The sequence below is a fragment of the Moschus berezovskii genome, chromosome 1 (assembly GCF_049115385.1).
Source record: "Moschus berezovskii isolate FMDL1 chromosome 1, NW_MosBer_1.0, whole genome shotgun sequence".
NCBI classification, from domain to species: domain Eukaryota; kingdom Metazoa; phylum Chordata; class Mammalia; order Artiodactyla; family Moschidae; genus Moschus; species Moschus berezovskii.
The window spans coordinates 78,660,927-78,733,015 of record NC_142460.1 but is presented as its reverse complement, the minus strand read 5'-3'; the positions used below and the strand labels follow the sequence as shown (position 1 = coordinate 78,733,015).

General features: G+C 38.7%; 1 protein-coding gene and 1 pseudogene across 1 annotated transcript; both read left to right on the top strand.

Moving 5' to 3' along the window:
- Nucleotides 1–4,204: 4,204 nt before the first annotated feature.
- Nucleotides 4,205–4,649, top strand: LOC148778753 (histone H3-like centromeric protein A pseudogene; annotated as a pseudogene).
- Nucleotides 4,650–13,919: 9,270 nt separating this feature from the next.
- On the top strand, nucleotides 13,920–52,352 carry LOC129551482 (cell surface glycoprotein CD200 receptor 1-like). The gene is made up of 7 exons (XM_055419466.2): nucleotides 13,920–14,165; nucleotides 26,628–26,945; nucleotides 34,251–34,310; nucleotides 37,196–37,513; nucleotides 37,629–37,880; nucleotides 50,351–50,474; nucleotides 50,863–52,352. The coding sequence occupies exons 1-7, from the start codon at nucleotides 14,069–14,071 to the stop codon at nucleotides 50,873–50,875; spliced, it is 1,182 nt and encodes a 393-aa protein (XP_055275441.2). The 5' UTR covers nucleotides 13,920–14,068; the 3' UTR covers nucleotides 50,876–52,352.
- The last annotated feature ends 19,737 nt before the right edge of the window (nucleotides 52,353–72,089 follow it).

Genomic DNA, 72,089 nt, shown 5'->3' with positions numbered 1-72,089 from the left:
AATTAAGAGCAGATTAGATGATAGAGAAGAATGCATAAGCAATTTGGAAGACAGAAAAATGAAAATCACCCAATCAGAGCACCAAATAGAAAAACAAATTAAAAAATAAATTTTAAGAGAGCTCTGAGACAAAATCAATCATACTAACATTTGAATTATAGGGTTCCCAGAAGGATAAGAGAGAGGAAAGTGTTGCAAATATATTTGGTGAAATTATGGCTGAAAGCTTCCTGAAATTGAAGAAATTCCCAAACAAAATGAACCCAAAGGGATCCACATCAATTATGCCCACTTTGACCAGTGTGAACTGGTAACTCACTGTAGTTTTGATTTACATTTCTCAAATAATTAGCTATGTTGAGCATCTTTTCATGTGCTTTTTGACTGTGTGTCTCTGGAGAAAAGTCTATTTAGGCCTTTTACCCATTTTTTAAAATTGGGTTATTTGGTTTTTTTTATTGAGTTGTATGAGCTGTTTGCATATTTTGGAAATTAAGTCCTTATGCGTTGCATCATTTGCAAATTTTTCTCTCCCATTCTGCAGGTTGTCTTTTCACTTAGTTTATTGTTTCCTTTGCTGTGCAAAAGGTTATAAGTTTGAGTAGATCCCATTTGTTTATTTTTGTTTTTATTTCTATTGTATTGAAAACTGACCTAAGAAAACATTGGTATGATTTAAAACATATCATATTAAAATGGCAAAGTTAAAGATAAAGACAGAATTTTCAAGGTAGCAAGGGACATACAAAGAGTAACAAATTAAGGACCCCCTATAAGGCTATCAGCTGATTTTTCTGTAGAAACTTTGCAAGCCAAAGGGAGGGACATGATATATTTATAGTGCTGAAAGGGGAAAATCTACAACCTTGGACACTCTATCCAGCAGAGTTATCATTCAGAATTAAAGGGGAAATAAAGAGCTTCTCAGAAGCAAAACCTAAAAGAGTTCATTTAAATGGACCTTACAAGAAATGTTAAAGAATCTTCTTCAAGCAGAAAAGAAAAGGCTACAACAAGAACTAAGAATTTATAAAAAAGGAAAATTCTCACTAGTAAAGGCAAATATATAATGAAGGTTAAGTGTCAACTATTTAAATAAGCAAATATGAAGGTTAACAGACAAAAACTGGAAAATTAAATATAATTATAATAAATAGGTGATAGACAAAAAGATGTAAAATATGATATCAAAAACACAAAACAATGAAATTTTGTCATTTGAAGCAATGAAGCAACAGGGATGGACTTGGAGTGTATTATGCTAAGTGAAATAAGTCAGACAGAGAAAGAAAAACACTGTATGATGTCACTTACATGTGGAATCTAAAAAAATATAAGAAACTAGTGAATATAACACTAGAAAATATGGCTAAGGGTGAAGATACTTTACATGGAGAGGATGGAGCCGACACAGGCAAAACACTAGCTGAAATTAGTGATCAGTATGGGGCACCAAACTTGAGCAGAGTGAAAGAACTCAACTAACCAATGCTCTCTGATGTGGATTCTTTACCACTGAACCACCTGGGAAACACTCTCGGTGAAACCATGAGAAATTTCAACATCTAAGGGATGGGTACAGGAACCTGCAAGAAGGATACAGACAACAATAAGAGAATATCAAGAGAAACAGAAGAAAGGATGGGTTAATAAATACATTGAAAATACAATTAAAACAAAAGAAACTGGTGAATATAACAAAAAAGAAACCGACTCACAGATTTATAGAGCAAACTACTGGTTACCAGTGCAGTGAGCAAAAGAGGAGGGAAAAATAGGGGTAGGGAATTTACAGATACAACTATCCTGCAAAATAAGCCATGAGAATATATTGTACAACACAGGGAATATAGCCAGTGTTTTGTGATAACTATCAATGGACTATAGCCTTTGGAAGTTGTACACTTGTTATTTATATAATATTGTACATCAACTGTATTTCAATGAAAAAAACACAGACTAAAAGTTAGGGAGTGAAAAAAGCTGTTTCATGCATTGGAAATGACTAGAAAACAAAGGTAGTAACACTCATCTCAACAAAGTAAACTTTAAAACAAATTCTATAACTTTTTGTCAATGGCATTATATAATGATAAAAGGTTCAATACAAGAAGAAGATATAACATTTGTTAATATACATGCACCTAATATAAAAACATCTGAATATTTAAAGCAAATATTAACAGATGTAAAGGGAGAAATGGACAATAATACAATAACAGTAGGGGACTTTAAACCACAATTATATCAATAGGTGTCTTCTACTCAGAAAATCAATAAGGAAACAATGATCTTTAATGACACATTAGATTAGTTGGACTTAACAGATATCTATAGGACATTTCATCCAAACCAACAGAATACACTTTCTTTTCATGTGCACTTGGAACTTTCTCCAAGACAGATCATAAACTAGGCCACAAAACAAGTCTCAATACATTTAAGAGGAGAGAAATTATATTAAGCATTTTTTCCAACCATAGCAGTATGAAAGTAGAAATCAATTACAGCAAGATTATGGGGGAAAAAGCACAAACATATGGAAGCTAAAACACATGCTACTAAAAAACCAATAAAGAAATCAAAGAGAAATTCAGAAAAAAACCTTGAGACAAATGAAAATAAAAACACAATTTTCCACAATCTATGGGATACAGCAAAAGCATTTCTAAGAGGGATGTTCATGGTGATATAGGCTTATCTCAAGAAACAAAAAAATCTCATGTAGATAACCTAACGTACCTAATTCCTTTAAAGGAATTAGAACAAGATGAATAAACAAAGACCAAAGTTAGCAGAAGGAAGGAATAATAATAAAGATCAGAGAGGAAATAAACAAAACAGAGAACTTAAGAAAAGAAAAAGGAAAAGAAGAAAACAATAGAAATGGTCAGTGAAACCAATTTTAAAAAAATAAACAAAATTGATAAACCTTTGACCAAGCTCATTAAGAAAAAAAAGAGAGGATTAAAATAAACAAAATAAGAAATAAAAGAGGAGGAGAAATTACAACTGATATCACAGAGAAATGCAAAAAATAATGAGAGAATACTACAAACATTTATATGCTAAAAAACTGGACAAACTAGAAGAAACAAATAAATTCCTAGAAACAGACAATATTCCAACACTGAATCAGGAAAAAAAAGATAATCTTAACAGACAGATCACTAGTAATGAAATTGAATCAGTAATCAAAAAGCTCCCAGGAAACAAAAGTGTAGAACCAAATAGTTTCACAGGGAAATTCTACCAAACATAAAAAGAAGAGTTAATACCTATCCTTCTCAAATTATTCCAAAAAACAGAAGAGGAGGGAACATACCCAAATTCATTCTAAGAGGCCACAATTACCTTGAGACCAAAACTAGACAAAGACATTACAAAAAAGGAAAATTACAGGCCATTGTCTCTAATGAATATAGATACCAAAATCTTCAACAAAATATTAGCAAACTGAATTCAACAGTATATAAAAAAATCATGCATCATGAACATGTGGGTTTTGTTCAAGGAATGTACAGATGATTCATTATCTGCAAATCAATGTGATAACCATATTAACGAAATGAGTGACAAAAAGCACACGAGCATCTCAATAGATGCAGAAAAAACATGTAACAGAATTCAAAGTTTATTCGTGATATAAATTATCATTAAAGTCAGTTCAGAGGGATCATAGCTCAATATAATAAAGGTCATTTATGACAAATCCTTAGCTAGCATCATGCTCAATGTTGAAAATCTAAAAGCTTTTTCTCTAAAATCAGGAACAAGACAAGGATGTCAACTCTAACTTTTTCTATTTAACGCAGTACTGTAAGTCATAACCACAGTAATCACCCAAGAAAAAGATATAAAACATCCAAACTGAAGGGAAAAAGCAAAACTGTTACTATATGCAGATAACATGAATATATCAACCCTAAAGTCTCTACCCCAAAACTATTAGAATCAATAATTGAATTCAGTAAAGTTGCAGGATACAAGATTAGTATATAGAAATTGGTTGATTGCCAACACTAATAATGAGCTATAAGAAAGAGAAAGTTTAAAAGAAATTATGTTTAAAATCACAACAGGTGGATAATTTGAACACCACCCAGCCAGGACATGTGGCCAGAGCACTTCTGGCTCTCCCAGCCTCTGCCCACAGAGTGGAAAGCTGAGAAGGAGCCATGGGCCTCAACCCTGTGTGCGTGCCATGGGCCAGGGCTGCCGAAGCCACAAGCCCGAAACACCAAGGAGGCACACCTTGAGTCTGGCTCCTGCTGCTCACTGGCTGGCCCAGTCCTTAGGTACTTTCTCCCCTCATCTTGCTCGCAGGAGACATGGGGTCCTGAAGGAGAACTGAACTCTTCAGAAGAGCACATACCTGCTGTTAAGAAAGAAACTCTTCTGCCTCCTGGCAAGAGAAATGTGTTAAATTCACTCATGGTATGGACTTCAATTGGCAAGCCCAAGCCCTGTTGACCCTACCAGAGATGGCAGAAGCATTTCTAGTTCACCTCTTCGAGGATATTTATTTCTTCTCCTGACATGCCGGCCACCTCATGCTTTTCCCAGAGGATGTGCAACTGGCCAGGGGATCCAAAGCATTTAGGAAATGCTCTGCTGAGTTCCTGACACTGGCCCATGTCTCCAGTTGATACAGAGACTCTGCCCACAGCCAGGACCAGAACCACAGAGTACAAGGTGCTGCCTGCCTGGACTTGTCTCTGAGCAGACTGTGTGTATCGCTTTCTAGTTAGATTTTTTTTTTTTTTAAAGAAGACGACTTCGTGGCTTTCCTCTGTAATAGAGGTAATATATGGGAGAATCAACAATTTCTAAAAGTCCTGAGAATAATTTTCAGATGAAGAGACTCCAAGGTTGACTTCACTTTGAAGATTATTCATGTGACTGATGATTTGGAAGACATCAGATTTTCTAGGTTATGAAAGAAAAGGGTATTTATTGAATATTTTAAATCTTTCTGTACCATTTAATTTTTTTTATCGTATGTATATTTACCTTTATTTAAAATATAAGGGAAAAAGAAAGAGAAGACCACTTCAATCAGTTGAATGGAAGAGTCTGGTGTGTCCAGGATACAAATCTCTGTCCTTCAGACTGACCTCATCACTAGTGGTAGAAGCAAGTTCCTATGTGAACTATGCCTATCAACAGTTTTTTATAGCTTTTCAAAAACTCAATTGGGATGAAAATAGAAAATTGCTAAGGTTTGATGTTCTGGCTCCTTCTGGAAAATTCCTGTCAAAATAATTCAGAAATTCTAGCTTGAAGAATGTATTTTATTCTTATTTGCAAATCATAGAAGATGTACTATAATTTATACTTCAAAATTTTTCATTCCAGGATTTTTAAAGAACCTTTTCAATGTTTTTACAGGTATTTTTATAACTTTCTTGTAGACAGATAATAAAAATAATTCTTTAATGAGAAAAATTTAAAGCAAAGTTACAGTTATACAGATATTATACTGTGTTCTTTGTGTGTTAGTGTTAAGTTCTTCATTTGGACACTGCCAACATCCATAGATTTTTTAAAAATTTAATTTATTTATTTTAATTGGAGGCTAATTACAATATTGTAGTGGTTTTTGCCAAACATCGATGTGAATCAGCCACAGGCACACATGTGTTCCCCACCCAGAACCCCCCTCCCACCTCCCTCCCCATCCCATCCCCCAGGGTCATCCCAGCCCTAGGTGCACCAGGTCTCACGCATCGAACCTGGACCGGTGATCTGCTCCACATATGATAATAACATGTTTCAACGCTACCCTCTCAAATCATCCCACCCTTGCCTTCTCCCAGAGTCCAAAAGACTGTTCTTTACATCTGTATCTCTTTTGCTGTCTCACATATAGGGTCATCATTAACATCTTTCTAAATTTCATATATATGCATTCAGTTCAGTTCAGTCACTCAGTCGTGACCGACTCTTTGTGACCCCATGAATCACAGCACGCCAGGCCTCCTTGTCCATCACCAACTCCCGGAGTTCACTCAAACTCATGTCCATCGAGTCGGTAATACCATCCAGCCATCTCATTCTCTGTCATCCCCTTCTCCTCCTGCCCCCAAACCTTCCCAGCATCAGAGTCTTTTCCAGTGAGTCAACTCTTGACATGAGGTAGCCAAAGTATTGGAGTTTCAGCTTTAGCATCAGTCCTTCCAATGAACACCCAGAATTGATATCCCCTAGAATGGACTGGTTGGATCTCCCTGCAGTCCAAGGGACTCTCAAGAGTCTTCGCCAGCACCACAGTTCAAAAGCATCAATTCTTCGGCGATCAGCTTTCTTCACAGTCCAACTCTCATATCCATACATGACCACGGGAAAAACCATAGCCTTGACTAGACGGACCTTTGTTGGCAAAGTAATGTCTCTGCTTTTTAATATGCTATCTAGGTTGGTCATAACTTTCCTTCCAAGGAGTAAGCATCTTTTAATTTCATGGCTGCAATCAGCATCCGCAGTGATTTTGGAGCCCCAAAAAACAAAGTCTGACACTGTTTCCACTGTTTTCCCATCTATTTCCCATGAAGTGATGGGACCAGATGCCATGATCTTTGTTTTCTGAATGTTGAGCTTCAAGCCAACCTTTTCACTCTCCTCTTTCACTTTCCTCAAGAGGCTTTTGAGTTCCTCTTCACTTTCTGCCATAAGGGTGGTGTCATCTGCATATCTGAGGTTATTGATATTTCTCCAGGCAATCTTGATTCCAGCTTGTGCTTCTTCCAGCCCAGTGTTCCTCATGATGTGTTTTTGTTTCTGACTTACTTCACTCTGTATAATAGGCTCCAGTTTCATCCACCTCATTGGAACTGATTCAGATGCATTCTTTTTAATGGCTGAGTAATACTCCATTGCGCGTATGTACCACAGCTTTCTTATCCATTTGTTTGCTGATGGACATCTAGGTTGCTTCCATGTCCTGGCTATTGTAAACAGTGCTGCAATGGACATTGGGGTACATGTATCTCTTTCAATTCTGGTTTCCTCAGTGTGTATGCCCAGCAGTGGGACTGCTGGGTCATATGGCAGTTCTATTTCCAGTTTTTTAAGGAGTCTCCATACTGTTCTCCATAGTGGAACAGCCATAGTTTAAACAAGAGAATTGAGCGATGTATTTTTGCCTCCAATGGAATACAGTATCAACAGATAAAAACCTTGCCATTCTCTTGTAACTGAAAGTAGTTTAAGAGATTTCCAGAGAATGGCAAGTGACACCCAAAGTCTTTTAGACATTGTGTGAAAATAATTAGTGAGGGCTGATACTAAAATTGATGTGTCAGTGAACTGAATTCAGAGATAAACTAGGAGGAAGGATCACGTTCCATTGTTTGATAAATTTTAACCCTTTGGGAAAACATTTTCCTGTTCAACATCAATTCATTTTTATGTAAATATAGGAATAAAGTTTATCTATCCAACCAGTCCATTCTAAAGGAGATCAATCCTGGGTGTTCATTGGAAGGACTGATGCTAAAGCTGAAACTCCAATACCTTGGCCACCTCATGGGACGAGTTGACTCACTGGAAAAGACTCTGATGCTGGGAGGGATTGGGGGTGGGAGGAGACGGGATGACAGAGAATGAGATGGCTGGATGGCATCACCGACTTGATGGACATGAGTTTGAGTGAACTCCGGGAGTTGGAGATGGACAGGGAGGCCTGGCGTGCTGTGATTCATGGGGTCTCAAAGAGTCGGACATGACTGAGTGACTGAACTGAACTGATCTATGAATATAAAAAATCACATCAAAAAGAATAAAATACCTAGGAATAAACTTAATTAAGGAAGTGAAAGACCTCTGAAAACTACACAACACTGATGAAGGAAATTCAGGATGATGCAAAGAAATGAAAAGATACCCCGTGTTCATGAACTGGAAGAATTAATATAGTTAAAATGTCCGTACTACTCAAAGCAATCTGCAGATTTAAGGCAATGCCTACCAAAACACCGATGACATTTTTCACAGAACCAAAACAAAGAATCTTAAGATCTTTACGGAACCACAAAAGACTCAGAATTGCCAAAGCAATCCTAAGGAAAAAGAACAAAGCTGGAAGTATCATGTTTCCTGACTTCAGACTATACTACAAAACTACAATAATCATACTGGCACAAAAACAGATACATAGATCAATGGAACAGAACAGAGAGCTCCCAAATATACCCAAGAATTTATGGTCAATTAATCTGTGACAAAGGAGGACAGAATACACAGTGGGGAAAATACAGTCCCTTCAATAAGTGGTGCTGATAAAATTGGATAGCTACATGTAAAAGAATAAAATTAGAACATTCTCTCATATCATACACAAAAATAAACTGAAAATGGATTAAATATCTAAAGGTAAGACTAAACCATAAACTTCCTAGAAGAAAACATAGGCAGAGTACTCTTCGACGTAAGTCTTAGATATATATTTTCAGATATGTCTTTTCAGATAAAGGAAACAAAAGTAAGAATAAATTTAAAGCCTTTTGCACAGAAAAGTGAATCATTGACAAAATGAAAAGAACCTACCAAATGGAAGAAAGTATTTTCAAATGATATATTTGATGAGGGGTTAAATAAATATATAAACAGCTCACATAACTCAATATTAAAAAACCAGATAACAATTAAAAAATGGGCAGAAGACATGAATAGACATTTTTGCAAAGAAGACATTTATATAGCCAATAGGCACATGAAAAGATTCCCATCCTCTCTAATCATCAAGGAAATGCAAATCAAAGCCACAATGAGATATTACCTCACACCTGTCAGAATGGCTATCATCAAAAGACAATAAAAAACAAACGTTCGAAAGGATGTGGAGAAAAGGGAACCCTATGCACTGTTGGTGGGAATGGAAATTGGTGCAGTCGATATGGAAAACAGTACTGAGATTCCATAAAAATCTAAAAATAGAACTATCATGTGATCCAGCAATTCCACTCCTGATACATATTTGAATAAAACATAAAAACTAACTTGAAAAAGACATATGAATCACAATGTTTTTAGCAGCAGTATTTTCAATAGCCAATATATGGAAGCAACCTATGTGTCCATTAACAGATGAATGATAAAGAAATGCTATATACATAGAATTACTCAGCTATAAAAAAGAATGACATTTTATTTGCTACAACATGGATGGACCTGGAGGGTCTTTTGCTCAGTGAATATGTCAGACGGAGAAAAACAAATACAGTATATTTTTTGCTGTTAGCCTGTCCCTAACCCTGCGTGGCCCTGTTTGGCAGACTTCTCTCATTTGGAGTTTTAAGTAACAAAGAATTCTGCCTCTTATCTATGTGAGTGTTGTGTTGTGTTCTGTTGTTAAAAAAATCTTTCAATCTTATAAAATACTTGACACTGTCAGAAGGATAAAATGGTCATGACTGCTGACTTGTATAGCTTCTTGGCGGTCTGTTCTTGCTTACTGATTCATTCAAAACCATGAGGAGAATAGTTTGGGAAGTCAGTGTGCTTTACTTTAATCTTGTTGCTTGCTGTTGTGTCTGCTGGTGGTTTCCTTGTCTCTCCTTGCTCTAGTTTCTAAGCTATTGGAATATTAAATACGAGCAATTCTAATTGGCTAAATGCCATAGTTAGATACTAGCCCAAGTGGGAGCCACCTTAGGGCAACAGAAGTGACTAGCCACTTGTGGCACCAAATTCATGTGTTGAAACCTGTTCCTTCAAAGTGATTGTATTTGGAGATGGGGGCCTGGGAAGTGACTAGGTCATAAGGATGGCACCTTCATGAATGGGATTAGTGCCTTTAGAAAAGAGGTCCAAGTGAACTAGCTTGTCCCCTTCACCATGTGAGAACACAGTGAAGATTGTCTATGAGCCAGAAAACTGGTCCTCACCAGGCACCAAATCTATCAGTGCATCCATTTTGGACTTCTCAGCCCAGAATTATGAAAAGAATTTTTTTCTGTTATTTAAAAGTCACCCAGTCCGTGGTAATTTTTTTTTTTTTTATAGCAGCCTGAACAGACTAAGAGAGTGGGCATAAACATTCTGACACAATAAGTAATAAATTAAATTAAACATTCCTGGCGGTCCAATGGTTAAGAATAAGCCTTCCAACACAGGGGACATGGGTTTGATCCCTGGTCAGGGAATGACAATCCCACATGCTATGGGGCAACTAAGCCTGCATGCCACAACTAGAGAAAGTCCATGTGCCACAACCACTGGCCCAAGCGCTCTGGAGCCTGTGCAGCACAGCAAGAAGCCCCCAAGAGAAGCCCATGTGCTACAGTTACAGAAAAGCCCGCATGCTGCAACAACGACCTAGCTCAGTCAAAATTCTTTTTAAAAATTAAATTAAATCAGAGACAACACATTCCTCATTTGCCAATTTTGCTTAATCTCCCTGATGCTTTTACTTACAAATGAGCTCACATTAAATGGCACCTCAACAAAAGACTCTAATGTCTAAGTTAAAATCAATAGGTACTGCTGTTAGTGCTCTCAGAGACTTATTCATTTGCAAGGTTTTAGGAGTTCCTGTCATAACTCGAAAGTCTCTGGACTATGTATGATGGCCCATAAACTTCTTCTTTTTAAAATATTTATTTATTTGACAGGGTTATTTATTTATTTGACCGGGTCTTAGTTGGCAGGTGGGATCTATGATCTTCATTACAGCATATGGAATCTTTTTTTTTTTTTTTATTTTAGTTACACCATGTGGGATCTCTTTAGTTGCAGCATATGGAATCTTTTAGTTGCTGCATGAAAACTCTTAGTTGCAGCATGGGGGACCTAGTTCCCTGATCAGGGAGGGAATCTGCACCCCCTGCATTGGGAGCATGGGGTCTTACCCACTAAACCACCAGGGAAGTCCTGCCATGAGCTTCTGATGCAAAAAAAAACTGCCCCTCACCGTTTGCTTAGCCCATAATCCTGATATACTCCTTGTGCTCTGTAAAGACATAGTTCCCTACACTCTCCCTGTACTCCCATGTCTAAAGGGAAATCTCTCTGTGTCATTCTAAAAATTAATGGAGAGTATTGTTTTCCCCAGGAGGCCTCATATAGGTTCACCCCTAGGGCCCCTAGGGAGGGAAATAATTTACTCCCCGGTGGCTTCTCCTACTTCTCATCTCTAGTTTGCCACTAAAACCTCCCACCCTGCATCTCTGATAATGACCACCGCAACTACTTCTTCCACTTGGATACAAATATCACTAATGATTACATATACCTTACTGAACCCTTAAACCCTCCAACAATGGACTTGCCACCTTGAATCAATGAATATACCGAGATAATATTGTCATAAAAATATAACATACTTTTAACATACTTTACAACTCAATATTACTTTGCCAACAAAGGTCTGTCTAATCAAAGCTATGGTTTTTCCAGTAGTCATGTATGGATGTAAGAGTTGGACTATAAAGAAAGCTGAGCGCCGAAGAACTGATGCTTTTGGAGAAGATGCTTTTGGATAATATTCTTGAGAGTCCCTTGGACTGCAAGGAGATCCAACCAGTCCATCCTAAAGGAGATTGATCCTGGGTGTTCATTGGAAGGACTGATGCTAAAGCTGAAACTCCAATACTTTGGTCACCTGATGCGAAGAACTGACTCATTTGAGAAGACCCTGATGCTAGCAAATATTGAAGGTGGGAGGAGAAGGGGATGACAGAAGATGAGATGGTTGGATGGCATCACCTACTCAATGGACATGAGTTTGAGTAAACTCTGGGAGTTGGCGATGTACAGGGAGGCCTGGCATGCTGCATGCAGTCCATGGGGTCTAAAAGAGTTGGACACGACTGAATGACTAAACTGAATTGAATATTGTTATAGGTTCTTAGAATTCTAGATTTGTTTTCTTGGCTAACACTACATAATGGAGAACTTGGTTATGGACCAACCTATGAGAACTTCTTATACTTCTACTTATTTTCATCTCATAATAAAATATTTTTAAGCTGTTTAGGAAACTTAGGCACTACTCTTTAGAAGTCTCCTTTACTATTTGGGCCACTCAACTACTACCTACAATCAAGCTCAAAACTGATGTGAAGATCAGTGGGTCCGTTTTAATATAGTTTTTAGCTTCTTAAAAATACTGATTAGGGGCTTCCCTGGTAACTCAGTGGTAAAGAATCCACCTGTCAATGCCAGAGAAACGGGTTCAATCCCTGATCTGGGAAGATATCACATGTTGCGGAGCAACTAAGCCTGGGCACCCTCAACTACTGAGTCTGTGTTCTGGAGCTGGAAGCTTCAACTACTGAGCCCACGTGCTGCAATAACTGAAGCCCATGTTCCCTAGAGCCCATGCTTGCTGCAACTAGAGGAAAGTTCATGCAATGAAGAAGACCCAGCACAGCCAAAGATAATAAATAAATAAATAAAATGAAAAAAAAATACTGTCTAAACCAAATTTTGATGCCCTGACTAGAGGGTGATGAGTTACTCTGCTTGAGTAGTTGATTAAGTCCACACTTCCATCACTTTCCTTATCTGGATTCTCACAGTCCAGGCCACTGCATACACATCTTCATTGCCCTGGAGCGAAGTATCAGACCACAAGGAATATGTGCATAGACGATTATGCACAGGAGTCTAGGAAATTATCCAAATTAGCCAATCCAGGAGCCCTGGAAACCTAACCCCACCCTCCTTGTGATAAGTTGCTCTCTACATTCCCAGCCTGATATTAATTCTGTCCACAGATGCAAACCCTATGGCCCTGACCAGCATTCTATTTTTTGAAGCCATTAAGTAACAAAGAGGTCTATCTATTATTGATATCTATTCAAGTGACTTTGTGTCATGTCCCATCATCAAAAGAATCTTTCCGTTCCGTCGCTCATTCGTGTCTGACTCTATGCGACCCCGTGGACTATAGCCTACCAGGCTTCTCCGTCCATGGGATTCTCCAGGCAAGAATACTGGAGTGGGTTACCGTTTCCTTCTCCAGGGGATCTTCCTGACCCAGGGATCGAACCCGGGTCTCCCGCATTGGAGGCAGACGCTTTAACCTCTGAGCCACCAGAATCTCCTAAAACAGGAAGAAAGAAACTTCTCTCCTAGTATCTGATGGTTAGTTGGAAATCTTTGATGTTCACTACCTTATAGAAGCACCATTCTGATCTCTGCCTTTATCTTTACATATGCATGACTTTGTCCCATTTTCCTCTTTGTAATAGCACCAGTCATTAGATTAGGATCCAATTTACTCCAGTAAGACCTCATCATATTAATAATTACATGTGTGATGGCCCTATTCCCAAATAAGGTCACAATCTGAGGTACTGGAGGTTAGAACATCAACATATGAACTTTGAGGGGACACAATTCAACCCGTAACAGGAAATATTTATTAAAGCCACACATATGTCTATCCTGTGACCCACTAATTTTATTCCTTGCTATGTATCCAAGAATATAAATGCATAAGCAGACCAAAAGATATGTACAAAACAAATGTTCATAGAAGCTTTGTTTATGTTAGTCCCAAACTGGACCAATCTAAATCCACAGAGAAATGAATGAATGAACTGTGGCATATTCATTAAAAAATTGACATGGCATTAAAACATGAACTGTGTAAAAATTTTCATTTATATGAAGTTCAAAAACTAGCAAAATGGTGACGGAATTCAGAGTAGTGTTCATTTCTGAGGAAGGACATTGGCAAAGACGGAACATGAAGGAAACTTCTTAAATAATGGAAATGGCCTTATCTTGGTTTTGTTGTATACACGTATAAAAATTCATCATTCTGTAAACTTAAGATCTATGTAATTTATACTTCCAAAAATGCTAACTTTTAAAAGAATTGCTGTGTAATTTATCTCATCACCTCAGTACTGTGAGAAAACCAATAAATAGTAAGCACTGTCTTTTTTGCCTTATCACTTAGCAAAACTCACAGACATTTCCTGTCAGTTGTTAACCAGCCAAAAGCATATAGAACAGAAATAAAGATAAATTAAAACGGCAAGGAAAAATGATGAACTGTTGAACTGAGAGTAAGCAAAAGTGACCGAAAGATAGAGATCTTGACGGATTTAAGTGGATGTGTATTAAAGTGGAACACCAACCACCCCAAAGGCAGAAGTTTGGGAGGACTTCAGCCGAGACATTACTGATCTCCTTCATTATCACGATGCCTGGTAAGTCTAATTCTGACATTTTTAGCAAAAATTAAAGCTATCTTTCAATAGTGATGAGGACGCTCTTGATCCATTTATGAGATGTTTTATGGTTTGCTCTAGTAGCAATGATAGATTTGTGTGTTATCTAGCAAACCTGCTGATTTTACTTTTTTCCAATGTTGCACTGACTAGTGAAGTCCAGAATAATACTGGGGACCCTCGAATGGAATACAACTAAACTTCTAGGTTTAGACAAATGTAGTATTTTTTTTCCATTTTTTTTGGTTTGTATTTTTAATGAGTCAATTGAATTCTTAGTTTTTGGACGTTAATATTTACTGGTGTGTGTCTTCTCCTGCTTTGATATTTCTAGCCCCAAGGCTAAAAAGGAAACCTTAAATTTCTATTTGGGGTTTTGCAGTTTTTAAATAGAGGTAGGAAAACTGTGGGTAAAATTTTCATAAAATGAGGCTCAGGGAACATAAGAACATATAAATGATAAATAATAATCTTTATTTATCTTTCAGCTTCCGACCAGAATTCTTTGTACAAATGGAATCTTACTCATAAGTGTAAACATGCAGAATAAATGAGTGAAGTGATGCTAATTAGAGCATACTTGGGTAGCCAGAAACAAACCTTTGAATCCTATTTTTTCTTGTAATGATCCCAATGATATTTCACAATATTCTGAGAAACACTGGCTTCCACGCTTCCATATTACATCTAGTCAAGGGAGATAAAAACCTGTCCTTTGGAGAAAGAAGGAAAGCAATCTAGGAATAGGGAAAGCGGAAAGAAATTGGGAGTGGGGAGGAACATTGTGGATGAACTCAAAAGTCAGTAGCAGATTCTGACTCATGTAAAGGGTTAGAGAAATATTTAGGTGTGGCAAGAAATAGATGGCCAAAAACAAGGTAACTGTGCTGCTGTTCTAAGTTGCTTCAGTCGTGTCCAACTCTTAGCGACCTGGTGAACTGTAGCCTGCCAGGCTTCTCTGTCCAAGGGATTCTCCAAGCAAAAATAAGGAAGTGGATTGCCATGCCCTCCTCCAGGGGATCTTCCCGACTCAGAGATCGAACATGAGTCTCTTATGTTCTCTGCATTGCAGGCAGATTCTTTACCTATGAGTCACTGGGAGGAGAGTTTAATTAAAACTTGTTAATGTAATTGACTGGAGAAGGAAATGGCAACCCACTCCAGTATTCTTGCCTGGAGAATCCCATGGAGGGAGAAGCCTGGTAGGCTACAGTCCATGGGGTCGCAAAGAGTCGGACACGACTGAGCGACTGAACGGAACGGAACGGAATGTAATTGACTCTATTACCTGTCCAAAGGAGGAAAATCATAAGATTGCCTTATGTATTTGATAACATTAAACATTCACTAATTATAAAAAGGTGTGCGTGTTTTAGGATTTAATTTTTTAAGGGTAGTTTTATGTTAACAGCAATTAAGAGGAAGGAACAGATTTCCCAAATACCCTCTAACTCTTCACTTGCATAGCCTCTCCCCCAATATCAACATGCCTCACCAGAGCATTATGTTAATTTCAACTGATGAACTTAGATCGATGCTTATCTATCACCCGAAGTCCATAGTCTACATAAAGTTCACTCTTGGGGTTGTACTTTCCATGGATTTGATCAAGTGTATAATGTCATATACTTATCATTATACTATCATACAAAGATTCAGTGCCCTAAAAATCTTCTGTGTTTTGCCTATTTCTCTCTCTCTTCCCCTCTGAATCCTGCTAATCATTGATCTTTTTAATGTCTCCATAGTTTTACCTCTAAAGAAAACCATGTAGTTGAAACTGTACAGTATGTAGCCCTTTCATATTGGCTTATTTCACTTTAATATGTATTAAAGTTTCCTCAGTATCTTTTCTTGGCTTGATAGCTCATTTCTTTTCAGCACTGGATAATATTCCATTGTCTGGATGTACCAGTTCATTTAGCCATTCACCTACTGAAAAGCACCTTGATTGCCTCAAGGTGTTGACATTTATGAATAAAGTTGCTATAAACATTTGTGTGCAGGTTTTTGTGTGGACATGAGTTGTTCAGCTCCACTGGGTAAAAACCAAGGAGTGCTACTGCTGGATTGTATGATAAAAGTATGTTTAGTTTTCTGGGAAACCACCAAAATGTCTTACAAAGTTGCTGTACCATTTTGCATTCTATGTTGTTTCACATTCTTGCCAACATTCAGAATTACTAATATTCTCAACTTTGGCCATTCCTTATATCAATGTTGTCATTCATTTCACTTATACATAAACAAACAATAATTCAATTGTATAACTGAAAACAGTGTTGCTATTATTATTTTGAACACTGTTATATATTAGATCAATTAAAAGTAAATAAAATAAGTTTTTATTTTACCTTCACTTATTTATTCTCCAATACAGGTCTGAGTCTCTGACCTGTATTATTTCCTCTCTCTGAAGAACTTTTAATATTTCTTGAATGGCAGGGCTACTGGCAATAACTTTCTCCAATTTTTGTTTATATGAGAAAGTCTTTATTTCTTCTTTAATTTTGAAGGATAATTTCACAAGGTACAGAATTCTAGGTGGGAGGGGTTTTTCTCTGTCAATATTTAAAATATTTTTACTCCACTCTCTTTTGTTTGCACAGCTTCTGAGAATACAGATGTAATTCCTATCTTTATTTCTCTCTAAGTAAGATGCTTTGTTTCTCTGGCTTACTTCAGGATGCTTTTCTTCATTTTTATTTAGTTTGAATATGATATGCCTGAATCTGATTGATATGCCTACTAGTAGTTGCTTGTTTGATATTTATCCTGCTTGGTGTTCTCTAAGTCTCCTTGAATTTTGGTTTGGTTTTGATATTAATTTGGGAGAAATTTCCAGTCATTATTGTTTCAGATATTTCTTCTTATCTCTTTTCTTTACCTTTTTTTCTTTTTCTTTCCTTCTGTGTTTCCATTAATGTATTGCAACTTTTATATTTGTCTCACAGTCCTTAGACACTCTGTTCTATTTTTTAAAATATTTTTTCTCTTTGCTGTTCAATTTTTGAAAGTTCTACTGATATGTCCTCTAAACCAGAGATTCTCTCCCCAGCATTAATTATTAATAAGTTATTCATAAGCTCATCAAAGGTGTTTTTCATTTCTGTTCCAGTTTTTTTGATCCCTAGTATTTCTTTATGGTCCTTTCTTAGAGTTTCTATCTCTCTGTTTACATTGCTCATTTGCTCTTGTATGTTGTCTGCTTATCCATTAAAGCCCTTAGCATATTAATCATGTTGTTGTTGTTCAGTCCTGTCTGACTCTTTGCCACGCCATGGACTGCAACACACTAGGCTTCCCTGTTCTTCACCATCTCCTGGAGTTTGCTCAGACTCATGTCCATTGAGTTGGGGATGCCATCCAACCACCTTGTCCTCTGTCATCCCCTTCTCCTCCTGCCTTCAATCTTTCCCAGCATCAGGATCTTTTCTAATGAATTGGCTCTTCGTATCAGGTGGCCAAAATATTGGAGCTTCTGTATCAGTCCTTCCAATGAATATTCAGGGTTGATTTCTTTTAGGATTGACTGGTTGAATCTCCTTGCAGTCCAAGGGATTGTCAAGAGTCTTCTCCAACACCACAGTTTGAAGGCATCAGTTCTTTGGTGCTCAGCCTTTTTTATCGTCCAGCTCTCACATCTATACATGACTATCGGAAAAGCCATAGCTTTGACTATAGGGACCTTTGTTGACAAAGTAATGTTTCTGCTGTTTAATGCTGCTGTCTAGGTTTGTCATAGATTTTCTTCCAAGGAGTAAGCGTCTTTTAATTTCATGTCTGCAATCACCATCCAGTGACTTTGGAGCCCAAGAAAATAAAGTCTGTCACTGTTTCCATTGTTTCCCCATCTATCTGCCATGAAGTGATGGGACCAGATGCCATGATCTTAGTTTTGTGAATGTTGATTTTTTAAACCAGCGTTTTCATTCTCTTCTTTCACCTTCATCAGGATGCTCTTTAATTCCTCTTCACTTTATTAGGGTGGTGTCATCTGCATATCTGAGGTTATTGATATTTCTCCCTGAAATCTTGATTACAACTTGTGCTTTATCCAGCCTAGCATTTCCCATGATGCATTCTGCATGAGTTAAATAAGCAGGGTGACAATATACAGCCTTGACAATATATGTCAAGGTTCAATTTTGAACTAGTCCGTTGTTCCATGTCTGGTTCTAACTGTTGCTTCTTGACCTGCATACAGATTTCTCAGAAGGCAGGTAAGGTGGTCTGGTATTTCCATCTCTTTAAGAATTTTCCAGTTTGTTGTGATCCACACAGTCAAAGGCTTTAGCATAGTCAATAAAGTAGAAATAGATTTTTTCTGGAATTCCCTTGTTTTTTCTAATAATTATTCAAATTCCAAGTCTGATAATTCCAATTTATCTGCCATGTCTGGTCCTGATAATTGCTCTGTCTCTTCAAACTATGTTGAAGAGTATGTCTTGTAACTTTTTCTTGATACCCAGATGTGATGTACTGGTAAAAAGAACCACTGTAAATAGACCTTCACCAGACCACCTGACCTGCCTCTTGAGAAACCTGTATGCAGGTCAGGAAGCAACAGTCAGAACTGGACATGGAACAACAGACTGGTTCCAAATAGGAAAAGGAGTACGTCAAGGCTGTATATTGTCACCCTGCTTATTTAACTTATATGCAGAGTACATCATGAGGAACGCTGGGCTGGAAGAAGCACAAGCTGGAATCAAGATTGCCGGGAGAAATATCAATAACCTCAGATATGCAGATGACACCACCCTTATGGCAGAAAGTGAAGAGGAACTCAAAAGCCTCTTGATGAAAGTGAAAGAGGAGAGTGAAAAGGTTGGCTTGAAGCTCAACATTCAGAAAACAAAGATCATGGCATCTGGTCCCATCACTTCATGGGAAACAGATGGGGAAACAGTGGAGACAGTGTCAGACTTTATTTTTTGGGGCTCCAAAATCACTGCAGATGCTGATTGCAGCCAGGAAATTAAAAGACACTTACTCCTTGGAAGGAAAGTTATGACCAACCTAGATAGTATACGAAAAAGCAGAGACATTACTTTGCCAACCAAGGTCCGTCTAGTCAAGGCTATGGTTTTTCCCGTGGTCATGTATGGATGTGAGAGTTGGACTGTGAAGAAAGCTGATTGCCGAAGAATTGATGCTTTTGAACTGTGGTGCTGGAGAAGACTCTTGAGAGTCCCTTGGACTGCAAGGAGATCCAACCAGTCCATTCTAAAGGAGATCAATCCCGGGTGTTCATTGGAAGGACTGATGCTAAAACTGAAACTCCAATACTTTGGCCACCTCATGCGAAGAGTTGACTCACTGGAAAGACTCTGATGCTGGGAAACATTGGGGACAGGAGGAGAAGGGGACGACAGAGAATGAGATGGCTGGATGGCATCACCAAATCGATGGACATGAGTTTGAGTGTACTCCGGGAGTTGGTGATGGACAGGGAGGCCTGGCGTGCTGTGATTCATGGGGTCGCAGAGAGTCGGACACGACTGAGCGACTGAACTGAACTGAACTGAACTGAATGAGGTGATAAAATGGAGTAGGAGGAAGCATTTTAGAGTCCTACAATTAGGCATCTGTCTTTTGGTGAGACGATGCCTCTGAACTGTGAACTTTACAAATCCTTGTTAGTTTTTGTTCCCACAACTCAGATTGACCAGGATGAATGAAGCAGGATATTTCCTTTCTCAAATAAGTTAGGCTCTGATTAAACCCCAGCAGGGGAGGCTCTGGTTAAATGGTTTCAGTTGAAATCAGACTTTGTTAAGAAGGACAGTGTGCCCTGATGCATTTTAAAATAGTTCCTTTCCCCCTCTCCCAGCCAGCAGCAGGATGGGATTTCCCCCCAGTATATATTGTGAGAATCTGGTTGATTTCCTGAAGGTAAAACTCAAAAAAATGTGAAGGTCCCTCCATGACTGTGTCCCTCTTGAGTTTTTAACTCAGATTTGTCCAGGTTGAGCCTCCAGAAACTCAATTACAGTTCTGGTTTTCCTATTCTGTCATGGGTTCCCTGAAGTTTCTGAGTTTCTGCTTTGGTAAGTATCTCCCTGTTGGTATCTCCAATTTGGAGAGGAGTAGTTCTCTTATTTTACTTATGGATATAAATACCGTTGTTGATTTTTCATTTTGTTCAGATTTTGGCTTGTCATTAGAATGCAGTGGTGGCCTCCAAGCTCCTTATATTGGAAGAAGTTAAAAACTGAATAGTTTTAAAATATTTGCCCATTGATTTGTTGAGAAGTTTTCATTCTTTATTTGTGACTTTTCTTCTATTATATAAACCTCAATTTTATAATTAAAGCCAGTAGAAAATTAGGATCATTTACTATTCTACAATTTACCTTTAAGCTGATTTGACAAAAATATAGTTATTTCACAGATATTACATAAAAAGAAATTATTCTATCAGTCATCATCATAAATGTCAAATACTACAGCCATCCACAATGGAGCTGGAGGGCCACTGTGGATGTGCTTTTGGACACATTCCCACATCGTTGAGAATTTGAACTTTTCTGAACTGGATCAAGCTCAAGGACACCACCAGCTATTTTCAAAACAATATCTGCTAGTAACTGCTAGCAGCATCCTTGTTGTTTCAAAGTTCCCCACTCCCTTCACAACCATGTAATCTTTTTGAACACCAGCCAATCCTTGTTTAACAAATACACCTTGCTTAACAAATGCCCTTACTTCTTTAGCAGCTTCAATCCTAATTCTTGACAAACAATTCATGTAACTTGCATTTGTTTTGCCTTTATAGGCTTTTCCCATTTTGTATCCAGTGGAATACAGTCCAGATGTTTTTGGATCTGTCTGTCCTTTGCAGCAGTCCCGGCAAGCCCTAAATAAGCACCTCTTTATTTCAGTAAAGTTTCCATTTCTGAAATTTTGGTTAGCATTGCAAAATCTAATGTCTTCCATTTTAACAGGAGAAGAAAGATGAGATAGTATAGATGTAAGTTATTCTTGGATTGAGAGTGGGAAGATTGGGGTGCTCTTTCTCAAAGAGTGTGAAGCAAAGTCATAAGTTGAAAGTCAATCAAGGAAGAAGGGAGAGCAAGATGAGGCACAAAGATAGTGAAATTACCACTACCTAGACTGGGAGAGCACAGTTCAGTTCAGTTCAGTTCAGTCGCTCAGTCGTGTCCGACTCTTAGCGACCCCATGAACCACAGCACGCCAGGCCTCCCTGTCCATCACCAACTCCCGGAGTACACTCAAACTCATGTCCACAGAGTCGGTGATGCCATCCAGCCACCTCATTCTCTGTCTTCCCCGTCTCCTCCTACCCCCAATCGCTCCCAGCATCAGAGTCTTTTCCAGGGAGTCAACTCATCGCATGAGGTGGCCAAAGTATTGGAGTTTCAGCTTTAGCATAAGTCCTTCCAATGAACACCCAGGATTGATCTCCTCTAGAATGGACTGGTTGGAGAGCACAATACTACACAAATATGGTATGACTACACTCTTTACTTACTGGGGATCATTATTTCAAAATAGACTGATAGATATCAAAGAAAGTAATTTTTTTCAAAAGTAGAATACCAGTGCAAATTTCTCTTTATTTCAGAATGTATAAAATCAAGAGCAAGAGACCAAGATGAGTCACACGATTAACAATATATTGCCTTCAAAAGAAAACAAAAGTGTGAGAGACCTTGATACTCATATATTGCCCTCCCTGATCTTTCTAAATTTACAGACACTTGCTTTATTGTCCAAAACATAGTCAACCTTGGTAAATGTATCAAGGGCTCTTGAAGAGAATGTATATTCTGTACATTGGGTATACTATTCTATAAATGTTTTATATCAAGGTAATTAATTGATACTGTTCATATATTTTGTCTTTAAAAATATTTTATTCAAATTGTCCTATTAATTTCTGGGAGAAGGATGTCAAAATCTCCAACTATGACTATGCAATAGTCTATCTCTCCCTTAAATTTTGTCAGTTTTGCTTCATGTATTTTGAAGCTCTGTTATTTGATATATATACATTTTGTTATATATAACAAATATATAATATATAATTTTGTCTTTCTGATGAACTGATCTACATAATTTTACAAAATTTCCTTTATCTCTGGTAATATTCTTTATCTTGAAGACTTTATTTTTATTAATATAAGTTCTCCAGCTTTTTTGTCCTGTTTGCATAGTTTATATTTTTCCATCCTTTACTTTCAACTTATCTGTATCTTTATTTTAAAGTTGATTTTTGTAGACCTCATATAATTGGAATTTGCATTTTTGTCCTTTCTGATAATCTCTGCTTTTGTCTCAATATAGAATATAGTTGTTAATATGATAAAATTTACACACATCATTTTACTATTTGTTTTCTCTTTGTCCCCTCTGTTTATTGTTCCTTTGTTTCATCTTTCCTGCCTTCGAGTTAACTAATATTTTAAGAACACCGTTTTAACTAATCTATTGACTTTTTTTTTGCCTATACTACTTTTCATTATCTGTTTTTAGTATTTGATTTAAGGATAAATTCCCCTTTCATCTCCCCACAACACCTTCTCTAGGAAACTTCAGGTATACTGCTGTTTCATATGTTTGCCTATTCTGGAAACTATATATGTATGAAATCATATATGTGGTCTTTTGTGACTGGCTTACCAAAATACTTTCAAGGTCCTTCTATGCTATAGTGGGTATCACTATGTCACTTTTTATTGTCTGACAATATTCCATGGCAAGAGTATACCACATTTTACTTACCCACTCATCAGTTAATGGATGTCTAGATTGTTTCCACTTTTGGGCTATTATGAACAAGTCTCCTACAAATGTTTGTGTACAAACCTCTGTGGATGTATATTTTCAATTCTTCTGGAGATAGAGCTTAAAGTAGAATTGCTGGGTAACTACATTTTTTGAAGAACTTACAAATTATTTTCCAAAGTGACTGAACAATTTAAATTTTAACCAGAGATTTGTTAAAGATTCAATTTCTTCATATCCTAACCAGCACCTGCTATTTTCTACCTCTCTGCCTATAACTACCTGTGTGGGGATGAAATGACATCTTATTGTGGTTTTTATTTGTATTTCTTTAAAGATTAACAATATTAAGGCCCTTTTCATGTGTTTATGTGATGATGTGATGTTTTATACCTCATCTGGAGAACTATCTATTCAAATAGTTGTTTTTTTGTTTTTTGCTAAATTTTAAATTGGATTATTTACTTTTTATATAATTTATTCATAAAAGCCCTTTAGGGGCTTCCCTGATGCCTCAATGGTAAAAACTCTGCCTGCAATGTAGGAGACGAGGGAGACTCAAGTTCAATCCATGGGTTGGAAAGATCCCCTGGAGGAGGAAATTTTCCCAATTTTCCATTGGGAAATCCCACAGACAGAAGAGCCTGTCCTGTCCATGGAGTCACAACAGTTGGCCATGACTGAGTATGCACGGATTTTTGTATGTCAGATATAAATCACTTATTAAATATGTGGTTTACAAATGTTTTCACTCATTTTGTGGGTTGTCTTTTCATTTTCTCAATAGTGTTAAGTATAAGACTTCTTTGTTTTGATATACAATTTATCTACTTTTCCCTTTGTCACTTATGCTTTTCTGTATCATATCTAAGAAGACTTTACCTAATCCAAATATTTATTCCTATTTTTTTCTTTTATGAGTTTTATACTTTTAACTCTTCCATCTAGGTCTATGATTAATATTGAGTTAACTTTTTAATTCTTTTGTGTGTAGATATCCAATTGCTCCAGCACCATTTGTTGAAAAGACTGTTTTCCCCCATTGAATGATCTTGACCCTTTGTTGAAAATCAGTTGACCAGAGATACACTGGTTTATGTCTAGACTTTAAATTTTATTTCATTGCTTTATGTCTATCCTTATGTCAATATCACAGTGTCCTAATAAATATAGTAGATTTTTAAATAAGTAAATGTGAGTCCTCCAACTTTGTCATTTTAAAAGATTATTTTGACTATTCAGGATCTTTTGCATTTTCATGTAAGTTTAGAATCAACTTGTCAATTTTTGCAAACACAGTTGAGATTTTGATAAAGGTTGTATCTAATTTGTAGATTAATTTGAGGAGTGTAGGCATCTTAACAATATTGAGTCTTCTGATTCTTGAACATGAATGTCTTTCATTTAAGTCTTATTTAATTTCTTTCAACAGTGTTTTGTATTTTCAGAATGAAAGTTTTATACTTCTAAAATTTTTTCCAATGTATTTTATTCTTTTTGATGCTATGGTAAATGGAATTGTTTTTTAAATTTAAACTTTTTATTGCAAGTATATGATAATATGATTTTTAGGCGTTAATATTATATTCTGCAAACTTGCTGAAACTGTTTATTAGTTGAAATGTTTTTTAATGGATTCCTTAGTATTTTCTATGTACATGATTATGTCATCTTCAAATAAAAATAGTTTTACTTCTTTCTTTGTATGTGTGTTAAGTTGCTTCAGTCATGTCCGACTCTTTGTGACCCCATGGACTGTAGCCCCCTCGGCTCCTCTGTCCATGGGATTCTCCAAGGCAAGAGTACTGGAGTGGATTAGCATGCCCTCCTCCAGAGGACTTTCCTGACCCAGGAGTCAAAACCTTGTCTCATGTCTCCTGCATTGGCAGGCAGGTTCTTTACCACTAGTGCCACGTGGGAAGCCAACTTTTTTCTTTACAATTACTATTATGCTTTTTTTTTCTTGTCTAATTGCCTGTAGGAAATTCAAAAACAATATTGAATAGAAGAGGTAAGAGAGGACATCCTTGTCTTGTTCCTAATTTTAAGAAGAAAGCATCTGCTGCTGCTGCTGCTGCTAAGTCACTTCAGTCGTGTCCGACTCTGTGTGACCCCATAGACGGAAGCCCACCAGGCTCCCCCGTCCCTGGGATTCTCCAGGCAAGAACACTGGAGTGGGTTGCCATTTCCTTCTCCAATGTGTGAAAGTGAAAAGTGAAGTCGCTCAGTCGCGTCCGACCCTTAGCGACCCCACGGACTGCAGCCTACCAGGCTCCTCCAGCCATGGGATTTTCTAGGCAAGAGTACTGGAGTGGCTTGCCGTTGCCTTCTCCGAGAAAGCATCTAGCCTTTGATAATTAAGATTGATTTAGAAATGATTTTTTCATAATGTCTCTTATCAGATTGAGGTGTTCACTTCTATCCATAGTTCGTTGAATGTTTTTATTATGAAAGTGTGTTGTCAAAGACTTTTGCTGCATCAATTGAAATGATTATATGGTGTGGTTTTGTCTTTTATTGTACTGATGTGTTGTAATACATTAATTTCATATGTTGATCTGTCCTTATATTCCTTAGTAAATCCCACTTGGTTATGGTATATGATACTTTTAATATGCTACTGGATTCTAATATACATGTGCTAATCTTTTTTATATTGACCCACGAGCTATTGAAGTTCTATTTTTTTTAATCTGTTCTTTATGTTACTGGTTGGAGGACTTTCATTTGTCTAACTTTAAGTTGGGTGGTTCTTTTTCCATTTTTATTCTGATGAAATTAATCCATCCACTGAATTTTAATTTCTGATTTGGTATTTTTAAAATTCCATTTGTTTATAAATAGTGTTTTATATCTGTGATATTCTGATGTAGTATTTAATACTGTCAAATGTTTCTTTTGGTACTTCAACAGAATTAAGATGAATGGTTGGATGACTGCAGAGAGATGTGATACACACACATATTTATACAATGGACTATTGTACTATTGCTATTACTGAGGCATAAAAAATGAAATCTTGCCACTAGCAACAATATAGATGGACCTAGAGGATGTTATGCTAAGTGAAATAAGTCAGAGAAAGAAAAATATATCATTCTAGATATTTCTAATGAAAGTACCATATGTTTTCATTACTTAACATTTGTCTGAAGTGCCACCCTTAGGAAAAGGCATTTACTTCTGGTGTTAATGATTGATTCTCTCTCATCAAAACTTAGGAAGAAACAAAACTTCATTTATTATTTCCTTTCTATCCTGAGGAGTATGAACTACAAGATAAATCTGACAGTCTCTATGACTGAAAGATTAGATTTAGAACACTGTCTTTGTCTTTTAATTCAGATCCTCTTTTCTCATCAGTTTGTTTCATAGATATCAAATCTTCTGAATTAATTTTCATGACACTTAAAAAATCATCATACATATAATACACGTTATTTTCCTAATGACACATAACACAGGAAGAAGTTGGTTAATCATTGGATGGATTTAATATTATACTTTATATATATTTCATGAATGCTATTTCTTATGTAAGTCTAATATTTCTGGAAGAAGACCACCTGCAAAGTAAATTTCAAGTATAATTTCATGTAATATGCTGTGAATAAATTTTAACACATGAAGTATTTATAAAGCTTTTCCCTTATTATTCTGTTTGTGTGTTTATGTATGTGTCTCCAGTTAAAACTTCACTGTCAGTACTAGTGGATACAAAAGCTGTGCTCACTTGCCCTCCTGTGCTGTGGCCAAGTGTGTTGGTAGTAACATGGGAAATAGTCCTCAGAGGCAAGCTGCCCTGCTTCAGAGCCTACAGACGTGATACAAATCAGACCACAAGAGGAAACTGTACCGACAAGAGAATAACCTGGGCCTCCAGACCTCATGAGAATCCTGCCCTTCAGATCGATCCAGTGGCCATCACTCATGATGGGAATTACAAGTGCCAAATAGTAACAAGTGCTGGGAATTTCCATCATGAGTATCACCTCCAAGTGTTAGGTAAGGAACATCATATACTGAGGTGTTTCAGAGAACCAGATTTTGGACTGAAACAAGTCTTTGTCTAAATTCCATGTCACATGTGTTAAGACTGAAGCATTTCCCCTACAATTCTGCAGGGGCCCCTGAGGTGTCCCTGGTTCTAATTGAAAAGGGAACTGTAGTGTGCAAGGAGGTTTCAGAGAAGCTTGCTGCACAGATCTCCCGGACTCCAGAGGGAGATTGGGTCACTGAGCAAGAACCTTACTGGGGCAATGGCACAGTGACCATTCAGAGTACATGCCCTGGCAGGGCTGCCATGTGCTTCCTGCTTTGTCTCCCACTTGACTGGCAGCAAGAGTCTGTCCATGGAATTGGATCAAGGCAAGCACCTATTTCTTTAGAGTGAACTTGATGCTCAATATTTTCTTTCACAGAAGACTGTGAATAACCAAGCAGAAAATAAGAAAGCTTGTGCTCCTATTTTGAAGATACTCTTTAACATGTAACTGGATAATGTATTAGTATGCTAGAAAAATTGTTTGTCTTCCTTTATCAGATTGAGTACTGACTTTATAATAGGCACCATATTAAGTACATATATTAATTTACTTAACACTGTTGTTGTTGTTCAGTCACTAAAGCATGTCCCACTCTTTGTGACCCCATGGACTGCAGCATGCCAGGCTCCTCTGTCCTTCACTATCTCCCAGAGTTTGCTCAAACTCATGTGCATTGAGTCGGTGGTGCTATCTAACCATCTCGTTCTCTGCCACCCTCTTCTCCTTTTGCCTTCAATCTTTCCCAGCATCAGGGTCTTTTCCAATGAGTCAGCTCTTTGCATCAGGTGGCCACAATGTTGAACTTCAGCCTCAGTCCTTCCAATGAACATTCAGGGTTGGTTTACTTCAGAGTTGACTAGTTTGATCTCCTTGCTGTCCAAGGGGATCTCAAGAATCTTCTCCAGCACCACAATTTGAAAGCATCAATTCTTCAGCACTCAGCCTTCTTTAGGGATCTAATTCTCACATCCATATGTGACTACTAGAAAAAAACCATAGCATTGACTATATGGACCTCTGTCAGCAAAGTGATGTCTCTGCTTTTTAATATGCTGTCTAGGTTTGTGATAGCTTTCCTTCCAAGAAGCAAGCATCTTTTAATTTCATGGCTGTAGTCAATTTCTGCAGTGATTTTGGAGCCCAAGAAAATAAAATATGTCACTGCTTCCATGTTTTCCTTCTACTTGCCGTAAAGTGATGGGACTTGATGCCATGATCTTATTTATTTATTTTGTTGCATTTCAAGCCAGCTTTTTCACTCTCCTCTTTTACCCTCATCAAGAGGCAGAAGAGATTAAACAGAGATGGCAGGAATACACAGAGCTATGCAAAAAAGGTCTTATGACCAAGGTTGTCAGATCATTCACCTAGAGCCAGACATCCTGGAGTGTGAAGTCAAGTGGGCCTTAGGAAGCATCACTACTAACAAAGCTATAGGAGGTGATGGAATTCCAGCTGTGCTATTTCAAATCCTAAAGAATGATGCTGTTAAAGTGGTGCACTCAGTATGTCAGCAAATTTGGAAAACTTAGCAGTGGTCACAGACTGGAAAATTTCAGTTTTCATTCCAATCCCAAAGAAGATCAATGCCAAGGAATGCTCAGACTACCACAGAATTGGACTCATTTCACATGCTAGCAAGGTTATGCTCAAAATCTTTCAAGCTAGGCTTCAGCAGTACATGAGCCAAAAACTTCCACATGTACAAGCTGGGTTTCAAAGAGATCAAATTGCCAACATTCATTGGATCATGGAGAAAGCAAGGGAGTTCCAGAAAAAACATCTACTTATGCTTCACTGACTATGCTAAAGCCTTTGACTGTGTGGATGACAACAAACTGTGGAAAATTCTTTAAAAAGATGTGGGAATACCAGACCCCTTTACCAGCCTGCTGAGAAATGTGTATGCAGGTTACGAAGCAGTAGTAGAACCAGACTTGAAATAACTGACAGGTTCAAAATTGAGAAAGGAGTATGTCAAGGCTATATATTGTTACCGTGATTATTCAACTTATATGCAGAGTGAAAATGAAAGTATTAGTTGCTCAGTTGTGTTGACTCTTTGTGACCCAATGGACTATAGCCTACTAGGCTCCTCTGTCCATGGAATTCTCCAGGCAAGAATACTGGATTGGGTAGCCATTTTCTTCTTCAGGGGACCTTCCTGACCCAGGGATCGAGCCTGGGTCTCTTGCATTGCAGGCGTATTCTTTACTGTCTGAGCCACCAGGGAAGCCCCTATATGCAGAGTACATCAAATGAAATGCTGGGCTGGATGAATCCAAACCTGGAATTATTATTACCATGAGAAATATCAACAACCTCAGATATGCAGATGATACCACTCTAATTAATACATTAACTCCTTTCTAATACATTATCTAAATATTTTTTATTCTGCCAGCCATAAAAATATCATTTGCTATTATTTGCTATTTTATTGTTGATAAAATATCAATACTTTTATATAATTTAATAATATTTATTCAGTAGATAGTCAAGGACAACAATTATTTCCTTCCCAGTATTTCTGTTTCTTATAGAAGTCACCACTTTATTTACTACTCTGAATAAGACAAGTTTCATTCATTAATTTGTTGGCCAAATGCTTATTGAATGTTATTATGTGTTAAGATTGGTGATAGAAAAATGAAAAGGTCCATGCCTTCACATTGTTCTTGGAAATATTATCTATTGATTAGCAGTAATGCTTTTGGCAATACATGGCTTCTCATTTACCAGCTGTGTGACTTTGTACAGTATTTCTCTGTCTCATGATTTTTTTTTAACTGACACATGACATTATATTAGCTTCAGGTGTACAATGTATTTGATGCTTGTATATATTGTGAATTGATCACCAAAATACATCTAGTTAATGTCTCATCATTTCTTCATCTGTTAGGTAGAATGAAAATACCCACCTCACAGTTACTGTGTTAATTAAATAAAATGGTATATGTACTTAACATGGTACCTAGTACAAAGTCAATACTTAGTAAATATTGGCTATTGTATTTATTATATTGACAAATATTAGCTCTTATATTAATCATACCAGTACATATTAGCTATTATAATTGTTATTTATCACATCAAAATAATCATCTATTAATTATTCATCATAACATCTTTCATATTTGTCCTTTTGCAACAGCTTTAGTGAAATCTTATTTACATACCATACAATTTGCCCATTTAAGTGCATTATTCACTCATATTTGAATATAGCTGTGCAACCATCACCAATCAATTTTAGAACATATTCATCACTCCTAAATGAAACCCTCTACCCTTTCATTATCAATGCCTAATTCCAACATCCCTCTAGTTTTAGTTAATCATTAATCTATTTTCTGTCGTGATTTTCCTATCTTGGACAACTTCATATAAGTGGAGCCATATAATATGTGGCCTTTGTGACTAGCTTCTTTTACTTAACACAGTTTTTTCAAGAATCACCCATGTTGTAGCATGTAGCAGTACATGCGCTTCTAATCTTTGTTTTCCAGTGTCCATCTTCCACCAACTCTCGGCTCTGATTTTATATTTCCTGTCTCTTGACCCATGCATTTATCTCCAGTCCCACTTGACCTTCTCTGCTCTAGACCAAACATCCAACTTATACTCTATTTTCCTCTTCCATGTCTTCACAAGTTTTGCTTCATTTATTATCCTTGCTCTCTTCTGTTTAGTCTTTTCTGTTTCACAAATCCTTTCCCTAAGATTGATTATATAAACATGCCTGTTTTCCTCCCGTATTTAAAACTAGATGCTATGACTTCCTCAAACTCTTAGCTCTTGCCTTTTACTCATATCCAAGATTTGAAAAAGAGGGTTCTAACTAGGGATTAATTTCCAAAAGGCACAAACATCTCATACAACTCAATTAAAAAAAAAAGAATACAGTCACAAAGTGTGCAGAAAACCTAAATTCTTCTTTGGACCTACTTCTCCAAAGAAGGGGGCTTCCCAAGTGACACTAGTGGTAAAGAACCCTCCTGCCAATGCAGTAGACATCAGAGGTGTTGGCTCAATCCCTGGGTCGGGAAGATCTCCTGGAAAAGAAAATGGCAACCCACTCAAGTATTCTTGCCTGGAGAATTCCATGGACAGAGGAGCCTGGTGGACTACAGTCCACAGCGTCACAAAGAGTCAGACATGACTGAAGCACCTTAGCATGCAAGCACTCCAAAGAAGATGTACAGATGGCCAAGAGGCACATGAAAAGGCACTCATCAGCGTTAATCATCAGGGAAATGCAAATAAAAACCACAGTGAGGAATCACCTCGCAACAGTTAGAATGGCTAGCATCAAAAAATATACAGACAATCACTGCTTGAGAGGGTATGAAGAAAAGATATGAAAGAAAGGGTATGAAAAACCCTCCTACTCTGTTGGTGGGAATGTAAATTGGTATAGCTACTGTCCCAAACAGTATGGAGTTTCCTTGACAAACAAAAAACACAGCTGCCATATGGTCTAGCAATCCCACTCCTGGGCATATATCCAGAAAAACATAGTTCAAAAGGATACATGCACTCCAGTGAATACTTGCAACAGTGACCATATGGAACACAAAGGCTCAAAAGTTCACTCATTAGCCCTTTGGTAAAGCTACAAAGTAATCCCTCTGAGGTCAGCTCTCACCTCTTATCTGTTTCTGGAATAGATATTTGAGCCTAGCATGAACTAAATTTAATAGTTAGAATCTCATCCTTTGTCTTCCTTCCAGCCCAAACCAGTAATATTTAGCTGTCTAGAAAAGTCAAATTATTTCAGAGACTTGTTTACTGCTTAATTTTTAAGAACTTTATTGAATCTATTTATTTTTCTTGTGTCAACATATTTTTAAAATTATTTTTATTCAAGTATAGTTGCTACATAATACTATTTAAGTTGCATGTATGCAAAATAGTTATTCAGAATTTTTAAATGCTATGCTCAAAATATTGGCTATATTCCCTATTTTACAATGTATCCTTGTAGCTTATTCTATGGATAATACTCTGCAACTCTTAACCCCCTGCTCCTATATTGCCCTCCCCATGTTCCCTCTACGCACTAGTAACCAGTAGCTTGTTCTCTGCGTCTGTGACAGGCTCTTTATTTTTTTAATGTGGTGAAAATGGATATAAAATTAGAATGGGGAGTAAAATGTGTATTTTTATAAGCTTAAGATTCACAAATGCTTATTTTCTATAATTTTATTTATTTATTAGCTGTGCTGGGTCTTCGCTGCTTGCTGCCTTTTCTCTAGTTGCTGAGAGCAGGGACTGCTTTTGAGGAGGGTGAGCTTCTCGTTGTGGAGGCTTCTTTTGTTGCTGAGCACAGGCTCCAGGCACACAGGCGTCAGCAGTTGCAGCAGGTAGGCTCAGGAGTGGTGGTTCCTGGGCTCTAGAGCACAGGCTCAATAGCTGTGGAGCACAGGCTTAGTTGTTCCACAGCCTGTGGGGCCAGCGATTGAACCCATGTCCCCTGCATTGGCAGGCGGATTCTTTGCCAATGAGCCACCAGGGAAGCCCCCAAATGCTTACTGAATCGTGGTCATATAAACCCAGAGGTATATACAAGAAGTATTGACTCACTGGAAAAGAGTCTGATGCTAGGAATGATTGGGGGCAGGAGGAGAAGGGGATGACAGAGAATGAGATAGTTGGATGGCATCACCGACTCGATGGGCATGAGTTTGAGTGAACTCTGAGAGTTGGTGATGGACAGGGAGGCCTGGCGGGCTGTGATTCATGGGGTCACAGAGAGTCGGACACGACTGAGCAACTGAACTGAACTGAACTGAAACCCAGAGGTATATACAAGAAGTATTTTTAAAATCATTGTTCAGAAAAATACTATAAAAGTATTTAAAATACTAAATACTAAACATTCTATAAAACAGAGGATTTTCAAAAACCACATTTGAAGTAGATTAAGACTATTTTGACTGTCAGAAACTGCAAACTTCGAGAGAAGGAATGCATCTCAGTCTCAGAAACTATGGAACTGAGAACCTGAACGAAGTAAAGACTCACCTCTCCCTCTCTCCGCACCTCCCTCTGCGCCTCTCTCTACTGGATGCATGTCCGACACACACAGACATATCCTGTTTCTCTGAGGAACCCTGACACATAGACCTATTTTAGGAAGAATGAAGCAAAAGCAAGGTGGGGGTGTGGAGGGGAGATTAATTTACTTTAAGAAATTGGTTCACATGATCATGGAGACTTGGCAAGTTCAAAATACACAGAGTAGACCATAAGGTTGGAAACCCTGGGTAAGAGTTACACCTGGAGTCTGAAGGCAGACTGCTGGCAGAGCTCCCTTTCCTACAAGGTCAGTCTTTTTCTATTAAGCCTTCAACTGACTGGATGAGGCCCACCCACATATTGGAGGGTAATTTGCTTTATTCAAAGACTACTGACTTAAAGGTATTCTCTGGTGGCTCAGATGGTAAAGAGTCTGCCTGCAATGTGGGAGACCCGGGTTCGATCCCTGGGTCAGGAAGATCCCCTGGAGAAGGAAATGGCAACCCACTCCAGTATTCTTGCCTGGAAAATCCCATGGATGGAGAAGTCCGGCAGGCTTCTCCTTTGTGACAGTCCATGGGGTCGCAAAGACTCATATACCACTGAATGACTTCACTTTCTTTCACTGACTTAAATGTTAATTTCATCTAAAAATACTTTCACAGAAATATCTAGAATAGTGTTTGACCAAATATTGGGATAACATGGCTAGCCAAGCTGACATGTAAAATTAACCATTGCAGTAGGAAAAGTAAGGAAGGAAGGGGATGAACTACTCTTCTTAATTCTGGTTTCAAAATTCTTTGAGAAAATACTCTGGTTTGTCCTATTGTGTGCAGTGCCCAGCACTGGGCCAAATAATTTTAAACAGGGGGTGGTATCTGGTAAAAGGATTATAATCAGTCCAGCTCACATGAAGTGCCCATGATGAACCAATACATTAAAGCTTGGGAAGAGGTGGGGTTACTTTGTACAAAATAGTTGTCGGGTACAAAACGAGGTGTCTCATAAATGGGAAAATCATTAATTAGTACCTTATAAAGGTACTTTTCATATGTCAGCATGTTTTTCCAAGGAAAAACCTTGAATTTCTGTCTTTCAAGGATTTTCATGTGATTTTAACTAAGGTTAATTGATTTTCTATCATGTTGTATACAAGCTCTTATGGAGAAATAATGGTTTTCACTCCATTTATGTATCTAAAATTGATTTCATCTACTTTTCTCTGCATATTTTCTAGCTTCAACAATTACTTCATCTATGGACAGAAAGCAGAGCACTGTAACACTTCCTGTAGAAGGTAGTATGCTTTTTTCTTTTTTTTTTTTGAGGCAACTACTGAAGCATGAAATGTTGATCTTAGAAACAGAGTAAATGGTCTGGACTGAGTGCCAGCCTTGTGCCCAGTTGAAGAATATGGTGATCTGAATGCTGTGGGATAAGGAACCTGAATGACCCCACCTGTCCTCCCCTAAAACAGTTCAATTCCATTGGAAGATTATGGAGTGTTCTCTATCAGGCACTGTGCTGGGCTTTGTGGGGGAAATAAGATGAACACGACCATCAAAGAGCCCAAAGGGAGCCCAGTTTTGTGGGGGAACCCAGCCATCAGGAGCTCAGCTATCAGACAGACAGAGGAGGTAAGCACTCATAGCAAGTGTATCATACGTGTAGAAAGGGAGTGGTTAAGCATCAAGGCTTAGAAAAGGGTTCACAGAGCATATAGCAGTAAACTGGGTCTTAAAGGGTATTTAAATAGAGAAAAAGCAGTATACTGACCACCTTAGAGAGTGAAAACGATGTGAGAAATGATACAGAAATAGAATTGTACTTGGTGTTTTTTCTGGAGTGTGGAGGAAATGTAGTCAAATGTAAAGTGAGTCGATGTGAAAAAGAGGGCTTTCAAAGCCAATATGAAGACATTTAAATTTGTCCTTTAGGTCATAAGAGATGTTTGGAGGGTTTTAGAGTTGAAGGAATGACATCTGTGCTGTAGAATGATATACTGGCTTCAGTGTATGGTATGAACTGAAGGGAGAAAAGTTTTGAGACAGAGACAGAAGTTAGGAGGCTTTGCAGCAATCTAGGTACACTGTGACAGGGACTTAACCTGGGTTATGGTAGTGAGAAAAGAAAGGGAATGTCCCAAAGCCAATTGGAATTTGTCTGTGTGCATATTTATAGACAAGGGATACATGAAAGATGAGATATGACTGCTGGTTTGGAAACAAAGATGAGACTCTATCCTCTACTTTCTCTGTGAAGTAGGAGGTAAAATCACTGGAGCTGATCATAGGCGTGGACAAAGAATATGTTTGTAGATAGGAGCCAAATCCATTGAGTGTGGGGTTGGCTCTGGCCGTTGTGTAAATTATCACAACAGGTATGAAAATGAAAGAAGAGAAAGAAGAAAGAGTGAAATAATAGCAATACAGTAAGAACTATCATTATACGTGAAGGGTGATTGAAGTTCAGAGAATGGAAGATGAAAGGACATAAAATATCTGCCATGCTTGGAATCTTCACTGTTGGAGTTACTTCTTTGGATATTGTGCCCCTGTTCAAGTGTGCTTATTTGACTGGCAAGTATGTTCCCTTAAAAAAACAGTCAGAACTTGAGGATAAATACTAGCAAAAACATTAAATGTATACTGTTTACAAGGTAAAGTTCGAACTCCTGAGAACACAAAGGAACGTTCACACCCTGCTGTGTCATCAGTCTTTCTGATGTTATCTTCATCATCTTTCCCTTGTGTACAGATCTGTTTACCCACACCCACTCTAGTTGTTTTCCACAAAGGTTTAATACTTTATATATTTCATGTGATTTCTTATGTAATTAGAAAGCTCTTGTTTGTATCTATGTCTTTGACAAGAGGTTCCCTCTGGAAGGGAATACTGCTTGGAGTAATGGGGAGAATATGATTTAACGGCCTTCACTCTGCTTTTAAAATCCTCCATCTTCCTTCATTAGTTGTGTGATCTTTATTTGGCTGTAAAATGCAAGGACTCGAGTACATCTCTGAAGAGGCAGGTGACACCAGAAGATGAGAAGGGAGATATTAAATGCAGAGTTTAGTACAGACAAGCTTCATCCATATAAACTTCTTGCCCATTATAGCTGATTCTGTTTATGAAGAAATAACTGACATGCACTTCTGTTAGAGGTGAGTTGTAACAGACACACCTAATTAGTGTATCTTACCAAACCCCTACCATGCACAGAAACATTATGTGAATTTATGGGAAAGAGTGACCTTTTAAATTGGAAAATATCTGCAGGTTTGCAGGGCTGAATTTTTACTTTAAGAGATGGACAAAAGGAACCAATTTCTTTATTTAATTCTCATGATTATATTTAACGTCCAGAAATAAAATCTGCAAGCAAAGTTCACAGTTGAACGGTCTGGTAGTATAACTGAGTAGGAAAAAAGGAAGGAAGGAAAGAAGGAAGAACAAGAGGGAAGGCGTGAGGGAAGGAGGAAGTAAGGAAGATCTGTTGATTTTACTGACTTTGGGATTCTCCAAATGAAAAATAAACTTAAAAAGTTTCCAGCTTGTTTAAAAAAATTCCCAGCTTGCTTAACCTGAATGCCATTCTACTTAATGCTTGTCTGAAGTGCTACTCTTAAGAACTGGCATTTAGTTCTGAGGTTACTGATTTATTCTCTCATCAAAACTTAGGAAGAGAAAAAAAAGTCACTTATTATTCCCTTTTCTATCCCGTGGAGTAAGAATTACCAGATAAATCTGCTAGTCTCCGTGACCAAAAGATTAGATTTAGAACATTGTCTTATTGATTCTGTTTTCTAATCTGCTTGTTTTATAGACATCAAGTCTCCTGAACTAATGTTGTAACACTTGAAAAATTTTGTTGCATATATAATTCATGTTGCTTTCTTAATGATTCATAATGCAGGATGAAGTTGGTTAATCTTTGGATAAGTTTAATACTTTATATATTCTCCAGGTAAGAATATTGTAGCGATTTATAATTTCCTTCTCCAGGGTTATATATATATTTCATGTAATTTCTTGTGCAAGTCTAATATTTCTGGAATATGACCACCAGCAAAGTTCAAATACAACTTCACGTAATATACTGTGAATTAATTTTAACACATGAAGTTCCAAAAAGAGCTTTTCTCTTATTATTTTCATGTTTGTGCCTGTGTGGGTGTCCAGTTGAAACTTCACTATCAGTACTAGTGGATACAAAAGCTCTGCTCACTTGCCCTCCTGTGCGGTGGCCAAGTGTGTTGGTAGTAACATGGGAAATAGTCCTCAGAGACAAGCCGCCCTGCTTCAGAGCCTACAGGCGTGATACAAATCAGACCACAAGACGAAACTGTACCGACAAGAGAATAACCTGGGCCTCCAGACCTGACGAGAATCCTGCCCTTCAGGTTGATCCAGTGGCCATCACTCATGATGGGAATTACACTTGTCAAATAGTAACAAGTGATGCGAATTTCCATCATGAGTATCACCTCCAAGTGTTAGGTAAGGAACATCATATATTTTGGTATTTCCAATTACCAGATTTGGGACTGAAACAAATCTCTAAATTCCATGTCGCATGTGTTAAGACTGAAGCATTTCCCCTACATTTCTGCAGTGCCCCCTGAACTGACCCTTGTTCAAACTGAGAAGGGAGCGACAGTGTGCAAGGCAGCTGCAGGGAAGCCGGCTGCACAGATCTCCTGGACCCCAGAGGGGGATTGTGTCACTGAGCAAGAGCCTTACTGGGGCAATGGCACAGTGACCGTCCAGAGTACATGCCACTGGAGGGGGGCCCATGTGATTGCTGTGTCCTGCTCTGTCTCCCACTTGACTGGCAACAAGAGTCTGTTCATAGAGCTAGATAAAGGTAAGTGCCTATTTCTATAGTGAACCTGATGCTCAGTCGTTTTCTCTATAGAAGATTGTGAATAACCAAGCAGAAGGAAAAAAAACTTATGCTTCTAATTCGGAGATAGTCTCTAAAACTTAACTGAGTAATGCATTAGTATACTAGAGAAACTGCATTCCTTTATTATATAGAAGGAATTAATTCAATAATTCCTTACTAATATATTCTAATATTTTTATTCTGGCACCGTAAAAGTACTTTGAGATTAATTATTGGTTGTTGCTGTTCAGCCACTCAGTTGTGTCGGACTCTTTGCAACCCCATGGACTGCAGAACTCCAGGCTTCACTGTCCTTCACCATCTTCCTGAGTTGACGCAAATTCATGTCCATTGAGTCAGTGATGCCATCCAACCATCTCATCCTCGATCGTCCCCTTCTCCTCCTACTCTCAGTCTTTCCCAGCATCAGGGTCTTTTCCAATGAATCGGCTCTTTGAATCAGGTGATCAAAATATTCAAGCTTCAGATTCAGCATCAGTCCTTCCAAAGAAGACTCAGGGTTGATTTGCTTTAGGATTGACTGGTTTGATCGCCTTGCTGTCCAAGGGACTCTCAAGAGTCTTCTCTAGCACCATAGTTTCACTCAGCTTTCTTTATGGTCCAACTCTCACATCCAAACATGACTACCGGAAAAACCATATCTTTGATTATATGGAACTTTGTGGGCAAAGTGATGCCTCAGCTTTTCATACGCTGTCTAGGTTCATCATAACTTTTCTTCCAAGGAGCAAGTGTCTTTTAATTTCATGGCTGCAGTCACCATCTGCGGTGATTTTGGAACCCAAGAAAACAAACTTTGTCACTGTTTCCATTTTTCCCCATCTATTTGCCATGAAGTGATGGGACTGGATGCCATGATCTTCATTTTTTGAATGTTGAGTTTTAAGCCAGCTTTTTCACTAGCCTCTTTCACCTTCATCAAGAGGCTCTTTAGTTCCTCTTTGCTTTCTGCCATTAGGGTGTTGTCATCTGCATATCTGAGGTTATTGCAATTTCTCCCAGCAATCTTGCTTCCAACTTGAGCTTCATCCAGCCCAGCATTTGTCATGATGTACTGTGCATAGAAGTTAAATAAGCAGGGTGACAAAATACAGCTTTGACGTATTCCTTTCGCAATTTTGAACCATTTCATTGTTTCATATCTGATTCTAACTGTTGCTTTTTGACCTGCTACAAGTTTCTCAGGAGACATGTAAGGTGGTCTGATATTCCCATCTCTTTAAGAATTTTTCAGTTTGTTGTGATCCACACAGTCAAAGGCTTTAGTGTAGTCAATGAAGCAGAAGTAGATGTTTTTTTGAAATTCTCTTGCTTTTTCTATGATCCAACTGATACTGGCAATTTAATCTCTGGTTCAGTCACCTTTTCTAAATTTAGCTAGTAGATCTGGAAATTCTCAGCTTACCTATTGTTGAAGCCTATCTTGAAGGATTTTAAGCATTACCTTGCTAGCATGTGAAATGAGTATAACTCTATGGTAGTTTGAATATTCTGTGGCATTGCCTTTCTTTGGGATTGGAATGAAAACTGAAATTTTCCAGTCCTGTGGCCACTACTGAGGTCTCCAAATTTGCTGGAATATTGAGTGCAGCACTTTAATAGCATCATCTTTTAGGGTTTGAAATAGCTCAACTGGAATTCCATCACCTTCACTACCTTTCTTCATAGTGATGCTTCCTAAGACCCACTTGACTTCACATTCCAGGATGTCTGACTCTAGGTGAGTGAGCATACCATCGTGGTTACCTGAGTCATGAAGATCTTTTTGTATAGCTCTTCTGTGTGTTCTTGGCACCTCTTCTTAATCTCTTCTGTTTCTGCTAGATCCATACCGTTTATTGGTTCAAAATATCAATACTTATATATCATTTAACAATACTTACTCAGTAGACAGTCAAGAACAATAATACCTTCTTTCCTGATATTTCTATTTTTTATAGTACTCACTCCTTTATTGCTACTCTGAGTAAGAGAGCTTTCTTTTTCCCCTGCTGTCTGAAACCAATTGAATTCATTGACCAAACATTTTTTCAATGTTATTATGTATTTAAAGCTGGTGATACAAAGATGAAAAAACAAAATCCATGCATTCTTATTGTTCCAGGGAACATAATCTGTTGATTAGGAGCAATGTCTTTGGTAACACATGGCTCTCATTTGCCAAATGTGTAACTTTGAACAGTAATTTCTCTGTCTCATGATTTTGCTTTTAATTGATATACTGATATATACATTACATTGATTTCAGATGTACAACATAATATTTGAGGCTTGTTTATTTGTGAAATGATTATCAAAACAGATCTAGTTAATGTCTCATGATTTCTTCATCTGTTAAATATGAAAGTACCCACCTCACAGAGTTATTATGTCAATCAAATAAAATAGTATATGTATTTAATATGGTGCATAGCACAAAGTCAGTATTAGCTGCTGTACTTACTATATGAAAAAAATGTTAGCTATTATGTTAATTTTATCTATACATTAGCTATTATACTCATTATAATAACATTATTAAAAATAATATCTATTAATTATTCATCATAACATCTTTCATATTGATTTGTATTTCTACAACAGCTTTATAGAACATACAATTCACCCATTTAAACTGCATTATTCAATGGTCTTTGAACATAGTTGTATAACCATCAGTACAATCAATTTTAGAACATATTCATCACTTCAAAATGAACTCTTTACCCTTTAGTTATCACTCCTTAATTCCAACATTCCTCTAGTTTTAATCTACTTTCTGTCACAATAGATTTTCCTATTTTGGACATTTCATATAAATGGAACTATATAATATGTGGCCTTTGTGACTGGTTTCTTTTACTTAGCATATTTTTTCAAGTATTACCCATGTTGGGATTTCCCTGGTGGTAAAGTGGTTAAGAATCCACCTGCTTAATGCAGGGGACACCGGTTGGACCCCTGGTCCAGGAACTAAGATCCCACATGCCTCAGGGCAACTAAGCCTGTATACTACGACTGAGCCCATGCATTGTAACTACTGAAGCCTTCACACCCTAGAGCCTCTGCCTCGCAAGAAGAGAAACCAATTCAATGAGAAGCCTGTGCACCACAACTAGAGAGGACCCCCCACTTGCAGCAACTAGAGAAAGCCTCCATGCAGCAACAGCAACAACAAAAGAATCGCCCATGTTGTAGCATGTATCAGTACATTCACTTCTTTTTTTATATATATTATTTATTTTAAATTAGGTTTTTGAAATGACACAAATATATGCTTTTCTCATTGTAGAACAAATTGAATACAGGTAAGAAAACAGCCTGCATTTACCTTTCTGGATTTTAATATACAAATAGTCCATTATTCAGTGTAGAAAAATCGGGACATATAGACAAGAAACAAACAAACAAACACAATCCCAGCCCAAAATAACCATGGTTAACATTTTGGTGCATATCCTTTCACAAGTATATTTATACACACACACACATATATATATGCATATATATATGTCCACATATAGATAAATATGGGCTTTCCTGGTAGCTCAGACAGTAAAGAATCTGCTTGCAATGTGGGAGACCTAGGTTCAATCCCTGGGTTGGGAAGATCCCCTGCAGGAGGGCATGGCAACCCACTCCAGTATTCTTGACTGGAGAATTCCATGGACAGAGGAGCCTTGCAGGCTACAGTCATGGGGTCGCAAAAGAGTTGGATATGATTTGGTGACCAAACAACAACAACAAATACATCTACATATTTATATATTTCCCTCCAACCCCAGCAATTAACTTTGCGTGGGGACAGAGATTACAGGTTCTAATGAACAATACTGCTCCATGAGTTGATCTGTTGGACTAATTCCTACTAGCTCAGGTATTAATACAGCTTTTAATTAATTGTTCCATTAATGTTTTAGAGCTTCTACTCATTCTAGTAGTACAATAAAATATATAGATAATATTTAAATGAGTACATGCACTTCTAATCTTTATTTTCCAGGATCCATCTCCTAGTGATGGACAGAGTGCTGGAGTGCAGCAGTTCACGCGGTTGCAAAGAGTTCGACACAACTTAGCCACTGAACAGCACCAGCAACTCTAGGCTCTTATTTCATACTTATTGATTCTAGACTGAATCACTTATTTCGAGGCCCACCTGACCTTCTCTTCTGTAGACCAAACATTCTACCTGTACTCTATTTTCCTCTTCCTTGTCCTCAGAAGCTTGGCTTCATTAATTGTCCTTGCTCTCCTTTGTTCAGTCTTTTCTGTTTCACAAATCCTTTCCCTAAGACTGATTATATAAACATGCCTGTTTTCCTTTCATACTTAAAGCAAGATGCTATGAATTCCTCAAGTTGTTAGCTCTTGCCTTTTACTCATATCCAATATTTGAAAAAGAGCATTCTAACAAGGTATTGATTTCTGAAATATACAAACAGCTCATACAGCTCAATATCAAAAGAACAAACAACCCGATTGAAAAGTGAGCAGAAGACCTCAATAGACATTTCTCCAAAGGAGACATACAGATGACCATAGGCACATGAAAAGACACTCAACATTGCTAATTATTAGAGAAATGCAAATTAAAACTACAATGAGGTATAGTATTACCTCACACCAGTCAGAATGGCCATTATCAAAAAGTCTGAAAATAATAAACACTGGACAGGGTATGGAGAGAAGGGAAGCCTCCTACATTGCTGGCGGAAATGTAAATTGGTACAGCCACTAAGAACAGTGTGGAGGTTCGTTAAAAATCACAGTCCCACTCCTAAGCATTAATCTGGAAACAATGGAAACTCTATCTTTGAAAAGATAAATGTACTCCAATATTCATAGCACTATTTACAATAGCCAAGACATGGAAGCAATTTAACTACATATATACAATGGATTATCATTCAACCACAAAAAAGAATGAAATAATGCTATCTGCAGCAACGTGGATGGACTTAAGAGATTGTCATAATAAGTGAAGTAAGTTGAACAGAGAAAGACAAATATCAGATGGCATCACTTATGTTTAGAATCTTTAAAAAATGATATAAATGAACTTATTTACAAAATAGGAATAGACTCATAACATAGAAAACAAATTTATGGTTCAGTCAGTTCAGTCACTCAGTCGTATCTGACTCTTTGCAACCCCATGAACCGCAGCATGCCAGGCCTCCCTGTCCATCACCAACTCCCCAAGTTCACCCAAACTCATGTCCATTAAGTCGGGGATGCCATCCAATCATCTCATCCTTTGTTGTCCCCTTCTCCTCCTGCCTTCAATCCTTCCCAGCATCAGGGTCTTTTCCAATGAGTCTGCTCTTTGCATCAAGTGGCCAAAGTATTGGAGTTTCAGCTTCAACATCAGTCCTTCCAATGAACAACCAGGACTGATCTCCTTTAGAATGGACTGGTTGGATCTCCTTGCAGTCCAAGGGACTCTCAAGAGTCTTCTCCAACACCACAGTTCAAAAGCACCAATTCTTCTGTGCTCAGCTTTCTTTATAGTCCAACTCTCACATCCATACATGACTACTGGAAAAACCATAGCCTTGACTAGATGGACCTTTGTTGGCAAGGTAATGTCTCTGCTTTTTAACATGCTGTCTGCTGCTGCTGAGTCACTTCAGTCGTGTTCGACTCTGTGTGACCCCTTAGACGGAAGCCCACCAGGCTCCCCCGTCCCTGGGATTCTCCAGGCAAGAACACTGGAGTGGGTTGCCATTTCCTTCTCCAATGTGTGAAAGTGAAAAGTGAAAGTGAAGTCGCTCAGTCGTGTCCGACCCTTAGCGATCCCACAGACTGCAGCCTACCAGGCTCCTCCATCCATGGGATTTTCTAGGCAAGAGTACTGGAGTGGCTTGCCATTGCCTTCTCCGAACATGCTGTCTAGGTTGGTCATAACTTTCCTTCCAAGGTGTAAGCGCTTTTTAATTTCATGGCTGCAATCACCATTTGCAGTGATTTTGGAGCCCCAAAAAACAAAGTCGGCCAATGTTTCCACTGTTTCCCCATCTATTTTCCATGAAGTGATGGGACCGGATGCCATGATCTTAGTTTTCTGAAAGTTGAGCATTAAGCCAACTTTTTCATTCTCCTCTTTCACTTTCATCAAGAAGCTCTTTAGTTCTTCTTCACTTTCTGCCATAAGGGTGGTGTCATCTGCATATCTGAGGTTATTGATATTTCTCCCGGCAATCTTGATTCCAGTTTGTGCTTCCTCCAGCCCACCATTTGTCATGATGTACTCTGCATATAAGTTAAATAAGCAGGGTGACAATACACAGCTTTGATGTGCTCCTTTTCCTATTTGGAACCAGCCTGTTGTTCCATGTCCAGTTCTAACCGTTGCTTCCTAACCTGTTTACAGGTTTCTCAAGAGGCAGGTCAGGTGGTCTGGTAATTAAGTTAATTTATGGTTCCCAAATGGGAAAGCATGGGGGAGGGATAAGTTACGAGTTTGCGATTAAGAGATACAGACTACTATTTATATATAAAATAGGTAAACAAGAAGTAACTACTGTATATAATAGGGAACTATATTCAGTATCTTGTAATAACGTATACTGGAAAAGAGTCTCAAGAAGTATATACATAAATCTGAATCACTTTGCTGTATACCTGAAACTAAAATGACATTGTAAATCAACTACATTTCAATCTTAAAAAATCTAAGAAAAGGAGGATTTTATATTCACTGTCTTTTCTATGCCACCTCACATCTGCTCCTTAAATCACATGCATCTCTTTGCACGTAAAATGTTCTAACAGAAGGTACTAAAGTTCTCTTAGATGCCAAATAAAATATAAAATTTTTATTCCTTGTTATTAATTAGCTTCTTTATGATATTTGATGTGGTCTCTCCTCCCTTTTCATCTGTTTTCCTTCCATATTCCCTTTGTGCTCTTATTAACTTATAGTCAACTTATTAGTCTTCTTTAATAGATACATTTTCAACTAATCATTCCAAGAAAGAAGGTATTTAAATGCGTTCCACCACTGACTCTCTTCTGTTTTCATTTTTACATCTTTTCCTTGAGGGATCTCATCGGGACCCATGACTTCAGCTACATCTTATTCTTGACTCTTAAATATATATATTTTTAAAAAAATTTTTTTTTTAAATATATATTTTGAGCCCAGATTTCTCTCCTTGGCTCATTGTTGTCATTTTAGTCACTAAGTTCTGTCTGATTCTTTTGCAGCTCCATGGACTGTAGCCTGCCAGGCTCCTCTATCCATGGGATTTCCCAGGCAAGAATACTTGAGTGGGTTGTCATTTCCTTCTCCAGGGGATCTTCCTGACCAAGGACTCCTGTATTGCAGGTGGATTCTTTACCGTTGAGCCACCAGGGAAGTCCCTCTCCTTAGCTACCCATGATCAAAATCAATTTCTAATTGACCAGCTTCACCCAAATGCATCAGGGGCACCTCAACGTGCATATATTCTGAACCATAATTCCTCTACTCTAGTTCAGAAGGTAAAGAATCTGCCTGCAATGCGGGACACCCAGGTTCAATCCCTGGTTTGAGAAGATCCCCTGGAGATAAGAATGGCACCACTGACTGCAATATTCTTGCCTGGAGAACTCCATGGACAGAGGAGCCTGGTACAGTTCGTGGTGTCACAAAGAGTCAGACAGGACTGAGGGACTAACACCCTTTCTGAAGCTCCACACCTATATTTTATGTCTTGATAAATGACTCAAGCCAGAAAATTAAAGACATCATCCTACAATAGCACTCTTTCTTTTTCTCATAATGAAAATCAGTTCCTATCCTTCACTGATTCTGCTTTAAATTCTTTCTTAAATCCAGACCTTTTTCTTTCCTCTGACTGCACTAATTGAGCACATGATCATCTCTTTCCAGGGTCATTTCATTGCCCTTGTAACAGGTCTTCTGGCCCTAACTTACCTTCCTCCATTCTCCTACACTGTGGCCAGTGACTCCCAAGATGAAAAACAGGCTACTCCCCTACTTAAATGTGCCCAGGGCCTTCTCTTTGCCACTTGGAAAGTTAAACCCCTTCAGCCTGCTGCTCTGCTTGCCTCATATCTTGCTAGTCTCCAGCCTGTACCCTAAGCGTGTGGGCCTCTTTGGGCTCCTCAAAAGTGTTATCCTCTTTTAGTCCTCTCCTCTTTACAAGCAGTTTCTACTTCTTCACAGTGTACTTCTTTCCCCAACTCTCTTCTATTCTGTTCAATCAATTCCTATTGAAGTTTTAAGACAATTTGATATAATTCTTCTGCGATAACTTCTTTCGCCCTACAGTTTGGTTAACTGTACCTTCTCTGTGCTCACATAATGCCTCATGCAGGGCTCTGAGTACTTCCATAGACTTTTAATTAACTGCCCATTTCTCTGATTCCCAATACAGTGTAAGCTGCTTGAGAATGTTGTTGTTGCTAAATCATGTCCAACTCCTATGACCCCATGGACTGCAGCATGACAGGCTTCCTTGTCCTTCATTATATCCCAGGTTGCTCAACTCTTGTCCACCAAGTCAGTGATGCTATTTAACTATCTCACGTCTGCTGCCCGCTTCTCTTTTTTGCCTTAAATCTTTCCCAGCATCAAGGTATTTTCCAATGAGTTGGCTCTTCACATCTGGTGGCCAAAGTATTGGAACTTCAGCTTCAGCATCAGTCCTTCCGATGAGTATTCAGGGTTGATTTGCTTTAGGAGCAGCCCAAGGGACTTTCAAGAATCTCCTCCATCACTGCAGTTCGAAAACATCAATTCTTTGACATGCAGCCTTCTTTATGGTCCAACTTTCACATTCATACAAGACAGCTGAAAAAGCCACAGCTTTGATTATATGGACTTCTGTCAGCAAAATGATATCTCTGCTTTTTAATACACTATGTTTGTCATAGCTTTTCTTCCATGAAGCAAGCGTCTTTTAATTTCATGGTTGCAGTCATTTTCTGCAGTGATTTTGGAGCCTAAGAAAATAAAGTCTGTCACTTTCCATTGTTTCCCCATCTATTTCCATAAAATGATGGCAACAGATGCCATGATCTTAGTTTTTTGAATGTTGAGTTTTAGACAACTTTTTCACTTTCCTCTTTCACACTCGTCAAGAGGCTCTTTAGCTCCCCTTGAGAGTGGGAACCATACTATTCAGTTCTACATCCCCAGAGTTTAACAGAGTGTGTGGCAGTTACAAATAATTGCAGACTTAAATTCAGATCATCACTGACTTCTCTATTTATCACACCATGCTCCAGGTATGACTGAAGTTAACTCATCTTCAAATCTTTGCTCATATTGTTTCTTTCCCTTGAAAAGTCTTTTTCTTCAGCTTTTAGCCTATTTAATTCTTTTATCAGTAAGGCTCAGTACAGATTCCACTAAGATATCCCTGTTAGAGCTGACTAAGCTTCTTTATTCCTTAGATGATTTACTATCTATAATACTCACTTAGCACTTCTTTTTTCTCTTATAGGTTATCTTTTTATTGTCTAGATCTGACTCTCCAACTGAATTGTGAGCTTTTTGAGGGTTGTGACGTGTCTTCTTCCATGACAGTGCCTGATAATCAAAACACCTTCTATATTACAATGTGAATTCTGCAAGTGTATCATTCTTTCAGGACAGAATTTAGCAATAGCATCTTTGTTTTTGTACATGGTATGTTTTTAATAAATATTTTCTGAATGAATAAATACACAGTAAGCATTGTTAAAACTTCCTAATTCTATAAGAAGAAAGTAAAATGTGCTTTCTGACTTCCGATGTAAATGTTAATCTTTGATCACTATTCTTAAATATGTTGAGCACTAGCCTGCTAGGAGATAGTTTGCTAATTCAGATCTTGAGCAGATTATTTAACAGGATGACATGACCTTTTAAATGAAAAGTTAGACTAGTACTTAGACCTCACACACTCTTTTGGCTGCAATTTTTGTAGGACGAAAGACTTCAGAATGATGGCCCCAACTATTCCCATTTTATCTTTTCAACAGTTCTTGGGGGCATTTCACAAATGAAATGAAAGCAGGAAGACATAAAATAACCTACAAATGGTGTTACAGCAACTCAGTGACAAAACGACTTCACTGTGGGAAAAGTACTATCAAATAGTACTCAAAATATTTAAGAGTAATGCCCAAAGACTAACATTTACATTGGATGTCAGAAAGTCAGTTCAGTTCAGTTCAGTCGCTCAGTCGTGTCCGACTCTTTGTGACCCCCATGAATCACAGCACGCCAGGCCTCCCTGTCCATCACCAACTCCCGGAGTTCACTCAAACTCATGTCCACAGAGTCGGTGATGCCATCCAGCCATCTCATTCTCTGTCGTCCCCTTCTCCTCCTGCCCCCAACCTTTCCCAGCATCAGAGTCTTTTCCAGTGAGTCAACTCGTCGCATGAGGTGGCCAAAGTATTGGAGTTTCAGGTTTAGCATCAGTCCTTCCAGTGAACACCCAGGATTGATCTCCTTTAGAATGGACTGGTTGGATCTCCTTGCAGTCCAGGGACTCTCAAGAGTCTTCTCCAGCACCACAATTCAAAAGCATCAATTCTTCGGTGATCAGCTTTCTTCACAGTCCAACTCTCACATCCATACATGACCACATCCATACATAGCCTTGACTAGACAGACCTTGGTTGGCAAAGTAATGTCTCTGCTTTTTAATATGCTATCTAGGTTGGTCATAACTTTCCTTCCAAGGAGTAAGCGTCTTCTAATTTCATGGCTTCAATCAGCATCCTCAGTGATTTTGGAGCCCAAAAAAATAAAGTCTGACACTGTTTCCACTGTTTCCCCATCTAGTTCCCATGAAGTGATGGGACCAGATGCCATGATCTTAGTTTTCTGAATGTTGAGCTTCAAGCCAACCTTTTCACTCTCCTCTTTCACTTTCATCAAGAGGCTTTTTAGTTCCTCTTCACTTTCTGCCATAAGGGTGGTGTCATCTGCATATCTGAGGTTATTGATATTTCTCCCAGCAATCTTGATTCCAGCTTGTGCTTCTTTCAGCCCAGCGTTCCTCATGATGTACTCTACATATAAGTTAAATAAGCAGGGTGACAATATACAGCCTAGACGTATTCCTTTTCCTATTTGGAACCAGTGTGTTGTTCCATGTCCAGTTCTAACTGTTCCTTCCTGACCTGCATACAGGTTTCTCAAGAGGCAGGTCAGGTGGTCTGGAATTCCCATCTCTTTCAGAATGTTCCACAGTTTATTGTGATCCACACAGTCAAAGGCTTTGGCATAGTCAATGAAGCAGAAATAGATGTTTTTCTGGAACTCCCTTGCTTTCTCCATGATCCAGCGGATGTTGGCAATTTGATCTCTGGTGCCTCTGCCTTTTCTAAAATCTGATTGAACATCTGGAAGTTCACAGTTCACATATTGCTGAAGCCTGGCTTGGAGAATTTTAAGCATGACTTTACTAGCATGTGAGATGAGTGCAATTGTGCGGTAGTTTGAGTATTTCTTTGGCATTCCCTTTCTTTGGGATTGGAATGAAGACTGACGTTTTCCAGTCCTGTGGCCACTGCTGAGTTTTCCAAATTTGCTGGCACATTGAGTGCAACACTTTCACAGCATCATCCTTCAGGATTTGAAATAGCTCAATTGGAATTCCATCACCTCCACTAGCTTTGTTCGTAGTGATGCTCTCTAAGGCCCACTTGACTTCACATCCCAAGATGTCTGGCTCTAGGTCAGTGATCACACCATCGTGAGTATCTTGGTCATGAAGATCTTTTTTGTACAGTTCTTCTGTGTATTCTTGCCACCTCTTCTTAATATCTTCTGCTTCTGTTAGGTCCATACCATTTCTGTCCTTTATCGAGCCCATCTTTGCATGAAATGTTCCCTTGGAATCTCTAATTTTCTTGAAGAGATCTCTTGTTTTTCCTATTCTGTTGTTTTCCTCTATTTCTTTGCATTGATCATTGAGGAAGGTTTTCTTATCTCTCCTTGCTATTCTTTGGAACTCTGCATTCAGATGCTTATATCTTTCCTTTTCTCCTTTCCTTTTCTCTTCTTTTCACAGCTATTTGTAAGGCCTCCTCAGACAGCCATTTTGCTTTTTTGCATTTCCTTTCCATGGGGATGGTCTTGGTCCCTGTCTCCTGTACAATGTCACGAACCTCCGTCCATAGTTCATCAGAAAATGCATTTACTTTTTTCTTATAAAATTGGGAAGTTTTAACGATGCTTACTGTGTATTTATTCATTCATAAAATATTTATTAAAAAGATACCAAGTACAAAAGAAAAGATACTGTTGCTAAATTCAGTCCTGAAAGAACGATACATTAGCAGAATTCAAATTGTAATGTAGAAGGTGTTTTAATTATGATGACCTGTGAACTTTTAAGAATATTTTAAAAGGCTCTTTTAAACTATAGACTGATTTGTTCATTAGAAGAATTTTTGAAATGGCTCTTCACCTCTGCCTGTGTTATCTATGTTTAAAGGTGTCAGAACCCTGGGATTTCCTGGATCAGACTTCGTGATCATTCTCTACGTGAAATTCTCTCTTTTGTTGGTTATCCTGGTCTTCGTGGGATTCCTGTACTTCCAGAGAACAAATGATTGCAGGTAGGAAATGAAAAGTGAAAATTGTAGATCCATTAGAAAGAAAACATTATCATAAGACTTTGAGTTTACAATGTCCTGGGAAAAGCCTGACCCATTTTTTTTGGGGGGGGGCACATTGCTTGTACCCTGACCCATTCTTTGACATAAAAACCTTGTTAACAGTTGAGAGCCCAGGCAGAAGTGCCTGCAGTGCTGGGGCAAGACAATGAAAAACTACTACTTCATTTTACTTTTTTCCTGAGAAAGACTTGCCTAGTCCATGCTTTGAGAATTCTATGGGGGAAATGAAATTTAACTGGGGCTCCTTCAGTGTTTGCTTCCCAGTTTCTATACTTCTGAAAGCTTGTATTCATTTCTGCTTAATCATATACTTTATGTTTTTTCCTAGATCAAGAAAATAAAAAAATCTGGATGTCAATTTAGACCTGATGAGTTATCACAGAAAAGCAGCCTGCTGAGATCAACCTTCGTTTCAACATCTAGCTCAACTGCTCTTGTTATGACTGGAAATCTTTGTGTTTAGAATCTGTGTGATTGGTGTCAGGCAGGTTTCAAATTCTTAGTCTACATATATATACACACGCAAAAACTCATCACTTGCCATTATAATTGCCTAGGATGATTCATCTATTTTCCCCTTTGCCCTAGTGAGTTCTTATTTGCAAATGAGAAACAACCCTGCTTCTCAGCCTAAAGAGAAAGATGGCTCAGTAAAAGGCAAATAACAATGCTGTGCAGTTTTTCTATACCCATCGGATTATTGGGTGGTGCTTTCATGCTGTCTATTAATAGTTGTTTCCTCTACCCACTTGAGATGCTAATCAACATTGCAATAGCAGGACCCACTACAAACACTGCCTTCAAGTCAACCTATAGCTAACCTTACATCTCTTGCTTGCTTGCTAGCAAATTACTGAGAAATTTGTATTGAATGTTTGACCTGATCATTAAATAAATGTCCAAGAGTTGTTTTTAGTAGTACCTGTATTTTTGAAGAAACTATTAGTTGATTCCACATAAGATACTGCTGGTCATTGGAGAGAGTGCTAAATGTCGCCTCACCTTTTAGAGCTGCAGTGTCTGAATTTCTTGTCTGCACTACGCAATGTGTTAATTGTGGTAAGAGTAAGAGTACTTGGTGGATCTCAAACCTTCTAGGGCCACTGTAAAGTGGAACCTTATCTTCATTGATATTTATGGCAATCCTGTAGTTTAAAAGTGTCCTTTTATATAAAGGAAAAATTTATTGTGTAAAGTGGCAGGTGATTTGGGCTATTACATTTTTTTGTTTGTTTGTTTGTTTTAAATTTATTTTATTGGAGGCAAATTACCTTACATTAATATATTGGTTGGTTTTCCATACATTGACATGAATCTGCCCCGGGTGTGCATGTGTTCCCTTTGTTGAACCCCCCTCCCACCTCCCTCTTCCCCATATCCTCCCTCCAGGTCATCCTTGTGCACCAGCCCCAAGCATCCGGCATCATGCGTTGAACCTGGACTGGTGATTCATTTCACATATGATAATATACATGCTAAAATGCTGTTCTCCCCAATCATCCCACCTTCACCTTCTCCCACAGAGTCCCAAAGACTGTTCTATATACCTATGTCTCTTTTGCAGTCTTGTATACAGGGTTAAGGTTACCATCTTTCTAAATTCCATATATATGCATTAGTATACTGTATTGATGTTTTTCTTTCACTCTGTATAATAGGCTCCAATTTCATCCACCTCATTAGAACTGATTCAAATGCATTCTTTTTGATGGCTGAAAAATACTCCATTGTGTATATGTACCAAAGCTTTCTTATCCATTCATCTGCCAGATGGACATCTAGGTTGCTTCCATGTCCTCGCTATTATAAACAGTGCTGCAATGAACATTGGAGTACATGTGTCTCTTTCAATTCTGGTTTCCTCGGTGTGTATGCCCAGGAGTGCGATTGCTGGATCATATGGCAGTTCTATTTCCAGTTTTTTGAGGAATCTCCACACTGTTGTCCATAGTGGCTGTACTAGTTTGCATTCCCACCAACAGTGTCAGAGGGTTCCCTTCTCTCCACACCCTCTCCAGCATTTATTGCTTGTAGACTTTTGGATAGCAGCCATTCTGACTGGTGTGAAATGGTATCTCATTGTGGTTTTGATTTTCATTTCTGTGATTATGAGGGATGTTGAGCATTTTTTCATGTGTTTGTTAGCCATCTTTATGTCTTCTTTGGAGAAATGTCTGTTTAGTTCTTTGGCCCATTTTTTGATTGGGTCACTTATTTTTCTAGAATTGAGCTGCAGGAGCTGCTTGTATATTTTAGAGATTAATCTTTTATCAGTTGCTTCATTTGCTATTATTTTCTCCCATTCTGAAGGCTGTCTTTTCACCTTGCTTATAGTTTCCTTTGCTGTGCAGAAGCTTTTGATTTTAATTAGGTCCCATTTGTTTATTTTTGCTTTTATTTCCAATATTATGGGAGGTGGGTCTTGGAGGATCCTGCTGTGATTTATGTCGGAGAGTGTTTTGCCTACATTCTCCTCTAGGAGTTTTATAGAATCTGGTCTTACATTTAGCTCTCTAATCCATTTTGAGTTTATTTTGGTGTATGGTGTTCGTTGTAGCTTGATAGGGATTGCATTGAATGTATAAATTACTTTGGGTAGTATACTCATTTTCACAATATTTATTCTTCCAATCCACGAACATGGTATATTTCTCCATCTATTAGTGTACTCTTTGATTACTTTCACTAGTGTTTTATAGTTTTCTATGTACAAGTCTTTTGTTTCCTTAGGTAGATATATTCCTAAGTATTTAATTCTTTTCGTTGCAACAGTGAATGGAATAGTTTCCTTAATTTCTCTTTCTATTTTCTCATTATTAGTGTATAGGAATGCAAGGGATTTCTGTGTGTTGATTTTATATCCTGCAACTTTACTGTATTCATTGATTAGCTCTAGTAGTTTCCTGGTAGAGTCTTTAGGGTTTTCTGTGTAGAGGATCATGTCATCAGCGAACAGTGAAAGTTTTACTTCTTCTTTTCCAATTTGTATTCCTTTTATGTCTTTTTCTGCTCTGATTGCTGTAGCCAAAACTTCCAGAACTATGTTGAATAGTAGTGGTGAGAGTGGGCACCCTTGTCTTGTTCCTGACTTTAGGGGAAATGCTTTCAGTTTTTCACCGTTGAGGATAACGTTTTCCAGGATAGATCACATCCTGGGCCATAAATCTAGCCTTGGTAAATTCAAAAAAATTGAAATCATTCCAAGCATCTTTTCTGACCACAATGCAGTAAGATTAGATCTCAATTACAGGAGAAAAACTATTAAAAATGCCAACATATGGAGGCTGAACAATACGCTGCTGAATAATGAACAAATCATAGAAGAAGTCAAAAGAGAAATCAAAATATGCATAGAAATGAATGAAAATGAAAAAACAACAACCCAAAACCTCTGGGACACCGTAAAAGCAGTGCTAAGGGGGAAGTTCATAGCAATACAGGCACACCTCAAGAAACAAGAAAAAAGTCAACTAAATAACCTAACTCTACATCTAAAGAAACTAGAAAAGGAAGAAATTAAGAACCCCAGAGTTAGTAGAAGGAAAGAAATCATAAAAATTAGGGCAGAGATAAATGAAAAAGAAACAAAAGAGACCATAGCAAAAATCAACAAAGCCAAAAGCTGGTTCTTTGAGAAGGTAAATAAAATTGACAAACCACTAGCCAGACTCATCAAGAAACAAAGGGAGAAGAACCAAATCAATAAAATTAGAAATGAAAATGGAGAGATCACAACCGACAACACAGAAATACAAAGGATTATTAGAGAATACTATCAGCAATTATATGGCAATAAAATGAATAACTTGGAAGAAATGGGCAAATTCCTAGACAAGTACACCTTGCCAAAACTGAACCAGGAAGAAATAGAAAATCTGAACAGACCCATCACAAGCACAGAACTAGAGGAAGTAATCAGAAATCTTCCAGCAAACAAAAAGCCCAGGTCCAGATGGCTTCACAGCTGAATTCTACCAAAAATTTAGAGAAGAGCTAACACCTATTCTACTCAAACTCTTCCAGGAAATTCCTGAGGAAGGGAAACTTCCAAACTCATTCTACGAGGCCACCATCACCCTAATCCCAAAACCTGGTAAAGATCCCACAAAAAAAGAAAACTACAGGCCAATATCACTGATGAACATAGATGCAAAAATCCTTAACAAAATTCTAGCAATCAGAATCCAACAACACATTAAGAAGATCATACATCATGACCAAGTGGGCTTTATCCCAGGAATGCAAGTATTCTTCAATATTCGCAAATCAATCAACGTAATACACCACATTAACAAACTGAAAGATAAAAATCATATGATTATCTCAATAGATGCAGAGAAAGCCTTTGACAAAATACAACATCCATTTATGATAAAAACCCTCCAGAAAGTGGGAATAGAAGGGACATATCTCAACATAATAAAAGCTATATATGACCAACCCACAGCAAACATTATCCTCAATGGGCCATTACTTTTATTTTAAACAAAACTCTAAGGGAGAAAATGAATGCATACTACCTGAAGAATACTAATATAAGCAGCACAGTCTAGTGATTGAAACAAACAACTCCCAAATCTCAGTGCATTCATGCACAAAAGTTTAATTTTTGCTCACTTCACATACCAATGCAGGCTAGTGGGGCTAGGGCAGGTGGTAGGAGGAATTTTGCTGTAAGCTAGAATTTTATCCTATGGCTCTGCTTTTCTCAGAGTATTTTCTGTTCATCAAGTGAATAGGAGAAATATGGAGAGATACAGAGACAGAGGACACAGAGAGACAGAGCTAGATGCAGGATTTTAGTGGAAATTGCTTCTGCTCACATTCCATTGACTAGTACTTGTCACATAGCCACTCTAACTGTTATGGAAGCTAAAGAATGTAGTGTAACTGCCTTGGAATAAATAAAATCAGGTTTGGGGCACATATATCCAATCTCTGCCTACAGTAAGTAATAAGACAGATGCAAAGGTTAATACCCGTTAGTAAGCAAACATGAGTCAAGAAATAAATTAGTAAATACTGTCATGTATAACTTATATTAGTTCTTTCCTTTCTCTTTTTAAATCATAATTCCCTCACTTTTAAGATAGGGCATAAAATGGAAGAAAGTCTAGTAGTACAATTCAATTACAGCCTCAAAAATACTGTTGCACAGATTGCTAGCTGCCTGGCACAATGTTCATTTCCCCTTTCATCTCACAGTAGATGATTGTATTCATGATTCCAAATTTTCTCCCCTCCCTCTATCCATGTAATTTGTCAATAACCTTAGATTTTTTTCCATAAAAAGTCTTTATGGAAAATTCTTTCCATAAAGAATTTTATTTGCATTAGCCAATAAAATGAGGCAGAAGTGGCAGTGTACCAGTTTTGAGCCTAGGTCTCAAGAGGTCCTGAAAGTTTCTATTGCTGCTCCATAAGAACATGACTGAGCTAGTCTTCAAGAGGAGAAGAAAGATGTAGAAAGCTGAGACACCCCAGGATCATCCCCCACTTTCTGTCAAGGCCAGCCTACACAATTCAATAGCTGTCAGTCATCTCCCGCAGAAGTATGAAGAAGCTCAGTCAAGGTCAGAAGAGCTGCCCACCTGACCTTCAGTTGATCTCAGACATTTGAGCAATTGTCACAGAGGTTTTTGTGGTTGTTTGATACATAGCATTGTCATATTAGGTTTCTGACACGTGCCTAGTAACAAAACTCCACTTTTATTTAGTGTGGAGACATGCTTAGCTAAAAGACATTTCTCAGTTTCTCTTGCAACTCAGTATGACCACCCACAAAAGTTTTCACAAGTGTAAACGTACATATTGTGTGATATTTTTGGAATCATTCTTTAAAGAGAAAGAAAAGGCCCTTTTTTGCTTTTTATTCTTAGCTCTTAGATTGCAACTCTGGTGTGATGACTGGAAGTCCACCAGCCAAACTGGGTCTTAGGTAACTTTGAGGATGGAACCTAACTTACTAAGAAGCTGAAAAAGAACGACAGAAGGATCCTGGTGCCTCATGACCGTGAAGTAGCCAGAGACTACCTACTCTAAATTTTTGTGTGAGAGAGAATAAACTATTTTGTTCATGGCACTGTTGTTTTCAGTTTTACTCCATGTGCAGTTGAGCTTAATCTGATTGATATAAGTATCTAGCTTACCAATTGTAAGATTTGCTCTCGGTATTGCAACATGGATTATGCTCTATTCCTGTGCATTTTCAAGGCCTATTTTTTTCCTCCTGGATTATGAAGCAAGTTATATTCTATTCATGTGCATTGTCATGGTCTATTTTCATTCTTCCCTTAGAGGTAATCCATCAGATGTAACTTCAGAATATAGCAATCATAAGCAAGAAAGCCATCTCTATGATAGTTGCAAAAGCATTGCTAGTGTGTAAACTCAAGGAATGCTGTGGGCTTATGACAAAAAAGGGTGTGGGAAGGTAGGGGCAGGCAAAGATGACCTAATAGTCAACCAATCCCCAGACATGTGAGGACATGTCTGCATTGTAAGATTGGGAAGATAAAGACACTGTTGTGGGCTCTTAGAGAGGATGTGAGCAGAAAAACAGAGGAACTGAGATCTATGGGATTTTATTATGTTCTTTTTCCACAGGAGAGACTCCATCACTGCCTGAAGAGATTTACCCAAGTTCATGTTTGTCTATGCCACTCTCACTGCCTGGATTTTCTGGGAAGAGTAAAAAGACAAACTATTTCCTCTCAATATCCTGCTGCTGCTAAGTCACTTCAGTCGTGTCTGACTCTGTGTGACCCCATAGATGGCAGCCCACCAGGCTCCCCTGTCCCTGGGATTCTCCAGGCAACAACACTGGATTGGGTTGCCATTACCTTCTTCAATGCATGAAAGTGAAGTCGCTCAGTCGTGTCCGACCCTCAGGGACCCCATGGACTGCAGTCTACCAGGCTCCTCCATCCATCGGATTTTCCAAGCAAGAGTACTGGAGTGGGGTGCCATTGCCTTCTCTGTCTCAACATCCTACCCACATATAAAGATTTAAAAAAGAAAGCATTATTTTCTTTTCTGAACATACAGGTACATATACATGCACAACAAATTAATTGTGGTCCTAAACTGAGGGAAACTGGAGGCAACTTTTATCAAAACACAATTGAGAGCCACTAGATGGTGCTTCAACTTAATTTTTTTTTTTTAACATTTCTAAACAAGCTAAAATCTTACCTCAAACAGTAAACTTGAATTTTGTTCTTTAATTTTTCTACAAAACTGTCCCTCCCTAAGACAAGAATTGTCTTGTGTCTTCTTGGGTAGTTCTGAAACAATTACAGAAGAAAAGGAAAATGGTTTAAATTAAAATTAAGGAGAAAAAATTTTTTTATACTTGAATTTTATTACCCCATCACTTAATTTTAGTTGAAACATTTTGTTTATCAAATATTAGTGTTAATGCAGCAGATGGTCAGAGCTACAAATAAGATTAGCTGGCCTTTTCCACTTCTTGGGTCCAACCCCTTATCTCCTCCCCCATCATCTTTAAGAGGCATTACATGATTTTCTGAAGCTGGAAGGAAGCTACAGAAAAAGTAGGCCAACTTCCTCATTTTACAAAAGAGGAAGCTAAGACTCTCAGAGTAAAGAGACCATTGGATGTTACTCAGAAGCCAGCTGGAATGTGGACTTGCTTTGCTTGCTGATGAGAGCACTCACAAAGTGGACTTTACAGTTTGTTTTGTTTGGATTGAGAGTTTGGGTTCAAGAGAGAATTTATGGTGGTGGTGGTTTTGTCGCAAACTCATGTCTGACTCTTGTGACCCCATGGTCTGTAGCCCACCAGGCTCCTCTATCCATGGGATTTTCCAGGCAAGAACACTAGAGTGGGTTGCCATTTCCCTCTCCAGAGAATTTATGGGAGTCCTTAAAAAGATCACAAAACGAAAAAGGAAAACAACACATGAAATATTCATGAGATTAATTGCTATCTTCAAAGAAAGAGTGAATAGTACTTTTGTTAAAGATTGAGTTTCACCACGTGCCAAGGACCTCACATGCCAGGTACGTCACATCTAAACTGAGAAACAAGTGTAATGTAGAGATTTTAAAAATTGCTCTTTTTAAGTCTTACTTTAGTCTTTTTAATAATGTGAATTCAAAAAAAGCGACACGAGAGGGAAATTTCCTTGTTTAAACAGTTCAGACAGGGAAAGTAGGGCTGAGGCTGTAGATTGCACTGGAATTACGAAAACAAAGGGAACTAAAATGATCAGCATAATTTGAAAGTATTTTTTTCTGGGATCCAGAAATAGGAATTTATGAATCTCATGAGGAATTGGGTAAGAGAAGAAATAGAATAGGCCTTAGCTACAAAAGGTGCTTCCCTAGTGGCTCGATGGTAAAGAATATGCTTGCCATGAAGGAGACCCAAGTTCAATACCTGGGTTGGAAAGATCCCAGGAGGAGGGAATAGCAACCCACTCCAGTATCCTTGAATGGAGAGCTCCATGGACAGAGGAGCCTGACAGTCTACAATCCCTGGGGTTGCAGAGAGTCAGACACGACTGAGCAACTAATACTTTATTTACAAAAAGAGAATTGACTGGTCATAAATTCTCTCTGAAGGGATAGCTAAAGAATTTTAGAATTAAAGATGCCTCTATGTTAATATTTAGTTAAAATCTATTATACACAATAGACTTCATGATTATTGGCACTTTAGAAATGAAGGAAGAGGGAACTCTGCCCACATTCTGGGGGAAACAGAACAAAGAGGGCAGTAGTTGGCAGGCCTTGTGATAAGACCAAGGATGACCAAAAATTAGGTGGGAGAGAGATGACAAGAAGCCACAGAGGAAGGCAAGCACTGATTAGGCATTTTCAAAATGCTGAGGAGGGTATTGTACTTCCCCAAACTACACTGGCTACAGCTTGAGTTATTTTATTTGGACATTAAAGGAAAAGATTTTTCCAGAAGATTGGAATTCTTAGGCACTACTGGGAACTGCAAAGATGATCAGAAGTTCACAGTCTACCAACAGCTATTACTTGAACTCCGAACACTTAAAATATATTATGTCCTAATAGTAAGGAGAAGAACTCGATAATCTTTGAAGTTTCTGGCTAGATGCAGAGTGTGACATTGTCCTGCCTTCTTCCCAGTGGCTTATAGCTTACAATTTTCTGAATGAGAAGAAACAAGGAATCAACTAGAAATATTCAGAAATTCTTAAATTTGTAGAGAGTGTTTTCTTCTTAGGAAACTGCAGACTCTCTCCATTACTAAGCAGCGACAAAAGGCCAGAAAGACAACTCAGCAGTTGTGCTCAGTGGGAGTCCCACAGATGCCCCACGGTGTGTGCCCTGTGAGAGTCCCACAGTGTGTGTCCAGGGAGAGTCCACAGATGTCCCACAGTGTGTGCCCAGGGAGAGTCCCACAATGTATGTCCAGTGAGAGTTTCACATACGTCTCACGGCATGTGCCTAGGGAGAGTCCTACAGATGTCCCACACTGTGCCCAGTGAGAGTCCCACAGATATCCCACAGCATGTGTCCAGGGACAGTCCCACAGATGTCCCACAGCATGTGTCCAGGGACAGTCCCACAGATGTCCCACAGTGTGTACCCAGGGAGAGTCCCACAGATGTCCCACAGTGCTCAGGTGGGAAGCAGCACCCTCTGTTGTTCTCTCCTGGATATGCGTTCACCTGTCTTCCTGAGCAGATCACTAAGCATTTTCTTGTCAGTGCTAGCTATATGTTTACACTGAGGGCATTATTTCTGTCCATTGCCAGCTTCCCACACATCCCCAGAAAGCGTTTATATCTGAAATGGTATCAAAGGGCCAGAGGGCCCCCAATTTACATTGTGGAGGGCAGAATGGAATCTATACCAGTAGAGGACAGTGTATCTCTCTGAATTCCTAGAGGTTGGCATGGTGCCTGGCATTACTGTGGATTGGATGGATGGATGAACAAGGGATGGAAAAAACAGTCTGTTCTAGAAGCAGGGTGTAAAGGGCCAGGATCTCAAGGAGTTATTTAAATTGATCTGCCCAAGGCTGCCTATGTGCACTCACTTGACATATTCTGAGTAAATCTGTTCCTCCATTCATCAAATATTCATTAATTACTTGGTATGTGTCAGGCATAACACTAAATTCTAAAAATAAATAAGTAAAATGTGAATCAAATATTCAGTAAAATATGATCCTTGACGATTTCACAGTAAAGAAGACAGACATATGAGTGGATCATTAAAGTCCAGAATTGATGTAGTAATAGAGGAACACACAGTGCTACAGCAATCAAAGGAAGGAATACTCAATTCTGACTGAAGATGTGGCTTGTAGTTAAGGAAAATCACTGGACAAATTAGGAGGCTCTCAGCTGCTGCATGAAACAGAAACTAGGGCTCTGACAGTTAATAAGGCCACTTACTATCTTAAATAAGAAGGCATTCAGAAGTAGGGCCAACCTCAAGTCTGGTTATTTCAATGGCTCTACAAAGCCTTGAAGAACTTGGATTTTATCTTTGTCTCTGCTCTGTTATCATCAGCATTTGCTTTATCCTCAGGCTGGAAGTGAGACAATGGCAACCATCTAAAGGCCACCACCAGACACAGCATGCCCAGAGGAAGAGGCCCAAGCATTTCTTCCTCAAACCCCATCTTATTTGCAAGGACCTAGAGCCCTCATAAGCTTCCTCTCTTGTCTGATTGGTCAAAGCTACAGATCCAATCTCTGGCAAAGGGGCCAGAGATCATGTTTACATTGATGAGGGCTTCCATGGAACTGGGCTAAAGTCAGTGCCGTTCTCTAGGCACTCATCCTAGTAAACAAAATTGGGACTTTGTTAAAAAAGCAGAACTTAAGAATGCATGTGAAGCCTTGATGAGGGAGATGACAGCAATCACACTGAGTTCTAAAAGATGCATAGGAATGCTACAGGTGGACAAGACAGGGAAGAAGGGACGCCATCAATAAAGGCAGGGAGCTGTGACAGGGTGTGTCTCTTTCAGGGCAATGGAAACTGTCTGTATCATCTCCTCATACAAGTCCCACATTTCTTGAAGTCATCTGGGGACAGAAGATTGCTATTCTATTGAGAATGCCAGAAGAGTTTTGCAGATCCAGCATTTCTTGATGAATTTATAACGTTTTCTGAACAGAATGTCCAAATCTTCTGACTGATTCACCCAACACTGATTTTAAGATCAAACAAGGAGCCAAGAACTTTGGTTATACACAGTGGAGCACCAGAGAGAGGCACGGGGCCTCAGGTTGGAGCAGCAGTGAGTCAGCTGGTTGATGTCACTCATCTCTACAGAGTGGGACTTGGTTTCTGAGCTGGGTAAAGCTGGCAGAGTTGAGGTACTTCTCCTTATTCTGGTGCCCCCTCATGAAATATGAAAATAATTCTTGCTCTTAATACAGTTGAAGAGAAGGCTTTGAGGTCAATCCTTCTATACTTACAAATGTCTTTGGGAAAGGTGCTATAGAAACAAAAGGTCTTGTTATTCATTCTATTGGCTTTTGAAAGGCCCTTATGCACACATTGGGATGTAGAAGAAACTGAATGAAGTATCCTTCCCTGAAATGTTTCTTCTAAGACACAGAGACCCCGCACAGGTACACCTCGGACATAGATTTCCCCTTCCCGTCATGTCCATTCTACTCTAAACCTCCCACACATGGAGGAGAGAGCACCTCAGAGGGATGGTAATCACCAGAGAGGAAAGAAATGATCACCTCTCCACAAGCAGAAGAAGGCTAGGGGACTAATCAAGAGAAATCACAAATTTAACGAGAAAGAGCAAAATACATAGACTCAAAATCAGAGAAAAAAAATTAAACAAGATGTACTGAAGAAAATGTTAAGACTGTTAGGGGAGAAGAAAGGAATCATCTTCCAAATTGCTGTTATGACGTGCTTGTTGTTCAGAATGCGATCCTCCTGAAAAACAGTTGTGTATGATTATGAGATTAATCATTTACCTTCTTCCTTAAGATGATGAAAATGCACATTTTTTCAGCTTCTCCCCTATGTTATCTTTATGAAAACAGAGACCTACTGAGCACGGTGGTTTGTGGCTAACAGAAGAGTTTTACTTTGTTTCTTAAGGGCATCTTGTCTACTGCGCAGCTTCCTGGGGTTCAGTGGAGGCCACGGAACCTGGAGAGGAAGCAGGTCTCCTCCTCTGTGGGTGCTGTGTGCACACGTCACGCTACTAGAAAGATGAGCTTTATATGTTGCTGCTGACCCATGGAAAGGACAAGAGTGTCTCTGTAGATTCGAGTGATGTGCTGTGGGAGATAGGAGATGGACCAAACTGTGTATTTGTGTCTGAACACAAGAACTTACAGCTTGCTTATGGTTTATTAACTCCCAATTGAAGGCTTTGACCCAAGGACACCATCTGCTACATAACACCTTAAAAAAAAAAAAAAACACCTCACCCACAGACTTTCTCATTTTCCATGCAATGGAAAATCACAACACAACACATTTACAAGATATTGAAAACCAAGGAACAGCCCAAGATGTTAGCTCCAAGAAACTACAGTAACTGTCTTGGGACTAGAAAGAATGATTAAACAACTAGCATTCCAGCAAGAAGCATCTGTCTTTTGTCATTCTCCCCAAAGCAACATAAAAAGTGCAGAGGAAGGCAGCCATTTCAGCAGGGGCGAAGGAGGTCAGCTGTTTGCAACATTTTCCACCATTCCCTTAGAACTAAAACCCAAATCCCATTACTTTCCAACTGCCTATCAAAAGCGAGTGTTTGCTGATGCAGCTCAAGGAGACCTAATCACTCCCCGCAGCAGTTCACCGTGGCAGCCCCTGCATCCTGGAGGATGACTAAATGGCAGAGCCCAGAGAGGAGCTGGATGTGAAATCTCACCCCTATGCCAAATTCGTCTTGGGTGTTTAAATTTTTTTCTTTTTTTTTTTTTAAGATTTCTATCCAAAACATGCTTTCGTTGGCAGCTTCTCCAGAGGACTGTGAGGTCATAATGCACAAACGGTCCAACTCTTACCTCCGCAGGATGGTAAAACAGACATAAGACTTGCAAATTGTAGCTGTTGTCAGGCAAGGGCTCTGGCCAGCGGAAACCAGAAGACACACTGGCAGGGCTCACACACATGCCAAAGGATCATGGCGTGATCCATCTGCAAGCTGTCATCAAGCCAGAGGGCAAGGCTATCTATGTTCATCCAATCATTCCAAATCTTCATTTCTCAGGGTCACTAGTCTTCTTTTAGTTAATGGCTACTTTTCAAGGCAACTAGGAAGTGTAGAACTTATTACTATATTTCTTATTTATGGGTAAAAGATGAAGATAGTTCCACCCTACCTTTTCAATCTGGTCTTCCACTATGTTTACGTCTTTTATTCTGACCCAAATACCCACATACCCACTATCCAGCTTCCCCAGAAATTCCTCCCCAGCCCTTTCTGCTGCCTTTTCTGCCTGGCTTTTGCTGTATCTCCTTCATTCCCATTCCTGCCTTTCAAAAGGCTACTCACTCTCCAATGCCACTGCTTCTGTGAAAGCTTTCCTGGTGCCTTGTTCTGAGCTAGGCATTGATCCACTGAAGTGCTTCTTTTTATAGGACTTGGCAGATTTGTGCACATGTATTTCCAACACTAAACTGTGAGACCCATGATGGCCGGTCTCTTATTTTTAAATCTTCTAAATTGCCTAGCACAGTGTCTTACACATACTGCTGCTGCTGCTGCTGAGTCGCTTCAGTTGTGTCCGACACTGTGAGACGCCATAGACGGCAGCCCACAGGCTCCTCTGTCCCTGGGATCCTCTAGGCAAGAACACTGGAGTGGGTTGCCATTTCCTTCTCTAATGCATGCATGCATGCTAAGTTGCTTCAGTCGTGTTCGACTCTGAGCGACCCCATGGACAGCAACCCACCAGGCTCCTCTGTTCACGGAATTCTCCAGGCAAGAGTACTGGAGTGGGTTGCCATTTCCTTCTACATACACATACTGAATACTCAAGAAATATATGCTAAATTTAAATTTACAAACTCAAAATCAAAAAGGCTGATGGAGGTATGATTAGTATAAGGATATACAGATACATTTGACTATATAAATAAAAGCAGCTTTATATGACAAAGATAAGAACAAATAATGGGAGAAAATATCTGCTACATATATAAGGTAAAATACTATTACTCTGAACACATCAGTTCCAAAAAATCAAAGAGAAAAGACCAAAGATCCTGTAGATACATGGACACTGGATACAAAAAGCCATTCTACAAGACAGGAAATTTAAATGTCTAAGGAAATGGCAACCCACTCCAGTATTCTTGCCTGGAGAAACCCATGGACAGAGGAACCTCACGGGCTACAGTCCATGGGGTCGCAAGAGTCAGACATGACTGAGTGACTTTCACTAAACATATGAAATGATATTCAACCTAAGTAAGAATCAGGGAAATGCCAATTACTAAAAAATCAAGGTATCATTTTTTTTCACGTATCAGATTCAGATTGTCAAAATAAGCAATTTTGATAGAATTAACTAAGAGAGTTACAGTGAATAAGCAGTTTGTGATGGGAGTATAAATTGTATGGTTATTTCAGAGAGCAGTTTTCAAGTATGACCTAGTAATTCTAGTTCTCAGTATCTATTCAAAGACCATTGTACATGTGCTGCTGCTGCTAAGTCACTTCAGTTGTGTCTGACTCTGTGTGACCCCATAGACTGCAGCCCACCAGGCTCCCCTGTCCCTGGGATTCTCCAGGCAACAACACTGGATTGGGTTGCCATTTCCTTCTTCAATGCATGAAAGTGAAAAGTGAAAGTGAAGTCGCTCAGTCGTGTCCGACCCTCAGCGACCCCATGGACTGCAGCTGACCAAGCTCCTCCATCCATGGGATTTTCCAGGCAAGAGTACTGGAGTGGGGTGCCATTGCCTTCTCCTGTACATGTGCTGCTGCTGCTGCTAAGTTGCTTCAGTCGTGTCCGACTCTGTGCGACCCCATAGATGGCAGCCCCCCAGGCTCCCCCATCCCTGGGATTCTCTAGGCAAGAACACTGGAGTGGGTTGCCATTTCCTTCTCCTGTACATGTGCACAAGGAGGTGAATATTACAACATGCTTTGTGATAACAAAAATGGGAAACAAACCTCACTATCTTCTTTGATTGCATGCTTAGTCACAGTTGTCCAGCTCTTTGTGAACCCATGGGTTTTAGCCCTCCAGGCTCCTCTGTCCCTGGGATTCTCCAGGTAAGAAAACTGGAGTGGGTTGTCATTCCCTTCTCCAAGGGATCTTCCCAAGCCAGGGATCTAACCTGGGTCTCCTGCATTGCAGGCAGATACTTTACCACCTGAACCATCAGGGACACCCTGGGGGATGCAATATCATGAAGCAGCTGAAAAGAATGAAGTTGCCTCTGCAGAGAAGTACTCTCTGTCTAAAAAGCCACCCCGTCTCTATCCTTTCGTCCCATTTTCTTTTTAATTCCCATCATTTCATGTTATATTTCTAATACACATGTACATTTAACTGTTATCTTTCTCCCTAACAAGTAAGACTAACAAGAACGAGACTTTACTTGTTTTTCCATGCAATATACACAACCCCTGGCACACAACAAAGGCTCAATAAATGACCATTGAATGAATAATGTAGAGCTATATAGAGAAACATGGAAATATCTTTAAGGCATACTGAATAAGAAAAGGTAAGTTATGGAATAATACACATAGGATGATATAACTTTCATAAAGTAAGTAAAAATGATTTTTTTTTCCTCTCTCCTTTTTTTTTTTTTTTTGCAACATCCTTCTAATAATTTCAATCTGTCCTCATCCCTTCCTATATCAAGCTTGACCATCCCAGGCTCATTAACCTAGCAGAAAGAAATATTTTGGCAGAAGGCAGAAATGTCACATACATATTTCTTCCTAAGGCTGGTTTTTGAAAGTGCAAGTTCTCGTAAGGGAATAGAGAGAATTCTGTCTTCTCCCAACCTTACTCCACCTCTTAAAAAAACAAAACAACAACAAAACTCCACCTTGAACTGAGAAGAAGGGTTAATGAGGCAAGTGATGAGAGTATAGATTTCTTTGGTGAGAAAATATCGCTCTCACACAGAGCCCAGAAGATGAAAGGCCCAAGGGAGTTGAGGCAGCAGAGACCTTGGAAGTCATCGCAAAAATTATCTTGCTTTATAGGCAATACAGGTAGACTGTCTTACTATACCATCTTGATGTGGCAAAGGCAGTCTCAGTTGTAAAGATCTAGGTGAATGGGAACAGGGGTTTTCTCCACAAATGCCTATGGGACAGACGACTTAAAGGGCCAGATGCTTTTCTAACTAACACCAAATTTAGATGCAGCCATGGCAGAAGAGAGGACAGAAAGAATTGATGGACTGAAGTAATTTTTTTCATGCTATCAAAATGAGTATGAATGAAGCTGTGTCTACATATTCTAATAGATACATAGAAAAAGGTCTGGAAGATTACAGGAATGCACAGAGGACAGTGAGTAGCAGTGACGAAAGGCTTTAATTTAATTTACCTATAACATTTGGATTTTGTACCCACAATGTATTTATGTACTCTGTATAGTTAAAAGTTCAGTCTCTCAGTCATGTCTGACTCTTTGCGACCCCATGACTTCAGCAAGCCAGGTCTCCCTGTCCATCACCAACTCCCCGAGTTCACCCAAACTCATGTCCATTGAATCATCCAACTATCCCATCCTCTGTCGTCCCCTTCTCCTCCTGCCTTCAATCTTTCCCAGCATCAGGGTCTTTTCAAATGAGTCAGTTCTTTGCATAAGGCGGCCAAAGTACTGGAGTTTCAGCTTTAGCATCAGTCCTTCCAGTGAACAACCAGGACTGATTTCCTTTAGGATGGACTGGTTGGATCTCCTTACAGTCCAAGGGACTCCCAAGAGTCTTCTCCAACACCATAGTTCAGAAGCATCAGTTCTTCAGCGCTCAGCTTTCTTTATAGTCCAACTCTCACATCCATACATGACCACTGGAAAAACCATAGCCTTGACTAGACGGACCTTGGTGGGCAAAGTAATATCTTTGCTTTTAATATGCTGTCTAGGTTGGCCATAACTTTTCTTCCAAGGAGTAAGTGTCTTTTAATTTCCTGGCTGTAGTCACCATCTGCAGTGATTTTGGAGCCCCCCAAAATAAAGTCTGCCACTGTTTCCACTGTTTCCCCATCTATTTCCCATGAAGTGATGGGACGGGATGTCATGATCTTAGTTTTCTGAATGTTGAGCTTTAAGCCAACTTTTTCACTCTCTTCTTTCACTTTCATCAAAAGGCTCTTTAGCTCTTCTTCACTTTCTCCCAAAAGGGTGGTGTCATCTGCATATCTGAGGTTATTGATATTTCTCCTGGTAATCTTGATTCCAGCTTGTGCTTCATCCAGCCTGGCATTTCACATGATATACTCTGCATATAAGTTAAATAAGCAGGGTGACAATATACAGCCTTGACATACTCCTTTTCTTATTTGGAACCAGTCTGTTGTTCCATGTCCAATTCTAACTGTTGCAGTTAAAAGTAAGAATTCCCAAAAGATTTAAAAAATAAAAGGTAAGATAATCTGGTATACTTTCTTGCCAAAATGTAGGGCAAGATTTGGAGGACTTGCTAAGGCCTTGTAGAGGGGCTGAACTTGGAGCTGACAGGTTACTAAGGGTAAGTTCAATAAGGCTGGGGCAAAACAAGGATAATTTAACATACAGGAAGCTGTGATTCTGCATTTTTATTCATTCTTCATATAGGTGATTTCTCTAACCTCCCTACTTATCTATTTCCCAGCCTAAAAATACCAGAATATGAGAATTTGAAACTCAAGTATTAATCAAAGACATATGAGGAAAAAGATGAAACAAACAATCCAAGTTCTGTCATGGATATGCTTTTTTAATTATTTGGGAAGCAGTATTAAGAGCTAATATTTATGACTGTCTCATACCTGCACAGCTGGTTTCAATGCCAAGTACTTTAAGTTGTGTGCAAATAAAATGTCATTTTCTGAGTCCTTGCTTTAACTCGTAGGGCTTTAAAATTAATTTTGTTCTTCAGTTCTTGATGCCTCTCTCCCTGTACATCAAAGGGCTGAAATAATTTTTAGTAAGTTCATAAACCTATAGGGCTCCCAGTGCTATATAACACAAATTAACATAAATAATTTGAAAAATTATTTTAAACATTTCACATATGGCAGAAACCAACATAACATTGTAAACAAATTTTCCTCTAGTTAAAAAAAAAGAATAAGAAAAGAAAAACCTACAGGAACTTTCAGGTGGTCCAGTGGTTAAGAATCCATCTTGCTATGCAGGGGACACAGGTCAATACCTGGTCGGGGAACTAAGAGTCCACATGCTGTGAAGCAACTAAGCCTGCAGAGTGCTGCAACTACTGGGCTCACACACCACAACTAGAGGGTCTGCACTGCAACAAAAAAATCCCACATGATGCAACGAAGATATCGTGTGCCCCAACTAAGACCCCACACATGCAAAGAAGTAAATAAATATTTTTAAAAACTCAACAACAAAACCCTATAATTATAAAACTACTGAACAAAAAGAATGTTTCATTTATAAATCACCAGTATTCGAGGATTCCAAACTCCTGGCTCACTGATGCATACCTGCAGTGGTTTATTTTAACTAAACTATGTCCTTTAACATTTTTCTTTCCATATCATGACTCAGCTTCTCCCTGACAATTAAATTGTGTCTTTGAAGACAGATTTAACTGGTCAGAATGAGGTCATCTTTTCTCTCAGGCAATTCCTACTGGCAATTTTGCGGTATCCCATGCTCTTTTGATTTCCATTGTTACCTACCATGAAGTAGGACCCATACTGTAGATGATGCTTAAAATACAAAATAAGTTTATTAAGGAATATTAGGTGGTTCATGGAGTCTCTGTGGCTAGACCCAACCAGTCTAATGAGGAAGAGCATTGTTGTCAGAGCTGCCGGTCCACAGTGGCTGTTGTAACTTACAATACCACCATTACTGCCATGGGTATTGGACACTTCCTCTACCTCTCATTGTCTTCCTGTTTGCATCACTAGACCTTAATTCAAGATCCTAGATGAACAAGTGCACCTGATGAATCATCAGGTGTCTGGGACACTTGTTCAACAGCTGCCAGAGTAATTGACAAAGTAGGTATCTTGCATTTTCTGAGTAAAGAAAATTCTCTGATTCTCCTCAAGACCCAGAAGGTGGAGAATTTGTCAATATAGGAGAGCAGTTCAAAGGCCAGGGAGTTTCAGAAACATAAGAAACTGTATCACAGGGATTAAAATGAAGACTTTTTTGCATTTACTGATCCTGAGCAGTTTATAAACACTGGCTCTCTGAATACTGGGTTTTAAATGCCCACCTGATTTCATTTTCTATTCCTGCATAACAAATTACTCCACAAACTTAGCAGTTTAAAACAAACAAAAAAAACATCTATTATTTCAATTTCTGTAGCTCAGGAATTCAGGGTTAGCTTAGTTGGGTGGTTCTGGCTTGAAATTGCTTATGAGCTTGCAGTCAAGATGAGAGTTGGCGCTGCTACCATTTGAAGACTTGACTGGGCCTGAGGATCCCCCTCCAAAAGGACTCACTAGCATGCTGACAGTTGATGCCTGAGGTTGACAGGAGGTCATTTCCCACCCCCACCATATAGGTCTCTCTATAAGGCTATTTGAGAGTCCTCATTATATGAAATATAATGGTGAGGGACAGGGAAGCCTGGTGTGCTGCAGCCCATGGGGTCACGAAGAGTCGGTCACCACTTGGCAACTGAACAACAACATTATATGAAAGCTGTGAATAAGCCAAGAGAAAGAAGTAGAAGCTGCAATGTCTTCTATGACATTTCTACATGATATTCTACTGTTTACATAGGTCAATACTATCTAGTGTAGGAAAGGATGACACTGCAGATGAACACCAGGAGGAAAAGATCATTGTGACTGGCAATCATGCTAAGCAGAATAGAAATCTGAGAGTTATCTGGTTAATTGCATAATCAAAGTGGAAAGTCAAATAGATTCACTATACAAATGACTCTGAAATGTGTAGACACAAATTTGGAATGAGATTATCATATTTATGTGATCTGAAGCCCCAAAACTTTGCTGAATCTACTAATTTAGGATGATTAAACCCAGAAATTGAAATTGTCACACAAAATAAATTTTTTTCACTTGAACCCAGTTGGGAATTTCTTCATCAAGAGATTCTTCCTGTTACTCTTCCAAAGCTGTCAAAATAAGATGAGAAATTATAAAGTAAGGGGATTTGTTCTTTTTGGTGCCGTGTTTGGCTAGAATTCTACCTGATTGCAAAATTTTTAAATTATTGTAAAATATTAGATACTTTTACCTAGTATTGTGAATAGTCGTGAAGTTTTGGTCATGGATAATAAAAGATAAAGACTATCATTTTTATGCTAGCACATGTCTTAGCCTTTTTCAAGTTTGCCTTTCCTGGGCCTGATTCACTTTCTTTTTACCCTACTGCTCTCAAAAGAGCATTTGAGAATTGGGGAGAATTTTAACAGGTTTTTTCCCCTCTCTGGCCCCAAGTGAAATTATTTGTATATGTCTCTTTTGTCCATAGGATCACATAGAATCAGACATGACTAAAGCGACTTAGCATGCATGCATGCATTGGAGAAGGAAATGACCGCCCGCTCCAGTATCCTTGCCTGGAGAATCCCTGGGACGGAGAAGCCTGGTGGGCTGCCGTCTATGGGGTCACACTGAGTAGGACACGACTGAAGCAACTTAGCAGCATGGTTTAAATAAGTATCAGTGAGTTTAACATGGTAAAAAAAAAAGGGGGGGCGTGGGTAGAAAGAATGGATTACCATCTTGATGAGGTGAATGGATTTGTAATCTAATCGTTGAAGGGCTGGGGAATTTACTGAGCTCAAGGTTATGTCAATAATTTCTGCACTGCAAATGGGCTACAAACTAGAGATGTCCCTCCGCTGGAAGAAAGCCACAGTAGAACATCCTGTGAAGTTTGATGGTGGTTACAGAATACAAGGACAGTTCCTTCAACAAAAGATGGGGCATTTGGCTGGAATCTGTATCATCTATGTGCCAGAACCAGCTCTTAGCAGTGTGTGAGATTGATTCTTAAGTGTTCAGGATATTTGTGCACTGTTATTAAATGACTGATAGCTTGAAGTAGGCTATGATGGGAATACTTGTACCATGCTGCATGCAAATCAGGGCTCTGCCCCTGCCCTTGCCAAGAACCAGTTGTCATGGGCTGATATTCTTGCCCCCAAATTCATATGTGGAACTTAAAGCCCTAAGCCCCTGTGCCTCAGAATTTGACTGCATTTGGAAAGAAGGCCTTTAAAAAGGCAATTAAGTTAAAATGAGGTCATGATGATGGACTCTAACCTGATTGATGTCCTTAAAGGAAATGAGAACAGGATACACAAAGAGACAGCAGAGATATGCATGCACAGAGTAAAGACCATGTGCATGTGAGGACACAGTGGAAAGACGGACATCTGCAAGACAAGGAGAGAGCTCTCAGAAGAAAC

Excerpts from the sequence above, each read along its gene's own strand:
- LOC129551482 (XM_055419466.2), top strand. The coding sequence starts at position 14,069 with ATGTGTATTAAAGTGGAACACCAACCACCCCAAAGGCAGAAGTTTGGG. Across the intron at positions 14,166-26,627 it reads CTTCATTATCACGATGCCTG|TTAAAACTTCACTGTCAGTA; the intron begins GTAAGTCTAATT and ends ATGTGTCTCCAG. Across the intron at positions 34,311-37,195 it reads TGTAACACTTCCTGTAGAAG|TTGAAACTTCACTATCAGTA; the intron begins GTAGTATGCTTT and ends GTGGGTGTCCAG.